A 72,089-nucleotide genomic window follows, 5' to 3' on the forward strand; every position below is an offset into this window, starting at 1 on the left:
CATCGCTTGTTTGCTCACCATGCCATTCCAGTTTGGACCCAGCCATATGCAAATCAGTCTTGACCCTGTGCCCCATGGGAACAGTCCAGCCCGAACTGAGAAGGCCAGGTCCTCCCTGGACTGGAAAGAAGCATCCTAGGACCGGTTTCAGGGTTTCAACCCTCTTCAGCCAGGATAGCTTGATTCCAGTGGCATTGAGAGCACGGGACTCACGTCTGAGCATACCCGTCCCACTCGCGGTGACACATGCCAAAAGAACTGTTGATGGACAGAATGCAGAACAATGTCATACGTTCACCCCAGTACAGAGATCTGGGCCTGAATCCATCAATTTTTTGCTCATCATGCCATTCCAGTTTGGACCCAGCCATATGCAAATCAGTCTTGACCCTGTGCCCCATGGGAACTGTCCAGCCCGAACTGCCAGGCCAGGTCCTCACTGGACTGGAACAAGCATCATAGGACCGGTTTCAGGGTTTCACCCCTCTTCAGCCAGGATAGCTTGATTCCAGTGGCATGGAGAGCACGGAACTCACGTCTGAGCATACCCGTCCCACTCGGGGTGACAAATTAAAAAAGAACTGTTGATGGACAGAATGCAGAACAATGTCATACATTCACCCCAGTACAGAGATCTGGGCCAAATCCATAGATTTTTTGTTCACCATGCCATTCCAGTTTGGACCCAGCCATATGCAAATCAGTCTTGACCCTGTGCCCCAGGGGAACAGTCCAGCCCAAACTGCCAGGCCAGGTCCTCCCTGGACTGGAAACAAGCATCCTAGGACCGGGTTCAGGGTTTCACCCCTCTTCAGCCAGGATAGCTTGATTCCAGTGGCATGGAGAGCACGGGACTCACGTCTGAGCATACCCGTCCCACTCAGGGTAACAAATGCAAAAAGAACTGTTGATGGACAGAATGCCGAACAATGTCATACCCCAGTACAGAGATCTGGGCCTAAATCCATCGTTTTTTTGCTCACCATGCCATTCCAGTTTGGACCCAGCCATATGCAAATTAGTCTTGACCCTGTGCCCCATGGGAACAGTCCAGCCCGAACTGCCAGGCCAGGTCCTCCCTGGACTGGAAACAAGCATCCTAGGACTGGTTTCGGGGTTTCACCCCTCTTCAGCCAGGATAGATTGATTCCAGTGGCATGGAGAGCACGGGACTCACGTCTGAGAATACCCGTCCCACTCGGGGTGACAAATGCAAAAAGAACTGTTGATGGACAGAATGCAGAGCAATGTCATACATTCACCCCAGTACAGAGATCTGGGCCTAACTCCATCGTTTTTTTACTCACCTTGCCATTCCCGTTTGGACCCAGCCCTATGCAAATCAGTCTTGACCCTGTGCCCCATGGGAACAGTCCAGCCCGAACTGAGAAGGCCAGGTCCTCCCTGGACTGGAAACAAGCATCCTAGGACCGGTTTCCGGGTTTCACCCCTCTTCAGCCAGGATAGCTTGATTCCAGTGGCATGGAGAGCACGGAACTCACATCTGAGCATACCCGTCCCACTCGGGGTGACAAATTAAAAAAGAACTGTTGATGGACAGAATGCAGAACAATGTCATACATTCACCCCAGTACAGAGATCTGGGCTTAAATCCACCATTTTTTTGCTCACCATGCAATTCCAGTTTGGACCCAGGCATATTCAAATCAGTCTTGACCCTGTGCCCCATGGGAACAGTCCAGCCCAAACTGCCAGGCCAGGTCCTCCCTGGACTGGAAACAAGCATCATAGGACCGGTTTCCGGGTTTCACCCCTCTTCAGCCAGGATAGCTTGATCCCAGTGGCATGGAGAGCACGAGACTCACGTCTGAGCATACCAGTCCCACTCGGGGTGACAAATGCAAAAAGAACTGTTGATGGACAGAATGCAGAACAATGTCACACATTCAACCCAGTACACAGATCTGGGCCTAAATCCATCGCTTGTTTGCTCACCATGCCATTCCAGTTTGGACCCAGCCATATGCAAATCAGTCTTGACCCTGTGCCCCATGGGAACAGTCCAGCCCGAACTGAGAAGGCCAGGTCCTCCCTGGACTGGAAACAAGCATCCTAGGACCGGTTTCGGGTTTTCAACCCTCTTCAGTCAGGATAGCTTGATTCCAGTGGCATGAAGAGCAGGGGACTCACGCCTGAGCATACCCGTCCCACTCGGGATGACAAATGCAAAAAGAACTGTTGATGGACAGAATGCAGAACAATGTCATATATTCACCCCAGTACAGAGATCTGGGCCTAAATCCATCGTCTTTTTTGCTCACCATGCCATTCCAGTTTGGACCCAGCCATATGCAAATCAGTCTTGACCCTATGCCCCATGGGAACAGTCCAGTCGGAACTGCCAGGCCAGGTCCTCTCTGGACTGGAAACAAGCATCCTAGGACCGGTTTCGGGGTTTCACCCCTCTTCAGCCGGGATAGCTTGATTCCAGTGGCATGGAGAGCACGGGAGTCACGTCTGAGAATACCCGTCCCACTCGGGGTGACAATTGCAAAAAGAACTGTTGATGGACAGAATGCAGAGCAATGTCATACATTCACCCCAGTACAGAGATCTGGGCTAAACTCCATCGTTTTTTTGCTCACCTTGCCATTCCAGTTTGGACCCAGCCCTATGCAAATCAGTCTTGACCCTGTGCCCCATGGGAACAGTCCAGCCCGAACTGAGAAGGCCAGGTCCTCCCTGGACTGGAAACAAGCATCCTAGGACCGGTTTCCGGGTTTCACCCCTCTTCAGCCAGGATAGCTTGATCCCAGTGGCATGGAGAGCACGAGACTCACGTCTGAGCATACCAGTCCCACTCGGGGTGACAAATGCAAAAAGAACTGTTGATGGACAGAATGCAGAACAATGTCACACATTCAACCCAGTACAGAGATCTGGGCCTAAATCCATCGCTTGTTTGCTCACCATGCCATTCCAGTTTGGACCCAGCCATATGCAAATCAGTCTTGACCCTGTGCCCCATGGGAACAGTCCAGCCCGAACTGAGAAGGCCAGGTCCTCCCTGGACTGGAAAGAAGCATCCTAGGACCGGTTTCAGGGTTTCAACCCTCTTCAGCCAGGATAGCTTGATTCCAGTGGCATTGAGAGCACGGGACTCACGTCTGAGCATACCCGTCCCACTCGGGGTGACAAATGCCAAAAGAACTGTTGATGGACAGAATGCTGAACAATGTCATACGTTCACCCCAGTACAGAGATCTGGGCCTGAATTCATCGTTTTTTTGCTCATCATGCCATTCCAGTTTGGACCCAGCCATATGCAAATCAGTCTTGACCCTGTGCCTCATGGGAACTGTCCAGCCCGAACTGCCAGGCCAGGTCCTCCCTGGACTGGAAAAAAGCATCATAGGACCGGTTTCAGGGTTTCACCCCTCTTCAGCCAGGATAGCTTGATTCCAGTGGCATGGACAGCACGGAACTCACGTCTGAGCATACCCGTCCCACTCGGGGTGACAAATGCCAAAAGTATTGTTGATGGACAGAATGCAAAACAATGTCATACATTCACCCCAGTACAGAGATCTGGGCCAAATCCATAGCTTTTTTGTTCACCATGCCATTCCAGTTTGGACCCAGCCATATGCAAATCAGTCTTGACCCTGTGCCCCAGGGGAACAGTCCAGCCCAAACTGCCAAGCCAGGTCCTCCCTGGACTGGAAACAAGCATCCTAGGACCGGGTTCGGGGTTTCACCCCTCTTCAGCCAGGATAGCTTGATTCCAGTGGCATGGAGAGCACGGGACACACGTCTGAGCATACCCGTCCCACTCAGGTTAACAAATGCAAAAAGAACTGTTGATGGACAGAATGCAGAACAATGTCATACCCCAGTACAGAGATCTGGGCCTAAATCCATCGTTTTTTTGCTCACCATGCCATTCCAGTTTGGACCCAGCCATATGCAAATTAGTCTTGACCCTGTGCCCCATTGGAACAGTCCAACCCGAACTGCCAGGCCAGGTCCTCCCTGGACTGGAAACAAGCATCCTAGGACCGGTTTCGGTGTTTCCCCGCTCTTCAGCCAGGATAGCTTGATTCCAGTGGCATGGAGAGCACGGGACTCACGTCTGAGCATACCCGTCCCACTCGGGGTGACAAATGCAAAAGACCTGTTGATGGACAGAATGCAGAACAATGTCATACATTCACCCCAGTACAGAGATCTGGGCTTAAATCCACCATTTTTTTGCTCATCATGCAATTCCAGTTTGGACCCAGGCATATTCAAATCAGTCTTGACCCTGTGCCCCATGGGAACAGTCCAGCCCGAACTGAGAAGGCCAGGTCCTCCCTGTACTGGAAACAAGCATCCTAGGACCGGTTTCGGGTTTTCAGCCCTCTTCAGTCAGGATAGCTTGATTCCAGTGGCATGGAGAGCAGGGGACTCATGCCTGAGCATACCCGTCCCACTCGGGGTGACAAATGCAAAAAGAACTGTTGATGGACAGAATGCAGAACAATGTCATATATTCACCCCAGTACAGAGATCTGGGCCTAAATCCATCGTCTTTTTTGCTCACCATGCCATTCCATTTTGGACCCAGCCATATGCAAATCTGTCTTGACCCTATGCCCCATGGGAACAGTCCAGTCGGAACTGCCAGGCCAGGTCCTCTCTGGACTGGAAACAAGCATCCTAGGACCGGTTTCGGGGTTTCACCCCTCTTCAGCCGGGATAGCTTGATTCCAGAGGCATAGATAGCATGGGACTCACGTCTGAGCATACCCGTCCCACTCGGGGTGACAAATGCAAAAAGAACTGTTGATGGACAGAATGCAGAACAATGTCATACATTCACCCCAGAACAGAGATCTGGGCCTAAATCCATCGTTTTTTGTTCACCATGCCATTCCAGTTTGGACCCAACCATATGCAAATCAGTCTTGACCCTGTGCCCCATGGGAACAGTCCAGCCCGAACTGAGAAGGCCAGGTCCTCCCTGGACTGGAAACAAGCATCCTAGGACCGGTTTCGGGGCTTCAACCCTCTTCAGCCAGGATAGCTTGATTCCAGTGGCATTGAGAGCACGGGACTCATGTCTGAGCATACCCGTCCAACTCGGGGTGACAAATGCAAAAAGAACTGTTGATGGACAGAATGCAGAGCAATGTCATACATTCACCCCAGTACAGAGATCTGGGCCTAACTCCATCGTTTTTTTACTCACCTTGCCATTCCCGTTTGGACCCAGCCCTATGCAAATCAGTCTTGACCCTGTGCCCCATGGGAACAGTCCAGCCCGAACTGAGAAGGCCAGGTCCTCCCTGGACTGGAAACAAGCATCCTAGGACCGGTTTCCGGGTTTCACCCCTCTTCAGCCAGGATAGCTTGATTCCAGTGGCATGGAGAGCACGGAACTCACATCTGAGCATACCCGTCCCACTCGGGGTGACAAATTAAAAAAGAACTGTTGATGGACAGAATGCAGAACAATGTCATACATTCACCCCAGTACAGAGATCTGGGCTTAAATCCACCATTTTTTTGCTCACCATGCAATTCCAGTTTGGACCCAGGCATATTCAAATCAGTCTTGACCCTGTGCCCCATGGGAACAGTCCAGCCCAAACTGCCAGGCCAGGTCCTCCCTGGACTGGAAACAAGCATCATAGGACCGGTTTCCGGGTTTCACCCCTCTTAAGCCAGGATAGCTTGATCCCAGTGGCATGGAGAGCACGAGACTCACGTCTGAGCATACCAGTCCCACTCGGGGTGACAAATGCAAAAAGAACTGTTGATGGACAGAATGCAGAACAATGTCACACATTCAACCCAGTACACAGATCTGGGCCTAAATCCATCGCTTGTTTGCTCACCATGCCATTCCAGTTTGGACCCAGCCATATGCAAATCAGTCTTGACCCTGTGCCCCATGGGAACAGTCCAGCCCGAACTGAGAAGGCCAGGTCCTCCCTGGACTGGAAACAAGCATCCTAGGACCGGTTTCGGGTTTTCAACCCTCTTCAGTCAGGATAGCTTGATTCCAGTGGCATGAAGAGCAGGGGACTCACGCCTGAGCATACCCGTCCCACTCGGGGTGACAAATGCAAAAAGAACTGTTGATGGACAGAATGCAGAACAATGTCATATATTCACCCCAGTACAGAGATCTGGGCCTAAATCCATCGTCTTTTTTGCTCACCATGCCATTCCAGTTTGGACCCAGCCATATGCAAATCAGTCTTGACCCTATGCCCCATGGGAACAGTCCAGTCGGAACTGCCAGGCCAGGTCCTCTCTGGACTGGAAACAAGCATCCTAGGACCGGTTTCGGGGTTTCACCCCTCTTCAGCCGGGATAGCTTGATTCCAGTGGCATGGAGAGCACGGGAGTCACGTCTGAGAATACCCGTCCCACTCGGGGTGACAAATGCAAAAAGAACTGTTGATGGACAGAATGCAGAGCAATGTCATAAATTCACCCCAGTACAGAGATCTGGGCTAAACTCCATCGTTTTTTTGCTCACCTTGCCATTCCAGTTTGGACCCAACCCTATGCAAATCAGTCTTGACCCTGTGCCCCATGGGAACAGTCCAGCCCAAACTGCCAGGCCAGGTCCTCCCTGGACTGGAAACAAGCATCCTAGGACAGGGTTCGGGGTTTCACCCCTCTTCAGCCAGGATAGCTTGATTCCAGTGGCATGGAGAGCACGGGACTCACGTCTGAGCATACCCGTCCCACTCAGGGTAACAAATGCAAAAAGAACTGTTGATGGACAGAATGCAGAGCAATGTCATACATTCACCCCAGTACAGAGATCTGGGCCTAACTCCATCGTTTTTTTACTCACCTTGCCATTCCCGTTTGGACCCAGCCATATGCAAATCAGTCTTGACCCTGTGCCCCATGGGAACAGTCCAGCCCGAACTGAGAAGGCCAGGTCCTCCCTGGACTGGAAAGAAGCATCCTAGGACCGGTTTCAGGGTTTCAACCCTCTTCAGCCAGGATAGCTTGATTCCAGTGGCATTGAGAGCACGGGACTCACGTCTGAGCATACCCGTCCCACTCGGGGTGACAAATGCCAAAAGAACTGTTGATGGACAGAATGCTGAACAATGTCATACGTTCACCCCAGTACAGAGATCTGGGCCTGAATTCATCGTTTTTTTGCTCATCATGCCATTCCAGTTTGGACCCAGCCATATGCAAATCAGTCTTGACCCTGTGCCTCATGGGAACTGTCCAGCCCGAACTGCCAGGCCAGGTCCTCCCTGGACTGGAAACAAGCATCATAGGACCGGTTTCAGGGTTTCACCCCTCTTCAGCCAGGATAGCTTGATTCCAGTGGCATGGACAGCACGGAACTCACGTCTGAGCATACCCGTCCCACTCGGGGTGACAAATGCCAAAAGTATTGTTGATGGACAGAATGCAAAACAATGTCATACATTCACCCCAGTACAGAGATCTGGGCCAAATCCATAGCTTTTTTGTTCACCATGCCATTCCAGTTTGGACCCAGCCATATGCAAATCAGTCTTGACCCTGTGCCCCAGGGGAACAGTCCAGCCCAAACTGCCAAGCCAGGTCCTCCCTGGACTGGAAACAAGCATCCTAGGACCGGGTTCGGGGTTTCACCCCTCTTCAGCCAGGATAGCTTGATTCCAGTGGCATGGAGAGCACGGGACTCACGTCTGAGCATACCCGTCCCACTCAGGTTAACAAATGCAAAAAGAACTGTTGATGGACAGAACGCAGAACAATGTCATACCCCAGTACAGAGATCTGGGCCTAAATCCATCGTTTTTTTGCTCACCATGCCATTCCAGTTTGGACCCAGCCATATGCAAATTAGTCTTGACCCTGTGCCTCATTGGAACAGTCCAACCCGAACTGCCAGGCCAGGTCCTCCCTGGACTGGAAACAAGCATCCTAGGACCGGTTTCGGCGTTTCCCCCCTCTTCAGCCAAGATAGCTTGATTCCAGTGGCATGGAGAGCACGGGACTCACGTCTGAGCATACCCGTCCCACTCGGGGTGACAAATGCAAAAGACCTGTTGATGGACAGAATGCAGAACAATGTCATATATTCACCCCAGTACAGAGATCTGGGCCTAAATCCATCGTCTTTTTTGCTCACCATGCCATTCCATTTTGGACCCAGCCATATGCAAATCTGTCTTGACCCTATGCCCCATGGGAACAGTCCAGTCGTAACTGCCAGGCCAGGTCCTCTCTGGACTGGAAACAAGCATCCTAGGACCGGTTTCGGGGTTTCACCCCTCTTCAGCCGGGATAGCTTGATTCCAGAGGCATAGATAGCATGGGACTCACGTCTGAGCATACCCGTCCCACTCGGGGTGACAAATGCAAAAAGAACTGTTGATGGACAGAATGCAGAACAATGTCATACATTCACCCCAGAACAGAGATCTGGGCCTAAATCCATCGTTTTTTGTTCACCATGCCATTCCAGTTTGGACCCAACCATATGCAAATCAGTCTTGACCCTGTGCCCCATGGGAACAGTCCAGCCCGAACTGAGAAGGCCAGGTCCTCCCTGGACTGGAAACAAGCATCCTAGGACCGGTTTCGGGGCTTCAACCCTCTTCAGCCAGGATAGCTTGATTCCAGTGGCATTGAGAGCACGGGACTCATGTCTGAGCATACCCGTCCAACTCGGGGTGACAAATGCAAAAAGAACTGTTGATGGACAGAATGCAGAACAATCTCATACATTCACCCCAGTACAGAGATCTGGGCCTAAATCCATAGTTTTTTTGCTCACCATGCCATTCCAGTTTGGACCCAGCCATATGTAAATCAGTCTTGACCCTGTGCCCTATGGGAACAGTCCAGCCCGAACTGCCAGGCCAGGTCCTCCCTGGACTGGAAACAAGCATCCTAGGACTGGTTTCGGGGTTTAACCCCTCTTCAGCCAGGATAGATTGATTCCAGTGGCATGGAGAGCACGGGACTCACGTCTGAGAATACCCGTCCCACTCAGGGTGAAAAATGCAAAAAGAACTGTTGATAGACAGAATGCAGAACAATGTCATACGTTCACCCCAGTACAGAGATCTGGGCCTAAATCCATCGTTTTTTTGCTCACCATGCCATTCCAGTTTGGACCCAGCCATATGCAAATCAGTCTTGACCCTGTGCCCTATGGGAACAGTCCAGCCCGAACTGCCAGGCCAGGTCCTCCCTGGACTGGAAACAAGCATCCTAGGACTGGTTTCGGGGTTTAACCCCTCTTCAGCCAGGATAGATTGATTCCAGTGGCATGGAGAGCACGGGACTCACGTCTGAGAATACCCGTCCCACTCGGGGTGACAAATGCAAAAAGGAATGTTGATGGACAGAATGCAGAGCAATGTCATACATTCACCCCAGTACAGAGATCTGGGCCTAACTCCATCGTTTTTTTGCTCACCTTGCCATTCCCGTTTGGACCCAGCCCTATGCAAATCAGTCTTGACCCTGTGCCCCATGGGAACAGTCCAGCCCGAACTGAGAAGGCCAGGTCCTCCCTGGACTGGAAACAAGCATCCTAGGACCGGTTTCCGGGTTTCACCCCTCTTCAGCCAGGATAGCTTGATCCCAGTGGCATGGAGAGCACGAGACTCACGTCTGAGCATACCAGTCCCACTCGGGGTGACAAATGCAAAAAGAACTGTTGATGGACAGAATGCAGAACAATGTCACACATTCACCCCAGTACAGAGATCTGGGCCTAAATCCATCGCTTGTTTGCTCACCATGCCATTCCAGTTTGGACCCAGCCATATGCAAATCAGTCTTGACCCTGTGCCCCATGGGAACAGTCCAGCCCGAACTGAGAAGGCCAGGTCCTCCCTGGACTGGAAAGAAGCATCCTAGGACCGGTTTCAGGGTTTCAACCCTCTTCAGCCAGGATAGCTTGATTCCAGTGGCATGGAGAGCACGGAACTCACGTCTGAGCATACCCGTCCCACTCGGGGTGACAAATTAAAAAAGAACTGTTGATGGACAGAATGCAGAACAATGTCATACATTCACCCCAGTACAGAGATCTGGGCCAAATCCATAGATTTTTTGTTCACCATGCCATTCCAGTTTGGACCCAGCCATATGCAAATCAGTCTTGACCCTGTGCCCCAGGGGAACAGTCCAGCTCGAACTGCCAGGCCAGGTCCTCCCTGGACTGGAAACAAGCATCCTAGGACTGGTTTCGGGGTTTCACCCCTCTTCAGCCAGGATAGATTGATTCCAGTGGCATGGAGAGCACGGGACTCACGTCTGAGAATACCCGTCCCTCTCGGGGTGACAAATGCAAAAAGAACTGTTGATGGACAGAATGCAGAGCAATGTCATACATTCACCCCAGTACAGAGATCTGGGCCTAACTCCATCGTTTTTTTACTCACCTTGCCATTCCCGTTTGGACCCAGCCCTATGCAAATCAGTCTTGACCCTGTGCCCTATGGGAACAGTCCAGCCCGAACTGAGAAGGCCAGGTCCTCCCTGGACTGGAAACAAGCATCCTAGGACCGGTTTCCGGGTTTCACCCCTCTTCAGCCAGGATAGCTTGATTCCAGTGGCATGGAGAGCACGGAACTCACGTCTGAGCATACCCGTCCCACTCGGGGTGACAAATTAAAAAAGAACTGTTGATGGACAGAATGCAGAACAATGTCATACATTCACCCCAGTACAGAGATCTGGGCCAAATCCATAGATTTTTTGTTCACCATGCCATTCCAGTTTGGACCCAGCCATATGCAAATCAGTCTTGACCCTGTGCCCCAGGGGAACAGTCCAGCCCAAACTGCCAGGCCAGGTCCTCCCTGGACTGGAAACAAGCATCCTAGGACAGGGTTCGGGGTTTCACCCCTCTTCAGCCAGGATAGCTTGATTCCAGTGGCATGGAGAGCACGGGACTCACGTCTGAGCATACCCGTCCCACTCAGGGTAACAAATGCAAAAAGAACTGTTGATGGACAGAATGCAGAGCAATGTCATACATTCACCCCAGTACAGAGATCTGGGCCTAACTCCATCGTTTTTTTACTCACCTTGCCATTCCCGTTTGGACCCAGCCCTATGCAAATCAGTCTTGACCCTGTGCCCCATGGGAACAGTCCAGCCCGAACTGAGAAGGCCAGGTCCTCCCTGGACTGGAAACAAGCATCCTAGGACCGGTTTCCGGGTTTCACCCCTCTTCAGCCAGGATAGCTTGATTCCAGTGGCATGGAGAGCACGGGACTCACGTCTGAGCATACCCGTCCCACTCAGGTTAACAAATGCAAAAAGAACTGTTGATGGACAGAACGCAGAACAATGTCATACCCCAGTACAGAGATCTGGGCCTAAATCCATCGTTTTTTTGCTCACCATGCCATTCCAGTTTGGACCCAGCCATATGCAAATTAGTCTTGACCCTGTGCCTCATTGGAACAGTCCAACCCGAACTGCCAGGCCAGGTCCTCCCTGGACTGGAAACAAGCATCCTAGGACCGGTTTCGGCGTTTCCCCCCTCTTCAGCCAAGATAGCTTGATTCCAGTGGCATGGAGAGCACGGGACTCACGTCTGAGCATACCCGTCCCACTCGGGGTGACAAATGCAAAAGACCTGTTGATGGACAGAATGCAGAACAATGTCATATATTCACCCCAGTACAGAGATCTGGGCCTAAATCCATCGTCTTTTTTGCTCACCATGCCATTCCATTTTGGACCCAGCCATATGCAAATCTGTCTTGACCCTATGCCCCATGGGAACAGTCCAGTCGTAACTGCCAGGCCAGGTCCTCTCTGGACTGGAAACAAGCATCCTAGGACCGGTTTCGGGGTTTCACCCCTCTTCAGCCGGGATAGCTTGATTCCAGAGGCATAGATAGCATGGGACTCACGTCTGAGCATACCCGTCCCACTCGGGGTGACAAATGCAAAAAGAACTGTTGATAGACAGAATGCAGAACAATGTCATACGTTCACCCCAGTACAGAGATCTGGGCCTAAATCCATCGTTTTTTTGCTCACCATGCCATTCCAGTTTGGACCCAGCCATATGCAAATCAGTCTTGACCCTGTGCCCTATGGGAACAGTCCAGCCCGAACTGCCAGGCCAGGTCCTCCCTGGACTGGAAACAAGCATCCTAGGACTGGTTTCGGGGTTTAACCCCTCTTCAGCCAGGATAGATTGATTCCAGTGGCATGGAGAGCACGGGACTCACGTCTGAGAATACCCGTCCCACTCGGGGTGACAAATGCAAAAAGGAATGTTGATGGACAGAATGCAGAGCAATGTCATACATTCACCCCAGTACAGAGATCTGGGCCTAACTCCATCGTTTTTTTGCTCACCTTGCCATTCCCGTTTGGACCCAGCCCTATGCAAATCAGTCTTGACCCTGTGCCCCATGGGAACAGTCCAGCCCGAACTGAGAAGGCCAGGTCCTCCCTGGACTGGAAACAAGCATCCTAGGACCGGTTTCCGGGTTTCACCCCTCTTCAGCCAGGATAGCTTGATCCCAGTGGCATGGAGAGCACGAGACTCACGTCTGAGCATACCAGTCCCACTCGGGGTGACAAATGCAAAAAGAACTGTTGATGGACAGAATGCAGAACAATGTCACACATTCACCCCAGTACAGAGATCTGGGCCTAAATCCATCGCTTGTTTGCTCACCATGCCATTCCAGTTTGGACCCAGCCATATGCAAATCAGTCTTGACCCTGTGCCCCATGGGAACAGTCCAGCCCGAACTGAGAAGGCCAGGTCCTCCCTGGACTGGAAAGAAGCATCCTAGGACCGGTTTCAGGGTTTCAACCCTCTTCAGCCAGGATAGCTTGATTCCAGTGGCATGGAGAGCACGGAACTCACGTCTGAGCATACCCGTCCCACTCGGGGTGACAAATTAAAAAAGAACTGTTGATGGACAGAATGCAGAACAATGTCATACATTCACCCCAGTACAGAGATCTGGGCCAAATCCATAGATTTTTTGTTCACCATGCCATTCCAGTTTGGACCCAGCCATATGCAAATCAGTCTTGACCCTGTGCCCCAGGGGAACAGTCCAGCTCGAACTGCCAGGCCAGGTCCTCCCTGGACTGGAAACAAGCATCCTAGGACTGGTTTCGGGGTTTCACCCCTCTTCAGCCAGGATAGATTGATTCCAGTGGCATGGAGAGCACGGGACTCACGTCTGAGAATACCCGTCCCTCTCGGGGTGACAAATGCAAAAAGAACTGTTGATGGACAGAATGCAGAGCAATGTCATACATTCACCCCAGTACAGAGATCTGGGCCTAACTCCATCGTTTTTTTACTCACCTTGCCATTCCCGTTTGGACCCAGCCCTATGCAAATCAGTCTTGACCCTGTGCCCTATGGGAACAGTCCAGCCCGAACTGAGAAGGCCAGGTCCTCCCTGGACTGGAAACAAGCATCCTAGGACCGGTTTCCGGGTTTCACCCCTCTTCAGCCAGGATAGCTTGATTCCAGTGGCATGGAGAGCACGGAACTCACGTCTGAGCATACCCGTCCCACTCGGGGTGACAAATTAAAAAAGAACTGTTGATGGACAGAATGCAGAACAATGTCATACATTCACCCCAGTACAGAGATCTGGGCCAAATCCATAGATTTTTTGTTCACCATGCCATTCCAGTTTGGACCCAGCCATATGCAAATCAGTCTTGACCCTGTGCCCCAGGGGAACAGTCCAGCCCAAACTGCCAGGCCAGGTCCTCCCTGGACTGGAAACAAGCATCCTAGGACAGGGTTCGGGGTTTCACCCCTCTTCAGCCAGGATAGCTTGATTCCAGTGGCATGGAGAGCACGGGACTCACGTCTGAGCATACCCGTCCCACTCAGGGTAACAAATGCAAAAAGAACTGTTGATGGACAGAATGCAGAGCAATGTCATACATTCACCCCAGTACAGAGATCTGGGCCTAACTCCATCGTTTTTTTACTCACCTTGCCATTCCCGTTTGGACCCAGCCCTATGCAAATCAGTCTTGACCCTGTGCCCCATGGGAACAGTCCAGCCCGAACTGAGAAGGCCAGGTCCTCCCTGGACTGGAAACAAGCATCCTAGGACCGGTTTCCGGGTTTCACCCCTCTTCAGCCAGGATAGCTTGATTCCAGTGGCATGGAGAGCACGGAACTCACGTCTGAGCATACCCGTCCCACTCGGGGTGACAAATTAAAAAAGAACTGTTGATGGACAGAATGCAGAACAATGTCATACATTCACCCCAGTACAGAGATCTGGGCCAAATCCATAGATTTTTTGTTCACCATGCCATTCCCGTTTGGACCCAGCCATATGCAAATCAGTCTTGACCCTGTGCCCCAGGGGAACAGTCCAGCCCAAACTGCCAGGCCAGGTCCTCCCTGGACTGGAAACAAGCATCCTAGGACCGGGTTCGGGGTTTCACCCCTCTTCAGCCAGGATAGCTTGATTCCAGTGGCATGGAGAGCACGGGACTCACGTCTGAGCATACCCGTCCCACTCAGGGTAACAAATGCAAAAAGAACTGTTGATGGACAGAATGCCGAACAATGTCATACCCCAGTACAGAGATCTGGGCCTAAATCCATCGTTTTTTTGCTCACCATGCCATTCCAGTTTGGACCCAGCCATATGCAAATTAGTCTTGACCCTGTGCCCCATGGGAACAGTCCAGCCCGAACTGCCAGGCCAGGTCCTCCCTGGACTGGAAACAAGCATCCTAGGACTGGTTTCGGGGTTTCACCCCTCTTCAGCCAGGATAGATTGATTCCAGTGGCATGGAGAGCACGGGACTCACGTCTGAGAATACCCGTCCCACTCGGGGTGACAAATGCAAAAAGAACTGTTGATGGACAGAATGCAGAGCAATGTCATACATTCACCCCAGTACAGAGATCTGGGCCTAACTCCATCGTTTTTTTACTCACCTTGCCATTCCCGTTTGGACCCAGCCCTATGCAAATCAGTCTTGACCCTGTGCCCCATGGGAACAGTCCAGCCCGAACTGAGAAGGCCAGGTCCTCCCTGGACTGGAAACAAGCATCCTAGGACCGGTTTCCGGGTTTCACCCCTCTTCAGGCAGGATAGCTTGATCCCAGTGGCATGGAGAGCACGAGACTCACGTCTGAGCATACCAGTCCCACTCGGGGTGACAAATGCAAAAAGAACTGTTGATGGACAGAATGCAGAACAATGTCACACATTCACCCCAGTACAGAGATCTGGGCCTAAATCCATCGCTTGTTTGCTCACCATGCCATTCCAGTTTGGACCCAGCCATATGCCAATCAGTCTTGACCCTGTGCCCCATGGGAACAGTCCAGCCCGAACTGAGAAGGCCAGGTCCTCCCTGGACTGGAAAGAAGCATCCTAGGACCGGTTTCAGGGTTTCAACCCTCTTCAGCCAGGATAGCTTGATTCCAGTGGCATTGAGAGCACGGGACTCACGTCTGAGCATACCCGTCCAACTCGGGGAGACAAATGCAAAAAGAACTGTTGATGGACAGAATGCAGAACAATCTCATACATTCACCCCAGTACAGAGATCTGGGCCTAAATCCATAGTTTTTTTGCTCACCATGCCATTCCAGTTTGGACCCAGCCATATGTAAATCAGTCTTGACCCTGTGCCCCATGGGAACAGTCCAGCCCGAACTGCCAGGCCAGGTCCTGCCTGGACTGGGAACAAGCATCCTAGGACTGGTTTCGGGGTTTCACCCCTCTTCAGCCAGGATAGCTTGATTCCAGTAGCATGGAGAGCACGGGGCTCACGTCTGAGCATACCCGTCCCACTCAGGGTGAATAATGCAAAAAGAACTGTTGATAGACAGAATGCAGAACAATGTCATACGTTCACCCCAGTACAGAGATCTGGGCCTAAATCCATCGTTTTTTTGCTCACCATGCCATTCCAGTTTGGACCCAGCCATATGCAAATCAGTCTTGACCCTGTGCCCCATGGGAACAGTCCAGCCCGAACTGCCAGGCCAGGTCCTCCCTGGACTGGAAACAAGCATCCTAGGACTGGTTTCGGGGTTTCACCCCTCTTCAGCCAGGATAGATTGATTCCAGTGGCATGGAGAGCACGGGACTCACGTCTGAGAATACCCGTCCCACTCGGGGTGACAAATGCAAAAAGAACTGTTGATGGACAGAATGCAGAGCAATGTCATACATTCACCCCAGTACAGAGATCTGGGCCTAACTCCATCGTTTTTTTGCTCACCTTGCCATTCACGTTTGGACCCAGCCCTATGCAAATCAGTCTTGACCCTGTGCCCCATGGGAACAGTCCAGCCCGAACTGAGAAGGCCAGGTCCTCCCTGGACTGGAAACAAGCATCCTAGGACCGGTTTCCGGGTTTCACCCCTCTTCAGCCAGGATAGCTTGATCCCAGTGGCATGGAGAGCACGAGACTCACGTCTGAGCATACCAGTCCCACTCGGGGTGACAAATGCAAAAAGAACTGTTGATGGACAGAATGCAGAACAATGTCACACATTCACCCCAGTACAGAGATCTGGGCCTAAATCCATCGCTTGTTTGCTCACCATGCCATTCCAGTTTGGACCCAGCCATATGCAAATCAGTCTTGACCCTGTGCCCCATGGGAACAGTCCAGCCCGAACTGAGAAGGCCAGGTTCTCCCTGGACTGGAAAGAAGCATCCTAGGACCGGTTTCAGGGTTTCAACCCTCTTCAGCCACGATAGCTTGATTCCAGTGGCATTGAGAGCACGGGACTCACGTCTGAGCATACCCGTCCCACTCGCGGTGACAGATGCCAAAAGAACTGTTGATGGACAGAATGCAGAACAATGTCATACGTTCACCCCAGTACAGGGATCTGGGCCTGAATCCATCAATTTTTTGCTCATCATGCCATTCCAGTTTGGACCCAGCCATATGCAAACCAGTCTTGACCCTCTGCCCCATGGGAACTGTCCAGCCCGAACTGCCAGGCCAGGTCCTCCCTGGACTGGAACAAGCATCATAGGACCGGTTTCAGGGTTTCACCCCTCTTCAGCCAGGATAGCTTGATTCCAGTGGCATGGAGAGCACGGAACTCACGTCTGAGCATACCCGTCCCACTCGGGGTGACAAATTAAAAAAGAACTGTTGATGGACAGAATGCAGAACAATGTCATACATTCACCCCAGTACAGAGATCTGGGCCAAATCCATAGATTTTTTGTTCACCATGCCATTCCAGTTTGGACCCAGCCATAAGCAAATCAGTCTTGACCCTGTGCCCTAGGGGAACAGTCCAGCCCAAACTGCCAAGCCAGGTCCTCCCTGGACTGGAAACAAGCATCCTAGGACCGGGTTTGGGGTTTCACCCCTCTTCAGCCAGGATAGCTTGATTCCAGTGGCATGGAGAGCACGGGACTCACGTCTGAGCATACCCGTCCCACTCAGGGTGACAAATGCAAAAGACCTGTTGATGGACAGAATGCAGAACAATGTCATACATTCACCCCAGTACAGAGATCTGGGCTTAAATCCACCATTTTTTTGCTCATCATGCAATTCCAGTTTGGACCCAGGCATATTCAAATCAGTCTTGACCCTGTGCCCCATGGGAACAGTCCAGCCCGAACTGAGAAGGCCAGGTCCTCCCTGGACTGGAAGCAAGCATCCTAGGACCGGTTTCGGGTTTTCAGCCCTCTTCAGTCAGGATAGCTTGATTCCAGTGGCATGGAGAGCAGGGGACTCATGCCTGAGCATACCCGTCCCACTCGGGGTGACAAATGCAAAAAGAACTGTTGATGGACAGAATGCAGAACAATGTCATATATTCACCCCAGTACAGAGATCTGGGCCTAAATCCATCGTCTTTTTTGCTCACCATGCCATTCCATTTTGGACCCAGCCATATGCAAATCTGTCTTGACCCTATGCCCCATGGGAACAGTCCAGTCGGAACTGCCAGGCCAGGTCCTCTCTGGACTGGAAACAAGCATCCTAGGACCGGTTTCGGGGTTTCACCCCTCTTCAGCCGGGATAGCTTGATTCCAGAGGCATAGATAGCATGGGACTCACGTCTGAGCATACCCGTCCCACTCGGGGTGACAAATGCAAAAAGAACTGTTGATGGACAGAATGCAGAACAATGTCATACATTCACCCCAGAACAGAGATCTGGGCCTAAATCCATCGTTTTTTGTTCACCATGCCATTCCAGTTTGGACCCAACCATATGCAAATCAGTCTTGACCCTGTGCCCCATGGGAACAGTCCAGCCCGAACTGAGAAGGCCAGGTCCTCCCTGGACTGGAAACAAGCATCCTAGGACCGGTTTCGGGGCTTCAACCCTCTTCAGCCAGGATAGCTTGATTCCAGTGGCATTGAGAGCACGGGACTCATGTCTGAGCATACCCGTCCAACTCGGGGTGACAAATGCAAAAAGAACTGTTGATGGACAGAATGCAGAACAATCTCATACATTCACCCCAGTACAGAGATCTGGGCCTAAATCCATAGTTTTTTTGCTCACCATGCCATTCCAGTTTGGACCCAGCCATATGTAAATCAGTCTTGACCCTGTGCCCCATGGGAACAGTCCAGCCCGAACTGCCAGGCCAGGTCCTCCCTGGACTGGGAACAAGCATCCTAGGACTGGTTTCGGGGTTTCACCCCTCTTCAGCCAGGATAGCTTGTTTCCAGTAGCATGGAGAGCACGGGGCTCACGTCTGAGCATACCCGTCCCACTCAGGGTGAAAAATGCAAAAAGAACTGTTGATAGACAGAATGCAGAACAATGTCATACGTTCACCCCAGTACAGAGATCTGGGCCTAAATCCATCGTTTTTTTGCTCACCATGCCATTCCAGTTTGGACCCAGCCATATGCAAATCAGTCTTGACCCTGTGCCCTATGGGAACAGTCCCGCCCGAACTGCCAGGCCAGGTCCTCCCTGGACTGGAAACAAGCATCCTAGGACTGGTTTCGGGGTTTAACCCCTCTTCAGCCAGGATAGATTGATTCCAGTGGCATGGAGAGCACGGGACTCACGTCTGAGAATACCCGTCCCACTCGGGGTGACAAATGCAAAAAGGAATGTTGATGGACAGAATGCAGAGCAATGTCATACATTCACCCCAGTACAGAGATCTGGGCCTAACTCCATCGTTTTTTTGCTCACCTTGCCATTCCCGTTTGGACCCAGCCCTATGCAAATCAGTCTTGACCCTGTGCCCCATGGGAACAGTCCAGCCCGAACTGAGAAGGCCAGGTCCTCCCTGGACTGGAAAGAAGCATCCTAGGACCGGTTTCAGGGTTTCAACCCTCTTCAGCCAGGATAGCTTGATTCCAGTGGCATTGAGAGCACGGGACTCACGTCTGAGCATACCCGTCCCACTCGCGGTGACACATGCCAAAAGAACTGTTGATGGACAGAATGCCGAACAATGTCATACCCCAGTACAGAGATCTGGGCCTAAATCCATCGTTTTTTTGCTCACCATGCCGTTCCAGTTTGGACCCAGCCATATGCAAATTAGTCTTGACCCTGTGCCCCATGGGAACAGTCCAGCCCGAACTGCCAGGCCAGGTCCTCCCTGGACTGGAAACAAGCATCCTAGGACTGGTTTCGGGGTTTCACCCCTCTTCAGCCAGGATAGATTGATTCCAGTGGCATGGAGAGCACGGGACTCACGTCTGAGAATACCCGTCCCACTCGGGGTGACAAATGCAAAAAGAACTGTTGATGGACAGAATGCAGAGCAATGTCATACATTCACCCCAGTACAGAGATCTGGGCCTAACTCCATCGTTTTTTTACTCACCTTGCCATTCCCGTTTGGACCCAGCCCTATGCAAATCAGTCTTGACCCTGTGCCCCATGGGAACAGTCCAGCCCGAACTGAGAAGGCCAGGTCCTCCCTGGACTGGAAACAAGCATCCTAGGACCGGTTTCCGGGTTTCACCCCTCTTCAGCCAGGATAGCTTGATTCCAGTGGCATGGAGAGCACGGAACTCACGTCTGAGCATACCCGTCCCACTCGGGGTGACAAATTAAAAAAGAACTGTTGATGGACAGAATGCAGAACAATGTCATACATTCACCCCAGTACAGAGATCTGGGCCAAATCCATAGATTCTTTGTTCACCATGCCATTCCAGTTTGGACCCAGCCATATGCAAATCAGTCTTGACCCTGTGCCCCAGGGGAACAGTCTAGCCCAAACTGCCAGGCCAGGGTCTCCCTGGACTGGAAACAAGCATCCTAGGACCGGGTTCGGGGTTTCACCCCTCTTCAGCCAGGATAGCTTGATTCCAGTGGCATGGAGAGCACGGGACTCACGTCTGAGCATACCCGTCCCACTCAGGGTAACAAATGCAAAAAGAACTGTTGATGGACAGAATGCCGAACAATGTCATACCCCAGTACAGAGATCTGGGCCTAAATCCATCGTTTTTTTGCTCACCATGCCATTCCAGTTTGGACCCAGCCATATGCAAATTAGTCTTGACCCTGTGCCCCATGGGAACAGTCCAGCTCGAACTGCCAGGCCAGGTCCTCCCTGGACTGGAAACAAGCATCCTAGGACTGGTTTCGGGGTTTCACCCCTCTTCAGCCAGGATAGATTGATTCCAGTGGCATGGAGAGCACGGGACTCACGTCTGAGAATACCCGTCCCACTCGGGGTGACAAATGCAAAAAGAACTGTTAATGGACAGAATGCAGAGCAATGTCATACATTCACCCCAGTACAGAGATCTGGGCCTAACTCCATCGTTTTTTTACTCACCTTGCCATTCCCGTTTGGACCCAGCCCTATGCAAATCAGTCTTGACCCTGTGCCCCATGGGAACAGTCCAGCCCGAACTGAGAAGGCCAGGTCCTCCCTGGACTGGAAACAAGCATCCTAGGACCGGTTTCCGGGTTTCACCCCTCTTCAGGCAGGATAGCTTGATCCCAGTGGCATGGAGAGCACGAGACTCACGTCTGAGCATACCAGTCCCACTCGGGGTGACAAATGCAAAAAGAACTGTTGATGGACAGAATGCAGAACAATGTCACACATTCACCCCAGTACAGAGATCTGGGCCTAAATCCATCGCTTGTTTGCTCACCATGCCATTCCAGTTTGGACCCAGCCATATGCCAATCAGTCTTGACCCTGTGCCCCATGGGAACAGTCCAGCCCGAACTGAGAAGGCCAGGTCCTCCCTGGACTGGAAAGAAGCATCCTAGGACCGGTTTCAGGGTTTCAACCCTCTTCAGCCAGGATAGCTTGATTCCAGTGGCATTGAGAGCACGGGACTCACGTCTGAGCATACCCGTCCAACTCGGGGAGACAAATGCAAAAAGAACTGTTGATGGACAGAATGCAGAACAATCTCATACATTCACCCCAGTACAGAGATCTGGGCCTAAATCCATAGTTTTTTTGCTCACCATGCCATTCCAGTTTGGACCCAGCCATATGTAAATCAGTCTTGACCCTGTGCCCCATGGGAACAGTCCAGCCCGAACTGCCAGGCCAGGTCCTGCCTGGACTGGGAACAAGCATCCTAGGACTGGTTTCGGGGTTTCACCCCTCTTCAGCCAGGATAGCTTGATTCCAGTAGCATGGAGAGCACGGGGCTCACGTCTGAGCATACCCGTCCCACTCAGGGTGAATAATGCAAAAAGAACTGTTGATAGACAGAATGCAGAACAATGTCATACGTTCACCCCAGTACAGAGATCTGGGCCTAAATCCATCGTTTTTTTGCTCACCATGCCATTCCAGTTTGGACCCAGCCATATGCAAATCAGTCTTGACCCTGTGCCCCATGGGAACAGTCCAGCCCGAACTGCCAGGCCAGGTCCTCCCTGGACTGGAAACAAGCATCCTAGGACTGGTTTCGGGGTTTCACCCCTCTTCAGCCAGGATAGATTGATTCCAGTGGCATGGAGAGCACGGGACTCACGTCTGAGAATACCCGTCCCACTCGGGGTGACAAATGCAAAAAGAACTGTTGATGGACAGAATGCAGAGCAATGTCATACATTCACCCCAGTACAGAGATCTGGGCCTAACTCCATCGTTTTTTTGCTCACCTTGCCATTCACGTTTGGACCCAGCCCTATGCAAATCAGTCTTGACCCTGTGCCCCATGGGAACAGTCCAGCCCGAACTGAGAAGGCCAGGTCCTCCCTGGACTGGAAACAAGCATCCTAGGACCGGTTTCCGGGTTTCACCCCTCTTCAGCCAGGATAGCTTGATCCCAGTGGCATGGAGAGCACGAGACTCACGTCTGAGCATACCAGTCCCACTCGGGGTGACAAATGCAAAAAGAACTGTTGATGGACAGAATGCAGAACAATGTCACACATTCACCCCAGTACAGAGATCTGGGCCTAAATCCATCGCTTGTTTGCTCACCATGCCATTCCAGTTTGGACCCAGCCATATGCAAATCAGTCTTGACCCTGTGCCCCATGGGAACAGTCCAGCCCGAACTGAGAAGGCCAGGTTCTCCCTGGACTGGAAAGAAGCATCCTAGGACCGGTTTCAGGGTTTCAACCCTCTTCAGCCACGATAGCTTGATTCCAGTGGCATTGAGAGCACGGGACTCACGTCTGAGCATACCCGTCCCACTCGCGGTGACAGATGCCAAAAGAACTGTTGATGGACAGAATGCAGAACAATGTCATACGTTCACCCCAGTACAGGGATCTGGGCCTGAATCCATCAATTTTTTGCTCATCATGCCATTCCAGTTTGGACCCAGCCATATGCAAACCAGTCTTGACCCTCTGCCCCATGGGAACTGTCCAGCCCGAACTGCCAGGCCAGGTCCTCCCTGGACTGGAACAAGCATCATAGGACCGGTTTCAGGGTTTCACCCCTCTTCAGCCAGGATAGCTTGATTCCAGTGGCATGGAGAGCACGGAACTCACGTCTGAGCATACCCGTCCCACTCGGGGTGACAAATTAAAAAAGAACTGTTGATGGACAGAATGCAGAACAATGTCATACATTCACCCCAGTACAGAGATCTGGGCCAAATCCATAGATTTTTTGTTCACCATGCCATTCCAGTTTGGACCCAGCCATAAGCAAATCAGTCTTGACCCTGTGCCCTAGGGGAACAGTCCAGCCCAAACTGCCAAGCCAGGTCCTCCCTGGACTGGAAACAAGCATCCTAGGACCGGGTTTGGGGTTTCACCCCTCTTCAGCCAGGATAGCTTGATTCCAGTGGCATGGAGAGCACGGGACTCACGTCTGAGCATACCCGTCCCACTCAGGGTGACAAATGCAAAAGACCTGTTGATGGACAGAATGCAGAACAATGTCATACATTCACCCCAGTACAGAGATCTGGGCTTAAATCCACCATTTTTTTGCTCATCATGCAATTCCAGTTTGGACCCAGGCATATTCAAATCAGTCTTGACCCTGTGCCCCATGGGAACAGTCCAGCCCGAACTGAGAAGGCCAGGTCCTCCCTGGACTGGAAGCAAGCATCCTAGGACCGGTTTCGGGTTTTCAGCCCTCTTCAGTCAGGATAGCTTGATTCCAGTGGCATGGAGAGCAGGGGACTCATGCCTGAGCATACCCGTCCCACTCGGGGTGACAAATGCAAAAAGAACTGTTGATGGACAGAATGCAGAACAATGTCATATATTCACCCCAGTACAGAGATCTGGGCCTAAATCCATCGTCTTTTTTGCTCACCATGCCATTCCATTTTGGACCCAGCCATATGCAAATCTGTCTTGACCCTATGCCCCATGGGAACAGTCCAGTCGGAACTGCCAGGCCAGGTCCTCTCTGGACTGGAAACAAGCATCCTAGGACCGGTTTCGGGGTTTCACCCCTCTTCAGCCGGGATAGCTTGATTCCAGAGGCATAGATAGCATGGGACTCACGTCTGAGCATACCCGTCCCACTCGGGGTGACAAATGCAAAAAGAACTGTTGATGGACAGAATGCAGAACAATGTCATACATTCACCCCAGAACAGAGATCTGGGCCTAAATCCATCGTTTTTTGTTCACCATGCCATTCCAGTTTGGACCCAACCATATGCAAATCAGTCTTGACCCTGTGCCCCATGGGAACAGTCCAGCCCGAACTGAGAAGGCCAGGTCCTCCCTGGACTGGAAACAAGCATCCTAGGACCGGTTTCGGGGCTTCAACCCTCTTCAGCCAGGATAGCTTGATTCCAGTGGCATTGAGAGCACGGGACTCATGTCTGAGCATACCCGTCCAACTCGGGGTGACAAATGCAAAAAGAACTGTTGATGGACAGAATGCAGAACAATCTCATACATTCACCCCAGTACAGAGATCTGGGCCTAAATCCATAGTTTTTTTGCTCACCATGCCATTCCAGTTTGGACCCAGCCATATGTAAATCAGTCTTGACCCTGTGCCCCATGGGAACAGTCCAGCCCGAACTGCCAGGCCAGGTCCTCCCTGGACTGGGAACAAGCATCCTAGGACTGGTTTCGGGGTTTCACCCCTCTTCAGCCAGGATAGCTTGTTTCCAGTAGCATGGAGAGCACGGGGCTCACGTCTGAGCATACCCGTCCCACTCAGGGTGAAAAATGCAAAAAGAACTGTTGATAGACAGAATGCAGAACAATGTCATACGTTCACCCCAGTACAGAGATCTGGGCCTAAATCCATCGTTTTTTTGCTCACCATGCCATTCCAGTTTGGACCCAGCCATATGCAAATCAGTCTTGACCCTGTGCCCTATGGGAACAGTCCCGCCCGAACTGCCAGGCCAGGTCCTCCCTGGACTGGAAACAAGCATCCTAGGACTGGTTTCGGGGTTTAACCCCTCTTCAGCCAGGATAGATTGATTCCAGTGGCATGGAGAGCACGGGACTCACGTCTGAGAATACCCGTCCCACTCGGGGTGACAAATGCAAAAAGGAATGTTGATGGACAGAATGCAGAGCAATGTCATACATTCACCCCAGTACAGAGATCTGGGCCTAACTCCATCGTTTTTTTGCTCACCTTGCCATTCCCGTTTGGACCCAGCCCTATGCAAATCAGTCTTGACCCTGTGCCCCATGGGAACAGTCCAGCCCGAACTGAGAAGGCCAGGTCCTCCCTGGACTGGAAAGAAGCATCCTAGGACCGGTTTCAGGGTTTCAACCCTCTTCAGCCAGGATAGCTTGATTCCAGTGGCATTGAGAGCACGGGACTCACGTCTGAGCATACCCGTCCCACTCGCGGTGACACATGCCAAAAGAACTGTTGATGGACAGAATGCCGAACAATGTCATACCCCAGTACAGAGATCTGGGCCTAAATCCATCGTTTTTTTGCTCACCATGCCGTTCCAGTTTGGACCCAGCCATATGCAAATTAGTCTTGACCCTGTGCCCCATGGGAACAGTCCAGCCCGAACTGCCAGGCCAGGTCCTCCCTGGACTGGAAACAAGCATCCTAGGACTGGTTTCGGGGTTTCACCCCTCTTCAGCCAGGATAGATTGATTCCAGTGGCATGGAGAGCACGGGACTCACGTCTGAGAATACCCGTCCCACTCGGGGTGACAAATGCAAAAAGAACTGTTGATGGACAGAATGCAGAGCAATGTCATACATTCACCCCAGTACAGAGATCTGGGCCTAACTCCATCGTTTTTTTACTCACCTTGCCATTCCCGTTTGGACCCAGCCCTATGCAAATCAGTCTTGACCCTGTGCCCCATGGGAACAGTCCAGCCCGAACTGAGAAGGCCAGGTCCTCCCTGGACTGGAAACAAGCATCCTAGGACCGGTTTCCGGGTTTCACCCCTCTTCAGCCAGGATAGCTTGATTCCAGTGGCATGGAGAGCACGGAACTCACGTCTGAGCATACCCGTCCCACTCGGGGTGACAAATTAAAAAAGAACTGTTGATGGACAGAATGCAGAACAATGTCATACATTCACCCCAGTACAGAGATCTGGGCCAAATCCATAGATTCTTTGTTCACCATGCCATTCCAGTTTGGACCCAGCCATATGCAAATCAGTCTTGACCCTGTGCCCCAGGGGAACAGTCTAGCCCAAACTGCCAGGCCAGGTCCTCCCTGGACTGGAAACAAGCATCCTAGGACCGGGTTCGGGGTTTCACCCCTCTTCAGCCAGGATAGCTTGATTCCAGTGGCATGGAGAGCACGGGACTCACGTCTGAGCATACCCGTCCCACTCAGGGTAACAAATGCAAAAAGAACTGTTGATGGACAGAATGCCGAACAATGTCATACCCCAGTACAGAGATCTGGGCCTAAATCCATCGTTTTTTTGCTCACCATGCCATTCCAGTTTGGACCCAGCCATATGCAAATTAGTCTTGACCCTGTGCCCCATGGGAACAGTCCAGCTCGAACTGCCAGGCCAGGTCCTCCCTGGACTGGAAACAAGCATCCTAGGACTGGTTTCGGGGTTTCACCCCTCTTCAGCCAGGATAGATTGATTCCAGTGGCATGGAGAGCACGGGACTCACGTCTGAGAATACCCGTCCCACTCGGGGTGACAAATGCAAAAAGAACTGTTAATGGACAGAATGCAGAGCAATGTCATACATTCACCCCAGTACAGAGATCTGGGCCTAACTCCATCGTTTTTTTACTCACCTTGCCATTCCCGTTTGGACCCAGCCCTATGCAAATCAGTCTTGACCCTGTGCCCCATGGGAACAGTCCAGCCCAAACTGAGAAGGCCAGGTCCTCCCTGGACTGGAAACAAGCATCCTAGGACCGGTTTCCGGGTTTCACCCCTCTTCAGGCAGGATAGCTTGATCCCAGTGGCATGGAGAGCACGAGACTCACGTCTGAGCATACCCGTCCCACTCGGGGTGACAAATGCCAAAAGTATTGTTGATGGACAGAATGCAAAACAATGTCATACATTCACCCCAGTACAGAGATCTGGGCCAAATCCATAGCTTTTTTGTTCACCATGCCATTCCAGTTTGGACCCAGCCATATGCAAATCAGTCTTGACCCTGTGCCCCAGGGGAACAGTCCAGCCCAAACTGCCAAGCCAGGTCCTCCCTGGACTGGAAACAAGCATCCTAGGACCGGGTTCGGGGTTTCACCCCTCTTCAGCCAGGATAGCTTGATTCCAGTGGCATGGAGAGCACGGGACTCACGTCTGAGCATACCCGTCCCACTCAGGTTAACAAATGCAAAAAGAACTGTTGATGGACAGAATGCAGAACAATGTCATACCCCAGTACAGAGATCTGGGCCTAAATCCATCGTTTTTTTGCTCACCATGCCATTCCAGTTTGGACCCAGCCATATGCAAATCAGTCTTGACCCTGTGCCCCATGGGAACAGTCCAGCCCGAACTGAGAAGGCCAGGTCCTCCCTGGACTGGAAAGAAGCATCCTAGGACCGGTTTCGGGTTTTCAGCCCTCTTCAGTCAGGATAGCTTGATTCCAGTGGCATGGAGAGCAGGGGACTCATGCCTGAGCATACCCGTCCCACTCGGGGTGACAAATGCAAAAAGAACTGTTGATGGACAGAATGCAGAACAATGTCATATATTCACCCCAGTACAGAGATCTGGGCCTAAATCCATCGTCTTTTTTGCTCACCATGCCATTCCATTTTGGACCCAGCCATATGCAAATCTGTCTTGACCCTATGCCCCATGGGAACAGTCCAGTCGGAACTGCCAGGCCAGGTCCTCTCTGGACTGGAAACAAGCATCCTAGGACCGGTTTCGGGGTTTCACCCCTCTTCAGCCGGGATAGCTTGATTCCAGAGGCATAGATAGCATGGGACTCACGTCTGAGCATACCCGTCCCACTCGGGGTGACAAATGCAAAAAGAACTGTTGATGGACAGAATGCAGAACAATGTCATACATTCACCCCAGAACAGAGATCTGGGCCTAAATCCATCGTTTTTTGTTCACCATGCCATTCCAGTTTGGACCCAACAATATGCAAATCAGTCTTGACCCTGTGCCCCATGGGAACAGTCCAGCCCGAACTGAGAAGGCCAGGTCCTCCCTGGACTGGAAACAAGCATCCTAGGACCGGTTTCAGGGCTTCAACCCTCTTCAGCCAGGATAGCTTGATTCCAGTGGCATTGAGAGCACGGGACTCATGTCTGAGCATACCCGTCCAACTCGGGGTGACAAATGCAAAAAGAACTGTTGATGGACAGAATGCAGAACAATCTCATACATTCACCCCAGTACAGAGATCTGGGCCTAAATCCATAGTTTTTTTGCTCACCATGCCATTCCAGTTTGGACCCAGCCATATGTAAATAAGTCTTGACCCTGTGCCCCATGGGAACAGTCCAGCCCGAACTGCCAGGCCAGGTCCTCCCTGGACTGGGAACAAGCATCCTAGGACTGGTTTCGGGGTTTCACCCCTCTTCAGCCAGGATAGCTTGTTTCCAGTAGCATGGAGAGCACGGGGCTCACGTCTGAGCATACCCGTCCCACTCAGGGTGAAAAATGCAAAAAGAACTGTTGATAGACAGAATGCAGAACAATGTCATACGTTCACCCCAGTACAGAGATCTGGGCCTAAATCCATCGTTTTTTTGCTCACCATGCCATTCCAGTTTGGACCCAGCCATATGCAAATCAGTCTTGACCCTGTGCCCTATGGGAACAGTCCAGCCCGAACTGCCAGGCCAGGTCCTCCCTGGACTGGAAACAAGCATCCTAGGACTGGTTTCGGGGTTTAACCCCTCTTCAGCCAGGATAGATTGATTCCAGTGGCATGGAGAGCACGGGACTCACGTCTGAGAATACCCGTCCCACTCGGGGTGACAAATGCAAAAAGGAATGTTGATGGACAGAATGCAGAGCAATGTCATACATTCACCCCAGTACAGAGATCTGGGCCTAACTCCATCGTTTTTTTGCTCACCTTGCCATTCCCGTTTGGACCCAGCCCTATGCAAATCAGTCTTGACCCTGTGCCCCATGGGAACAGTCCAGCCCGAACTGAGAAGGCCAGGTCCTCCCTGGACTGGAAAGAAGCATCCTAGGACCGGTTTCAGGGTTTCAACCCTCTTCAGCCAGGATAGCTTGATTCCAGTGGCATTGAGAGCACGGGACTCACGTCTGAGCATACCCGTCCCACTCGCGGTGACACATGCCAAAAGAACTGTTGATGGACAGAATGCAGAACAATGTCATACGTTCACCCCAGTACAGAGATCTGGGCCTGAATCCATCAATTTTTTGCTCATCATGCCATTCCAGTTTGGTCCCAGCCATATGCAAATCAGTCTTGACCCTATGCCCCATGGGAACTGTCCAGCCCGAACTGCCAGGCCAGGTCCTCCCTGGACTGGAACAAGCATCATAGGACCGGTTTCAGGGTTTCACCCCTCTTCAGCCAGGATAGCTTGATTCCAGTGGCAAGGAGAGCACGGAACTCACGTCTGAGCATACCCGTCCCACTCGGGGTGACAAATTAAAAAAGAACTGTTGATGGACAGAATGCAGAACAATGTCATACATTCACCCCAGTACAGAGATCTGGGCCAAATCCATAGATTTTTTGTTCACCATGCCATTCCAGTTTGGACCCAGCCATATGCAAATCAGTCTTGACCCTGTGCCCCAGGGGAACAGTCCAGCCCAAACTGCCAGGCCAGGTCCTCCCTGGACTGGAAACAAGCATCCTAGGACCGGGTTCGGGGTTTCACCCCTCTTCAGCCAGGATAGCTTGATTCCAGTGGCATGGAGAGCACGGGACTCACGTCTGAGCATACCCGTCCCACTCAGGGTAACAAATGCAAAAAGAACTGTTGATGGACAGAATGCCGAACAATGTCATACCCCAGTACAGAGATCTGGGCCTAAATCCATCGTTTTTTTGCTCACCATGCCATTCCAGTTTGGACCCAGCCATATGCAAATTAGTCTTGACCCTGTGCCCCATGGGAACAGTCCAGCCCGAACTGCCAGGCCAGGTCCTCCCTGGACTGGAAACAAGCATCCTAGGACTGGTTTCGGGGTTTCACCCCTCTTCAGCCAGGATAGATTGATTCCAGTGGCATGGAGAGCACGGGACTCACGTCTGAGAATACCCGTCCCACTCGGGGTGACAAATGCAAAAAGAACTGTTGATGGACAGAATGCAGAGCAATGTCATACATTCACCCCAGTACAGAGATCTGGGCCTAACTCCATCGTTTTTTTACTCACCTTGCCATTCCCGTTTGGACCTAGCCCTATGCAAATCAGTCTTGACCCTGTGCCCCATGGGAACAGTCCAGCCCGAACTGAGAAGGCCATGTCCTCCCTGGACTGGAAACAAGCATCCTAGGACCGGTTTCCGGGTTTCACCCCTCTTCAGCCAGGATAGCTTGATTCCAGTGGCATGGAGAGCACGGAACTCACGTCTGAGCATACCCGTCCCACTCGGGGTGACAAATTAAAAAAGAACTGTTGATGGACAGAATGCAGAACAATGTCATACATTCACCCCAGTACAGAGATCTGGGCCAAATCCATAGATTTTTTGTTCACCATGCCATTCCAGTTTGGACCCAGCCATCTGCAAATCAGTCTTGACCCTGTGCCCCAGGGGAACAGTCTAGCCCAAACTGCCAGGCCAGGTCCTCCCTGGACTGGAAACAAGCATCCTAGGACCGGGTTCGGGGTTTCACCCCTCTTCAGCCAGGATAGCTTGATTCCAGTGGCATGGAGAGCACGGGACTCACGTCTGAGCATACCCGTCCCACTCAGGGTAACAAATGCAAAAAGAACTGTTGATGGACAGAATGCCGAACAATGTCATACCCCAGTACAGAGATCTGGGCCTAAATCCATCGTTTTTTTGCTCACCATGCCATTCCAGTTTGGACCCAGCCATATGCAAATTAGTCTTGACCCTGTGCCCCATGGGAACAGTCCAGCTCGAACTGCCAGGCCAGGTCCTCCCTGGACTGGAAACAAGCATCCTAGGACTGGTTTCGGGGTTTCACCCCTCTTCAGCCAGGATAGATTGATTCCAGTGGCATGGAGAGCACGGGACTCACGTCTGAGAATACCCGTCCCACTCGGGGTGACAAATGCAAAAAGAACTGTTGATGGACAGAATGCAGAGCAATGTCATACATTCACCCCAGTACAGAGATCTGGGCCTAACTCCATCGTTTTTTTACTCACCTTGCCATTCCCGTTTGGACCCAGCCCTATGCAAATCAGTCTTGACCCTGTGCCCCATGGGAACAGTCCAGCCCAAACTGAGAAGGCCAGGTCCTCCCTGGACTGGAAACAAGCATCCTAGGACCGGTTTCCGGGTTTCACCCCTCTTCAGGCAGGATAGCTTGATCCCAGTGGCATGGAGAGCACGAGACTCACGTCTGAGCATACCCGTCCCACTCGGGGTGACAAATGCCAAAAGTATTGTTGATGGACAGAATGCAAAACAATGTCATACATTCACCCCAGTACAGAGATCTGGGCCAAATCCATAGCTTTTTTGTTCACCATGCCATTCCAGTTTGGACCCAGCCATATGCAAATCAGTCTTGACCCTGTGCCCCAGGGGAACAGTCCAGCCCAAACTGCCAAGCCAGGTCCTCCCTGGACTGGAAACAAGCATCCTAGGACCGGGTTCGGGGTTTCACCCCTCTTCAGCCAGGATAGCTTGATTCCAGTGGCATGGAGAGCACGGGACTCACGTCTGAGCATACCCGTCCCACTCAGGTTAACAAATGCAAAAAGAACTGTTGATGGACAGAATGCAGAACAATGTCATACCCCAGTACAGAGATCTGGGCCTAAATCCATCGTTTTTTTGCTCACCATGCCATTCCAGTTTGGACCCAGCCATATGCAAATCAGTCTTGACCCTGTGCCCCATGGGAACAGTCCAGCCCGAACTGAGAAGGCCAGGTCCTCCCTGGACTGGAAAGAAGCATCCTAGGACCGGTTTCAGGGTTTCAACCCTCTTCAGCCAGGATAGCTTGATTCCAGTGGCATTGAGAGCACGGGACTCACGTCTGAGCATACCCGTCCAACTCGGGGTGACAAATGCAAAAAGAACTGTTGATGGACAGAATGCAGAACAATCTCATACATTCACCCCAGTACAGAGATCTGGGCCTAAATCCATAGTTTTTTTGCTCACCATGCCATTCCAGTTTGGACCCAGCCATATGTAAATCAGTCTTGACCCTGTGACCCATGGGAACAGTCCAGCCCGAACTGCCAGGCCAGGTCCTGCCTGGACTGGGAACAAGCATCCTAGGACTGGTTTCGGGGTTTCACCCCTCTTCAGCCAGGATAGCTTGATTCCAGTAGCATGGAGAGCACGGGGCTCACGTCTGAGCATACCCGTCCCACTCAGGGTGAAAAATGCAAAAAGAACTGTTGATAGACAGAATGCAGAACAATGTCATACGTTCACCCCAGTACAGAGATCTGGGCCTAAATCCATCGTTTTTTTGCTCACCATGCCATTCCAGTTTGGACCCAGCCATATGCAAATCAGTCTTGACCCTGTGCCCCATGGGAACAGTCCAGCCCGAACTGCCAGGCCAGGTCCTCCCTGGACTGGAAACAAGCATCCTAGGACTGGTTTCGGGGTTTCACCCCTCTTCAGCCAGGATAGATTGATTCCAGTGGCATGGAGAGCACGGGACTCACGTCTGAGAATACCCGTCCCACTCGGGGTGACAAATGCAAAAAGAACTGTTGATGGACAGAATGCAGAGCAATGTCATACATTCACCCCAGTTCAGAGATCTGGGCCTAACTCCATCGTTTTTTTGCTCACCTTGCCATTCCCGTTTGGATCCAGCCCTATGCAAATCAGTCTTGACCCTGTGCCCCATGGGAACAGTCCAGCCCGAACTGAGAAGGCCAGGTCCTCCCTGGACTGGAAACAAGCATCCTAGGACCGGTTTCCGGGTTTCACCCCTCTTCAGCCAGGATAGCTTGATCCCAGTGGCATGGAGAGCACGAGACTCACGTCTGAGCATACCAGTCCCACTCGGGGTGACAAATGCAAAAAGAACTGTTGATGGACAGAATGCAGAACAATGTCACACATTCACCCCAGTACAGAGATCTGGGCCTAAATCCATCGCTTGTTTGCTCACCATGCCATTCCAGTTTGGACCCAGCCATATGCAAATCAGTCTTGACCCTGTGCCCCATGGGAACAGTCCAGCCCGAACTGAGAAGGCCAGGTCCTCCCTGGACTGGAAAGAAGCATCCTAGGACCGGTTTCAGGGTTTCAACCCTCTTCAGCCAGGATAGCTTGATTCCAGTGGCATGGAGAGCACGGAACTCACGTCTGAGCATACCCGTCCCACTCGGGGTGACAAATTAAAAAAGAACTGTTGATGGACAGAATGCAGAACAATGTCATACATTCACCCCAGTACAGAGATCTGGGCCAAATCCATAGATTTTTTGTTCACCATGCCATTCCAGTTTGGACCCAGCCATAAGCAAATCAGTCTTGACCCTGTGCCCTAGGGGAACAGTCCAGCCCAAACTGCCAAGCCAGGTCCTCCCTGGACTGGAAACAAGCATCCTAGGACCGGGTTTGGGGTTTCACCCCTCTTCAGCCAGGATAGCTTGATTCCAGTGGCATGGAGAGCACGGGACTCACGTCTGAGCATACCCGTCCCACTCAGGGTGACAAATGCAAAAGACCTGTTGATGGACAGAATGCAGAACAATGTCATACATTCACCCCAGTACAGAGATCTGGGCTTAAATCCACCATTTTTTTGCTCATCATGCAATTCCAGTTTGGACCCAGGCATATTCAAATCAGTCTTGACCCTGTGCCCCATGGGAACAGTCCAGCCCGAACTGAGAAGGCCAGGTCCTCCCTGGACTGGAAACAAGCATCCTAGGACCGGTTTCGGGTTTTCAGCCCTCTTCAGTCAGGATAGCTTGATTCCAGTGGCATGGAGAGCAGGGGACTCATGCCTGAGCATACCCGTCCCACTCGGGGTGACAAATGCAAAAAGAACTGTTGATGGACAGAATGCAGAACAATGTCATATATTCACCCCAGTACAGAGATCTGGGCCTAAATCCATCGTCTTTTTTGCTCACCATGCCATTCCATTTTGGACCCAGCCATATGCAAATCAGTCTTGACCCTCTGCCCCATGGGAACTGTCCAGCCCGAACTGCCAGGCCAGGTCCTCCCTGGACTGGAACAAGCATCATAGGACCGGTTTCAGGGTTTCACCCCTCTTCAGCCAGGATAGCTTGATTCCAGTGGCATGGAGAGCACGGAACTCACGTCTGAGCATACCCGTCCCACTCGGGGTGACAAATTAAAAAAGAACTGTTGATGGACAGAATGCAGAACAATGTCATACATTCACCCCAGTACAGAGATCTGGGCCAAATCCATAGATTTTTTGTTCACCATGCCATTCCAGTTTGGACCCAGCCATATGCAAATCAGTCTTGACCCTGTGCCCTAGGGGAACAGTCCAGCCCAAACTGCCAAGCCAGGTCCTCCCTGGACTGGAAACAAGCATCCTAGGACCGGGTTTGGGGTTTCACCCCTCTTCAGCCAGGATAGCTTGATTCCAGTGGCATGGAGAGCACGGGACTCACGTCTGAGCATACCCGTCCCACTCAGGGTAACAAATGCAAAAAGAACTGTTGATGGACAGAATGCCGAACAATGTCATACCCCAGTACAGAGATCTGGGCCTAAATCCATCGTTTTTTTGCTCACCATGCCATTCCAGTTTGGACCCAGCCATATGCAAATTAGTCTTGACCCTGTGCCCCATGGGAACAGTCCAGCCCGAACTGCCAGGCCAGGTCCTCCCTGGACTGGAAACAAGCATCCTAGGACTAGTTTCGGGGTTTCACTCCTCTTCAGCCAGGATAGATTGATTCCAGTGGCATGGAGAGCACGGGACTCACGTCTGAGAATACCCGTCCCACTCGGGGTGACAAATGCAAAAAGAACTGTTGATGGACAGAATGCAGAGCAATGTCATACATTCACCCCAGTACAGAGATCTGGGCCTAACTCCATCGTTTTTTTGCTCACCTTGCCATTCCCGTTTGGACCCAGCCCTATGCAAATCAGTCTTGACCCTGTGCCCCATGGGAACAGTCCAGCCCGAACTGAGAAGGCCAGGTCCTCCCTGGACTGGAAACAAGCATCCTAGGACCGGTTTCCGGGTTTCACCCCTCTTCAGCCAGGATAGCTTGATCCCAGTGGCATGGAGAGCACGAGACTCACGTCTGAGCATACCAGTCCCACTCGGGGTGACAAATGCAAAAAGAACTGTTGATGGACAGAATGCAGAACAATGTCACACATTCACCCCAGTACAGAGATCTGGGCCTAAATCCATCGCTTGTTTGCTCACCATGCCATTCCAGTTTGGACCCAGCCATATGCAAATCAGTCTTGACCCTGTGCCCCATGGGAACAGTCCAGCCCGAACTGAGAAGGCCAGGTCCTCCCTGGACTGGAAAGAAGCATCCTAGGACCGGTTTCAGGGTTTCAACCCTCTTCAGCCAGGATAGCTTGATTCCAGTGGCATTGAGAGCACGGGACTCACGTCTGAGCATACCCGTCCCACTCGCGGTGACACATGCCAAAAGAACTGTTGATGGACAGAATGCAGAACAATGTCATACGTTCACCCCAGTACAGAGATCTGGGCCTGAATCCATCAATTTTTTGCTCATCATGCCATTCCAGTTTGGACCCAGCCATATGCAAATCAGTCTTGACCCTGTGCCCCATGGGAACTGTCCAGCCCGAACTGCCAGGCCAGGTCCTCCCTGGACTGGAACAAGCATCATAGGACCGGTTTCAGGGTTTCACCCCTCTTCAGCCAGGATAGCTTGATTCCAGTGGCATGGAGAGCACGGAACTCACGTCTGAGCATACCTGTCCCACTCGGGGTGACAAATTCAAAAAGAACTGTTGATGGACAGAATGCAGAACAATGTCATACATTCACCCCAGTACAGAGATCTGGGCCAAATCCATAGATTTTTTGTTCACCATGCCATTCCAGTTTGGACCCAGCCATATGCAAATCAGTCTTGACCCTGTGCCCCAGGGGAACAGTCCAGCCCAAACTGCCAAGCCAGGTCCTCCCTGGACTGGAAACAAGCATCCTAGGACCGGGTTCGGGGTTTCACCCCTCTTCAGCCAGGATAGCTTGATTCCAGTGGCATGGAGAGCACGGGACTCACGTCTGAGCATACCCGTCCCACTCGGGGTGACAAATGCAAAAGACCTGTTGATGGATAGAATGCAGAACAATGTCATACATTCACCCCAGTACAGAGATCTGGGCTTAAATCCACCATTTTTTTGCTCACCATGCAATTCCAGTTTGGACCCAGCCATATGCAAATCAGTCTTGACCCTGTGCCCCAGGGGAACAGTCCTGCCCAAACTGCCAAGCCAGGTCCTCCCTGGACTGGAAACAAGCATCCTAGGACCGGGTTTGGGGTTTCACCCCTCTTCAGCCAGGATAGCTTGATTCCAGTGGCATGGAGAGCACAGGACTCACGTCTGAGCATACCCGTCCCACTCAGGGTAACAAATGCAAAAAGAACTGTTGATGGACAGAATGCAGAACAATGTCATACCCCAGTACAGAGATCTGGGCCTAAATCCATAGTTTTTTTGCTCACCATGCCATTCCAGTTTGGACCCAGCCATATGCAAATCAGTCTTGACCCTGTGCCCCATTGGAACAGTCCAACCCGAACTGCCAGGCCAGGTCCTCCCTGGACTGGAAACAAGCATCCTAGGACCGGTTTCGGGGTTTCCCCCCTCTTCAGCCAGGATAGCTTGATTCCAGTGGCATGGAGTGCACGGGACTCACGTCTGAGCATACCCGTCCCACTCGGGGTGACAAATGCAAAAGACCTGTTGATGGACAGAATGCAGAACAATGTCATACATTCACCCCAGTACAGAGATCTGGGCTTAAATCCACCATTTTTTTGCTCACCATGCAATTCCAGTTTGGACCCAGGCATATTCAAATCAGTCTTGACCCTGTGCCCCATGGGAACAGTCCAGCCCGAACTGAGAAGGCCAGGTCCTCCCTGGACTGGAAACAAGCATCCTAGGACCGGTTTCGGGGTTTCAACCCTCTTCAGTCAGGATAGCTTGATTCCAGTGGCATGGAGAGCAGGGGACTCACGCCTGAGCATACCCGTCCCACTCGGGGTGACAAATGCAAAAAGAACTGTTGATGGACAGAATGCAGAACAATGTCATATATTCACCCCAGTACAGAGATCTGGGCCTAAATCCATCGTTTTTTTGCTCACCATGCCATTCCAGTTTGGACCCAGCCATATGCAAATCAGTCTTGACCCTATGCCCCATGGGAACAGTCCAGTCGGAACTGCCAGGCCAGGTCCTCCCTGGACTGGAAACAAGCATCCTAGGACCGGTTTCGGGGCTTCACCCCTCTTCAGCCGGGATAGCTTGATTCCAGAGGCATAGATAGCACGGGACTCACGTCTGAGCATACCCGTCCCACTCGGGGTGACAAATGCAAAAAGAACTGTTGATGGACAGAATGCAGAACAATGTCATACATTCACCCCAGAACAGAGATCTCGGCCTAAATCCATTGTTTTTTGTTCACCATGCCATTCCAGTTTGGACCCAACCATATGCAAATCAGTCTTGACCCTGTGCCCCATGGGAACAGTCCAGCCCGAACTGAGAAGGCCAGGTCCTCCCTGGACTGGAAACAAGCATCTTAGGACCGGTTTCGGGGTTTCAACCCTCTTCAGCCAGGATAGCTTGATTCCAGTGGCATTGAGAGCACGGGACTCACGTCTGAGCATACCCGTCCAACTCGGGGTGACAAATGCAAAAAGAACTGTTGGTGGACAGAATGCAGAACAATCTCATACATTCACCCCAGTACAGAGATCTAGGCCTAAATCCATAGTTTTTTTGCTCACCATGCCATTCCAGTTTGGACCCAGCCATATGTAAATCAGTCTTGACCCTGTGCCCCATGGGAACAGTCCAGCCCGAACTGCCAGGCCAGGTCCTCCCTGGACTAGGAACAAGCATCCTAGGACTGGTTTCGGGGTTTTACCCCTCTTTAGCCAGGATAGCTTGATTCCAGTAGCATGGAGAGCACGGGGCTCACGTCTGAGCATACCCATCCCACTCAGGGTGAAAAATTCAAAAAGAACTGTTGATAGACAGAATGCAGAACAATGTCATACGTTCACCCCAGTACAGAGATCTGGGCCTAAATCCATCGTTTTTTTGCTCACCATGCCATTCCAGTTTGGACCCAGCCATATGCAAATCAGTCTTGACCCTGTGCCCCATGGGAACAGTCCAGCCCGAACTGCCAGGCCAGGTCCTCCCTGGACTGGAAACAAGCATCCTAGGACCGGGTTCGGGGTTTCACTCCTCTTCAGCCAGGATAGCTTGATTCCAGTGGCATGGAGAGCACGGGACTCACGTCTGAGCATACCCGTCCCACTCAGGGTAACAAATGCAAAAAGAACTGTTGATGGACAGAATGCAGAACAATGTCATACCCCAGTACAGAGATCTGGGCCTAAATCCATCGTTTTTTTGCTCAGCATGCCATTCCAGTTTGGACCCAGCCATATGCAAATTAGTCTTGACCCTGTGCCCCATGGGAGCAGTCCAACCCGAACTGCCAGGCCAGGTCCTCCCTGGACTGGAAACAAGCATCCTCGGACCGGTTTCGGGGTTTCCCCCCTATTCAGCCAGGATAGCTTGATTCCAGTGGCATGGAGAGCACGGGACTCACGTCTGAGCATACCCGTCCCACTTGGGGTGACAAATGCAAAAGACCTGTTGATGGACAGAATGCAGAACAATGTCATACATTCACCCCAGTACAGAGATCTGGGCTTAAATCCACCATTTTTTTGCTCACCATGCAATTCCAGTTTGGACCCAGCCATATGAAAATCAGTCTTGACCCTGTGCCCCATGGGAACTGTCCAGCCCGAACTGCCAGGCCAGGTCCTTCCTGGACTGGAAACAAGCATCATAGGACCGGTTTCAGGGTTTCACCCCTCTTCAGCCAGGATAGCTTGATTCCAGTGGCATGGAGAGCACGGAACTCACGTCTGAGCATACCCGTCCCACTCGGGGTGACAAATGCAAAAAGAACTGTTGATGGACAGAATGCAGAACAATGTCATACATTCACCCCAGTACAGAGATCTGGGCCTAAATCCATCGTCTTTTTGCTCACCATGCCATTCCAGTTTGGACCCAGCCAAATGCAAATCAGTCTTGACCCTATGCCCCATGGGAACAGTCCAGTCGGAACTGCCAGGCCAGGTCCTCCCTGGACTGGAAACAAGCATCCTAGGACCGGTTTCGGGGTTTCACCCCTCCTCAGCCGGGATAGCTTGATTCCAGAGGCATAGATAGCACGTGACTCATGTCTGAGCATACCCGTCCCACTCGGGGTGACAAATGCAAAAAGAACTGTTGATGGACAGAATGCAGAACAATGTCATACATTCACCCCAGAACAGAGATCTGGGCCTAAATCCATCGTTTTTTGTTCACCATGCCATTCCAGTTTGGACCCAACCATATGCAAATCAGTCTTGACCCTGTGCCCCATGGGAACAGTCCAGCCCGAACTGCCAGGCCAGCTCCTCCCTGGACTGGGAACAAGCATCCTAGGACCGGTTTCGGGGTTTCACCCCTCTTCAGCCAGGATAGCTTGATTCCAGTAGCATGGAGAGCACGGGGTTCACGTCTAAGCATACCCGTCCCACTCAGGGTGACAAATGCAAAAAGAACTGTTGATAGACAGAATGCAGAACAATGTCATACATTCACCCCAGTACAGAGATCTGGGCCTAAATCCATCCTTGAAACCCCGAAACCGGTCCTAGGATGCTTCTTTCCAGTCCAGGGAGGACCTGACCTTCTCAGTTCGGGCTGGACTGTTCCCATGGGGCACAGGGTCAAGACTGATTTGCATATGGCTGGGTCCAAACTGGAATGGCATAGTGAGCAAACAAACGATGGATTTAGGCCCAGATCTCTGTACTGGGGTGAATGTGTGACATTGTTCTGCATTCTGTCCATCAACAGTTCTTTTTGCATTTGTCACCCCGAGTGGGACTGGTATGCTCAGACATGAGTCTCGTGCTCTCCATGCCACTGGAATCAAGCTATCCTGGCTGAAGAGGGGTGAAACCCCGAAACCGGTCCTAGGATGCTTGTTTCCAGTCCAGGGAGGACCTGGCCTGGCAGTTCGGGCTGGACTGTTCCCATGAGGCACAGGGACAAGACTGATTTGCATATGGCCAGGTCTAAACTGGGGTGGCATGGTGAGCAAAAGAATTATGGATTTAACCCAGATCTCTTGACTCGGGGTGAATGTTTTGATTTGTTCTGCATTCCGTCCATCAGTTGTGTGTCTTTTGCTTTCTCGCCCTCAGCGTTGGCAGTGAGCCTGGACATGTAGCTACGCACATATCCTCCTGCATGCACAACCGGCGTGTGCTGGTCCGGAGTACACAGGTCAGCGCAAGGGTGTGCCTATCCGACAACAGGAATGGGGTGTCTCGGACATCTCCGTGTACAGGAAGTGCGGTAAGTGTGTCTCTGTGTTCTGGTGTGGCCTGCCACAAGGGCCGCAGAAGTCGATGTTGTAAAGTGGCATGCACCACCTCCAAACGGTACTGTGATGATGTAGTTGGGATGCAGCAGCACATGCGCAAATAGGCATTAGAATGGTTTGCCGTACGAGTGCACGAGATACAACAGCGCATCGTACAAAAATGTGGGAGCTCGTGGGAGGGAGGAGCAGCTGTTTGCAATGTAACAGACAGTGAATTCGCCCATGTGCCACGTGCTGGGCATCTCATCCATGATGACCACGGTCGCAGACATCCCACAACACCAATGACCCGCCTTTGTACACATCCTCTATGAATGCAGCGTGGTTTTCACTTCTATGCTCGTTCACTGCTGTGATGTTGGCGAGTTGTGTGACTTGTGCTCCTTGTTGGTGTATTTCATTTTGGCCATTGTTTGTCTATTCTTGTGCTATACTTAATTGTGCATGTCCGCCATTCTGCCCATCTCCCCCCATCCCCCCACTCCCTGCTTCTTCCTCTTCCTGGTGCTGTTCTCTCTATAATTTTGTTGCTCCACACATAAATACATGTAAAGAACAAACTAGAATAGTTCCTTGATTCTTTTAGGTTTCAAAACTTCTCTCTCTTGGTTTCTTTTAAATTTTCCAAATAAACAGTTATTTTTTATATTCAACAACACATAGAAGTCAGAAGTGCAACGTATTCTATCAACACACTTTCTAGAACATTCTACAACATGTGCAGGTTAAAAGTTCATCAATCTGTTTAAACATAACCATATTTTTTTGCCACATTTTCTCGAACATTTAACGGCACGTGCAGGTTAAAATTTCACGATTGTTTTAAGTTCGAACAGTGCCTTCCAAATGCAAGTAGCAGGTGTGGTTGAGTTGACACCTTTTATCCTATGATATGTACTCCACGTTGAAACTGCTTTTTCTTAACCAATCACAAAGATGCTTTTCCACAAAACAAATGTGCACCCTACTTTTGAAAAAGAATGCTTTTCGTCTCCCAATCACGTATCGTTTTGTATGGCAATAAAAAGTAGTTCTCCATCTTTAAACATATCTCTTATTCTACCAAGGAACTGCATGAGCTACAGACATCTTTCCATACCTTCCAGCCATACCTTCAAAATGCTAGTGTGGATCGTAGGATTTAGCTATATTTTCTGGTGCAAGATGTATGCAGAACAGAGATGTATAGACATAAACCTAGGTTTACAAAATGTGGACATTAAATGATTTGCACAGAGAGGATTGAAGTGGCACCAATTGTTGCCTTTGGTTAAAACCTGTTTGCATCTCCAACATCTGACCTCGTGATTGTGCACTGTGGCTGAAACGATCTAGGCACATTGACTGGGGTAGATTTGGAAATGCTTATGAAGGACACCTTTAGACAATTGATGTTACTTTTCCCTCAAACTGTCTTTGTATATTCCAATATATGCCAAAGACAGAAGTGGAAATGGCCACAAAATGTTGTAATCAGATTGAAAAATCTAGGAAGAAACTCAACAAAGCTGTGTCTTACCTCAGAGACCACAACATGGGGTCCATCTACAACAACAACATATGTTTTGATATGGCTGATATCTACAGAAGTGATGGAGTACACTTCACAGATCACGGAAATTGAGTTGTCCTGAATAACTTGAAGTTGTGCATCCGCACTTATATGTAGCTCCAACTAATCAACACTATGGGCCCGATTCACAGAACTAACTTAAGACAAAATCCTAAACTTACTACCATTTCGGTATTCACAGAAGGCACATACTCATTTTGGTATTCATAAAAGGCACTTACTCATTTCGTTATTCACAGAAGTTAGGAGTCCTAACTTTAGGACGCCTAAATGCCTTCTGTGAATATCGAAAGTCTTAAAGTTAGGGTTTTTCTCAGTTTAGGAGTAGTAAAGTTAGGAGTCATAACTTTACTACTCCTAAACTGAGAAAAATCCTAACTTTAAGACTTTCGGTATTCACAGAAGGCATTTAGGAGTCCTAAATTTAGGAGTCCTAACTTTACTACTCCTAAACTGAGAAAAATCCTAACTTTAAGACTTTTGGTATTCACAGAAGGCATTTAGGAGTCCTAAAGTTAGGACTCCTAACTTTACTACTCTATTTAGGAGTCCTAAAGTTAGGAGTCCTAACTTTACTACTCCTAAACTGAGAAAAATCCTAACTTTAGGACTTTCAGTATTCACAGAAGGCATTTAGGAGTCCTAAAGTTAGGACTCCAAACTTTACTACTCCTAAACTGAGAAAAATCCTAACTTTAAGACTTTCGGTATTCACAGAAGGCATTTAGGAGTCCTAAAGTTAGGAGTCCTAACTTTACTACTCCTACACTGAGAAAAATCCTAACTTTAAGACTTTCGGTATTCACAGAAGGCATTTAGGAGTCCTAAAGTTAGGACTCCTAACTTCTGTGAATACCGAAATGAGTAAGTGCCTTCTGTGAATACCAAAATGGTAGTAAGTTTAGTATTTTGTCTTAAGTTAGTTCTGTGAATCGGGCCCAAGGGCTCTTTTTAGAGCCACCCTATAACTGACAACTTAGGCCCGCTATTTTAGGGCCAGGTAATGGCAACTCCCGCACCCTCGCCAAAATGTATTCTCCACACAGCTGTGACGCAGCGGCCAGACCATCTGACTTTGCAGCACAGAGCTCTTGCTTTGATGACCACCTCTACTCCCCAATAGGGGTGAGTAGTTTGCGCTTTACAAATACCGTATTGATTTACCTTTGCACTCCCTGTACAACACCACCTAAGCACCATATACAAGTTGGACAAGTGTGGCACCGCGCCCAGAGCACATGACTTCACAGCATAGCAAACACAGGCTCACGGTTTCATACCCGAATCCAGCAGCAGCTCAATTTAGCAGCATGACACTCTAGGCAATACCTCACTTAATTTCCGTACCCAGCCCTTTCAGACCAGTAGGGGTCAGTAGTTCACGGGCTGTACCCCAAGTCCATCAGCAGCTCAGCTTACGCCCCCAGCACCATCAGACCCGTAGGAGTGAGTAGTTTGCACTTTACAAATACCGAATTGATTTGATACGTGCAAATTTACCTTCGCACTCCCTGTATAAGACCCCCTAAGCTCCATACACAAGCTACAATGTTCGAAACAAAAGTTCTTTCGAGTAGGTATAACTACATACTGACACTACTTGGACAGATGTGGCACAGCGGCCAGAGTATATGACTTCACAGCATATGACACACTGTTTGGACTCACGCTTTCATCCCCGAGTCCGGCATCAGCTCAGGCTAGCGTCATGAGACCGTACACAATACCTCACATATTTTCCGTACCCCAGGACTTTCAGACCAGTACGGGTCAGTAGTTCGTCCTAGTAGGTATAAACACATGCTGACACTACTTACACAGGTGTAGTGCAGCCGCCACGGCACATGACTTCACAGCATAAGACACAAAATTTGGGCTCACGCTCTAATCCCGACTCCTGCATCAGCTCACCTTAGCAGCATCAGACTCTAGACAATGCCTCACTTAATTTCCATAGCCCAGCACTTTCACACCGCTAGCGGTGAATACTTCGCTTCACATCCCATCTATAGCACACCCTAAACACTCCACAGAGGCTACAGTGCTCCTACCCTCCTCTTTCCCACTTTTTTCACCCTTTTTTCCCCTTACTCACTTCGACGGAATCATAAAATGGCGGTCAACACTTCCTAGTTGCAACCGCTTGCAGCACTCGCAGCCAATAAGCAGCAAGCTCATGCTTGTAACGCCTCAGCCAATCAGATGGCAGAATTCCCAAATACCGATATCTGTAAATTTTGATATTTCTCAAAAACTACTGAACGGATTTACACCAAATAAACAAAAGTGTGCTTTCTAGACCAAGACCCTTCTCCTTGCCAAATTTGGGGTAATTCCGTTCACCCGTTCGACCTGTAGCCTTGTCTAAAGTACATGGAGAAAACACGTTTTGGGACCCCCCTTTTTTCTCAGCCTCCCCTTGTTGAATCACCTCCGAACTTCCCACATAGGAGCTGATATGAACAAAAAATTAGGTTGGAAAATTTCATGAAGATTCATCAAACGACGGCAAAGTTATGAGCAAAACAAAAAATGTTCTTCCTATGGAAACTTGGTCCTAACTATAACTACCTACTGGCGACCGCCAGTAGGTAATATAGGTTTACTAAGATGTAGATCTACACCTAGTGGAGAGTTACACCTAGGAATAGATTTACATGTCTATACTGCTCCAATGAAGGGCCGAGCCGCCCCCCAAAAATCTACTACAAGTACCTTTTCACCTATTGATGATAATCTCTGCCACTGGATAGGACATCTCTCTATGGAAAGGTGTAGGAAAATATTTTAATATAAAATATAAATGTAAACCATTTTAAAAGAATTCAAATGAAAATGGAACGAACACATTACAGCACGTAAACTCTTTAAATTGACTTTGTATTAAATTATAATAATTTGCATAGGTGTATTTATAAATATTAACTATCAAACAATAAATTAAAAATAAAATTACTTATCAATATTTTCATATTTCTTTTTGATTGGTAAGAATGTGTGGCTAAAAATTATATCTTTAAATCATTTAAATACTTTTAAAATACTAGGACTTTTTTTAACCCCCTGCCTCCACTGTGTTCAATGGGAGTGTATTTCAGTTCCAATGGTTGATCATGTGTCGTGTTTGGCTTACACTAAGGCTGTGTTGGAGTGCATATAAGCCAGTTTGACAGTGCTGTAGTAACTTTAAAGGTTTAAGTTGGGAATTGCAGTGGCCTTACTCTTTTCTGGGTGTGTGTTTTGTATTAGCATGTCTTTTCCAAACCCCTCCTTAAACTTCCACAAACTTTACAATTTTGTGAGTAATTGTTCACCCTTCCCCTTTTTCCCACCACTCCACCTGTCCCTAATACATTTACTGAAAAGTAGTATACCTATGTGAACGGAGTATTCTGCTACAGCGGTGGAGATCTCCAGACAGAAAATACAGAGGAGCATCGGCAGAGGTCTCCAGCTGGAGGTTTGTGGATTGCATTTTGTAGTAAGTAGTGCTAATGTTGTACTAGTTAACATTCTGCAAAATGCAGCTTGCTAATCTGGCCCTAAATTGGTGAAAGTATAGGACGTGAATAATATGTATCAATGAAGTAGCCTGGGTGGTCAGAATATCCTCTTTATGATTTAGATGATGTATGCTATATATTGTAGACATAAAAAACTATAATACACAGTGGCAGATTGCATAGAGCATTCTGTGGGGTGGCGGGGCGGGGGAGGGCCACGGTGGGGGTAGTAAACTCGGACATACGACAGAACGGCGGAAAGTATTAATTACTTTCCTCCTTTATGTCATATGTTCGAGTTTACTACTCCTCTCCCTGCCACTCCCCATCTCGACCCACCTCCACGCAGCACGCCCTATTCGAGCCGCCACTGATAATACATTGATGTTGAAATAGAATTCTGAAAGCGTTATTGAAGCAATATTAACAAATGTGCCACTATCCTTAATATAGGTATTTATATATTTCGATTAATGAAGGTTTGACTATAAGCTATACACTATGCCTATGTCTCAGAGAGTTTATATGAAACCATTTTAAACATACCATCATTAAGTTCCAAGGGTTTATGGGTTTGAAGTTTGTTATTCTGAAATTATTCATTTTTGAAGTAGGTGTTGTTTCCTATCCCTTTTGAAATTCATTGGCAGTTTCCGTAATACCAGGTATCATTTATATGCCAGTGAAAGCTTGTTATCAATGAAGTGTAAACTGACTGTCAAATTGCAATCGTTGATCCTGATGTTGAATTTATGTTTTCAGTATTGCTTTAATCTTTCTTCCCATTTTACCGATGTATAATCCACCACACAAATATTACAAGCTGCAAAGCATTTTGGGCCCTTTTCAAAAAAGCAAATGTACATGTTGAGCCAAACACATGTGTAAATTTACTCCGGCACCTATCTTTACTCTTTTTTGCTATTTACCATTTCTGAGTGTAAAGTCACTCATAAGTATAAATGTACATGTCTCCACCCCATGGTGGAGCCTACAAAAACACGATTTCCAAGTGCAGTTACCACTCATAACTTTTCACATGTGGGCAGAGATCTCTGCTACTGTGGTGGATGGAGAGCTTCCTATGGTATAGTATAGAAAACTGTGGGAAAGTTTATTCAACTTTTTAAAAAAATACACCATGCTAATGTAAAACATTTCAGATATTTCAATTCTAGAATTTATAAAGCAAAATGTTACTGGACATTAACATAAATGTTTAGTAAATAATTAATTTAAATTATTATCCATGAAGAATAAATAGAAAAAAGTCCCTCTTACATGATTTTTTTTATTGTTCTGCAAAATGTACTAAAATGTCTTAAAAGTCATGAATAAAATTAATTTTAAATACTAATACTTTTTAACAAAATAGTTTTCAATCCTATTACAATTTAAAAGTTAACTTATTGTTATTTTTAATGTTAAAATAAAAGAATAAGTATTTATTAATTACTTATATATTTAGATATACATATATACACACATACATATATGTATTTAAAACAAATGTGATTTCAGAATTGAATTAATTTGACTTGGGATTACATTATTACCTGTGGGATGTAATGCTGGGCTAAAGTACATTTACAACAGTTTTAGACGTAGGCAAGATTTAGAGAAAACTCTCAAAGATATAGTGAATTGTAGATGTGTACATTTCTTCGACTCATTGCAAAAAGGACACAAACTACATGTCTGTATTTGTGGCGCCCTGTCATGTATTACCCATTTTGAAAGTTTTAAGCAGCTCATCTTTCTATTTCTTTTTATATAGGCCATTCCCATCCACCCTGCTCTTGAGGCTTTCCACCAGGGACCACCTCCTTTAACAACTGCATTACCTTTAATAATGTTAGTACGGTCTCATGAGTAATGCTTATGCTTTGTACTTACTAATTTTTCTTTTTCTTAGCCTCACTCTAAACATCCTTTCTCTATTATTGTTTCAGGTCTCTCTCTGTCTCGTTGTATCCCTCTGAGTCATGAGGATGGTACTGCCATTTTTATTGAGATAAAAATGCAGTCGACTTTACAAACACAGACCCTATATGATTGTTGAGAGCTTGCTGTAAAGAGCCGTGCTGTTCTTGTGTTTGATAATACACTTTTTGATCACGGTTTATCACTTGAGTGTATCACTTCTTAGGAGAGCACCAAGCATGTTTGTTTTGCATCATAGCGCTGCTATGTGTCTTGAATTTGTTTTTCATAAACTCTTTTGAATACATTTTATTCTTCTTTTGGATCTTTGCATCTAAAGTATTGTAACTAGGGACCATGGGTTTTTGTTATAGATATTACCCCAGGTGCCCAGTAATTCTTAGGTCTCCCTTGTTGAAATATTATGACTAAAGGCTCATAGGGCAGGGTGCATTGTATTTAAAAAGTAGAACACGTAAACGCAAGTTTTACATGTCCTAGCAGTAAAACAAACCCCAAAGTCGTTTTTCACTAATGTAAGTCCTCTCTCTCTCTCTTTGACTAACACTTGGTTACCTCATTACATTTAGTAAGTGACAATGTTTGATTGTGAGCAGATAGAATTAGGATGTTTACGCTCAAACAAATTGTAATTTAAAATCTCCATAAAAATGGCACTTTTAGAACGTTGGCATATTCTTGTTCTAACCCTTTGTGCCTTCTGCCAGTATCCTGGTTCACATGACTGTGAATGGCTCTGCTGTTGGAGGATTTGTATTCCTTCCAGACAGTGACACAAAAGGGACTAGGTATGGGCAGGATGGGCCATATTGTAAGGATGGCTGGGGGCAGAGCTGTGCCTTGCCCTACTTACACTTCAAAGGGGTTTGCCCCCAGCACACACAAAGGACCCTGACACCTGCCTTTTGTCACCCCAGACGTCTTGGAGCCTTGTCAGGGGAAGGGAAGAACTTTTCAGAACCAGATGTGGGGGGTAGTATACGGAATCCTCTTACTTCAAAGTCTGGCAGGAGGTGTAAATATTGGACCTCCAGAGCCACGTATCAGTACACACCTGGACCTGTGGACATTACAGAAGAAGGACGCCTGTCCACCAGAGGACTGCCCTGCTGCTTGAGGACTGGTTTGCTGTCTGGACCACCTTATCTTCATCCCAGGTCAACCTGACCTGAGTGACTTCAAGAGTTTGTTGGCTGCCCTCCTGTTAGAGCTACAAGGACAGAACAAGCTCCAGATGCCTCAATGTAACTGCTCAACTGACTTTCTGCAACTGGACCTGCCTAGACCTGCAACTTGACCTGCCTGAGGCCTGCTGCTGGCCTCTGTCTGGAGAGAGTCTTGATCCCCGGGAGGAGACTCTAGGTCTTGGAACCTTGGCTGGTATCAGGGTATACGCCTTCCTGCCTTACTGCGAGTTTCCCCAGAACTGACACAGCAAAATGGAATTCGGTGAAGGATCCCGCAATGCAGCCCCCACAGCTCCTGATCAGGAGCATCATCTGAACTGAAGCAATGTCACGCAACTCAACACAGGGATAGGTATTGCAGCTTCTAATCAGGGGCTTCATCAGAACCGACGCAGCGTGATGCAACTTTAATGCAGGACCTCTCATTGTAGCCCTCAATGCCTCTCATCAGACCTTATGCAGTGTGACACAAAGCCTGGCATCAAGGCCATAAGGTACAATTCTCTGGGGGACAAGCGAGGTCCTTGTATCTGGCTTGAACTTCATCATGGTCAGCCTGAACGTTTGACTTTATCCCGGTCCAGTCAACCAGATATCCGCAGTTAGTGCGTTGTTCTTCTAAGAGCTGTTTTTTCCCAAGACTTTGAAATTACATGTCTCCGTTCTACTGATTCGTTTTTTGTTGTTCTGGTATCCTTTTATTTATTAAAATGTACTCGATTTTTCTCAATTCATTTTGGACTTTTCTTGTGTTGTGTTTTCACTTTATTACTGTTTGTGTGCTGCATAAATACTTTACACATTGCCTTTAAAGTAAGCTTGCCTGCTTATGTGCCATGGTACCAGAGGGTTAAACACAGGTTAATTTAGTGAGCTTTGTTGTTTGCCCTGACAAGCATTATGGTTGTTGCGTCAGTGGGGTTTCCACCCCCGAACCAATAACCCAGTTTTCTTACACTAGTCAACTGATGAAGACACTGTTTGACCTCAGAAAAAGACTATAATTTGTATGTACTTCCATTGAATATTCTGGGAAGAGTACCCGGTGTTATTATCCACCTGACAGGGGCAGTGATGTAACAAAGGCCCCCGCAGCGCGGGGTGGGGCCTGAGCTCCAGGGAGCTCCCTCAGCGCAGTCCCCTGGTATGAGAGCTCCTCAGTAAGTTCAGAAAGGGGTCCCTCATGTAATTTGCAAGGGGGCACCCACAAGTTATGTTACATCACTGGCCAGGTGCCTTTAGCTCGAGCAATTTGTACTGCATTGTCCCTATCTCAGTAATTAAATCATTGTGCAACGAGTGCTTGTGTAGGGGCACCCTTGGGCGGTCTGCCCGGGACTCTGTGAGTACATTCCACTAAGAAGAAGGTTGAGGTCTTACCCCCAAGCACTGTGGTGAACAGGCCATTTTCTATAAGCAACTCCTTACTAAGGCCTTCTATTTGTTCTGGCCGGCAGACCACCCTTATAATGTTGTGGCATATGCGGCCTTCTGCATCAGCTGCCTGTGTCCACAGGGGTTCAACTTCGTCTTGCAGTGCTGTATTCTGTGCCTGGGCATCCATCAAAGTCAGCTTCATTGTGGCCAGGGCAGATTCATTGGTGTCCACTTTTTCTCTAAACTTCTTGTGATCTTAACGCAGGAATCCTATATCGATGACAAGAGTCTCAATCTTGGGCCCTAATGAGGATTTGCTATCCAGCACAGCTTGTAACAGTTCAGCGAATTTCCATGAGTGTTCTTGGGGCTTCTGTTCCACCATAGTCATCGTAGGCATCTTCTGGCCTTCACTCTCAGCCCTAGGATCCGGCAGCGCCAAGTTGCCATTGTTGCCTCCCTTTGGCTACATCATGATCTCACTCACAGGTCCTTGTAGCAAACCCTTCATTATATAAGCTACCCTCTAGTGATGAGTCTGTGGAGCAGATGAGAGCTGATGCCCATTCTGGATTACCTCCAACAGGCATGCAATGTGCCCACCAGGTGTAGCGTCAATTGGTGGATCTCAGCTTTGAAGTACCCAAATCCCTTCTACGGAAGCCAAATCAGAGCAGGCCGAAAACAACTCAAACACAGTGACCCAAAAAACTCCCCTCGGTTGTCTTTGTAACCCTCTGTCACTGAGCACATTCAGATGGTCCACACCACAGGGAGAAGACATCCAGCCACTCGTTGTCTCAAACACCGCACTTCCAATCAGTGGGCCTCTCCAGCCGTCTGATGCACAGAACTTGCATGGTATCAATAATGAGAGTCTTCCAACCCGCCCCTCGCTCTGCAGAACTGGTCTGCTCAAATCTACTGTTTCCATGAGCACCCAGGTATGTGTCCCTCTCTTCCTCCACCTCAGATCACCTGTTTCCACCAATGAATGGCATTACTTCATTGGTGGAAACAGGTGATCACTTCCACATGGCATTACTTCCACATGCCCTGCCACCAAGCTCATGTCCACTCAATGAGCTCAATTTCAAGATTGATCCGCCATCCCATGTTTTGCTTTCCTCAGGCCAGTTTCCTCCCAAGGCTCTGCGTCCAGCCCACTCTCACTGGTGCTGAGTCCAATTGCTGCAGCAGTCCATGGCTCCCAGCCCTCAGCCCCTCGGCCCTCATGGAGGCACCACTCAGTAGGTTATGTCTTCCATCACTTCGTGCCTATTGCCTGCAGCATACCCATGATGGGGAGCTCTTCTTCAGGCATCCCCACACTACTCTGAGTGGAAGCATCAGTGATGAGCTTGATGACCACCCAAATTTGGTGCCACCGCCCGAGCACCGACATAGGTCATGGAGCCCAACTTCTCATTCAGTCTACCGTGCAGCTGCGCACTGGCGCCAACTGTTTCTCCACCTCACCCTGGGATTGTCTTCGCTCCAAGGGAAGGAAGTCAAAGTTTTAACAGGATCCTTATTTAGGACACACGTACAGAGCTTGCAACTATGCAGCTCCCACAGCCACCATCTTGGCCACACACCCCTCTGAGATTATTCTCTTTAAATGTAATAGTTGAGAGTATGGAAAGTTAACATTCAGCAAATACTTATGAAAATTGGTATGATACAGTGGAATAAGATTGTCCATGGGCTCTGTGAAAATGTTGATTTTGATACTACTTTGATCAACTATTAGTTCCATATCTACAAACATGATGCACATGCTTTGTATGTTGCTGGAAATACATTTTATCCTTTTTCTTGAGCACCTTTCCCTACAAGATGGACACAGACAAGAAGCCCACACTAGAATTTTAAAAGTCTTTATTTATATACTATTGCCTTGTTTTAGGACAGGATATGTGAAAAATCTTAATTGCTGATGTAAGCATTATGTCGAATAACATGAAGTCAATTAATGTAAAGAATATCAGTCAGTCAATAGGCTTTATTTCGATAAAATCTTATCTTAAAAAGCAATACATACAATACGGTAAAAAGACAAAAAAAAACAGAGCCATAACAAAACAATACAGTCGATAAAATATACCATAAACGAATGACATTAATAAGTTACCTTGAACACACAAATTTAAAATCCTCCAATTAAACAATTAATTTGAGCCTTCTTGATCTGATCACCCAGGCCCAACTTAAAAACTTTGCCATGCCACACACAATTAGGGGCCGTGTATCTGACTTCAATATTCTCAAGGCTACCCTATAGTGCCTAGTACCCAACTCCTTACATATCGGTTTTAACCACCTAGATCTAGGCACTTTGTAGGCAGGGCACTCAAACAATATATGGGCAACCGACTCAGTCCTCTGTGAACAGAAAACACACAAGGGACTAGATTGAGCCGGAATTTTCAAGCGGGCAGTCAATTCTCCCACTGGTAATACACCAATTCTAAGTTTGATATACAAGGCCCTGTCTTTGGATTTTGAAATTATGTCGAGATAGGGTTCCCGAAACGACACATCCTTAACCGAGAATAATTCACTGGAAGATCTACATTAATTTGTGTTAGAGTTGTTCCTACCCACTACCCAATTCCAAAAAATCTTCTTCAAGGCAGATTTGGGAGGGGCAGACCTGGAATACCATGACTCCCAGAGACCCAATTCCCCCAGCAAAAATTTGACATCCCTTAACCACCCAATTTTTGACCAGCCGTGAAGCGATAAAATCTCCCTCAGACCATCTGCATAACTCACTAATTCAGGGACTCTCCATAGGCGAGCCCAGAGGAGCAAGGGGCGAAGCCTGGCCTGATCACTAATAGGGCGGCAGCCCATATCCATGAATAGAGGTAAGGACGGGGTACTATAAGGGAGGGACAACAAGTCTTTCAGAAACTTACTCTCTGAACATGCTAGCAGGTCAGTGTTCTGCAAACCCCATAGCTCAGCACCATACAGGGCCGCACTAACCCCTCTGGCTGTATAGATATCCAACACAGGAGAGATAGGTTTTGAGGTGGATAATCGTTGTTCTTTAAGAAGAGCCCCTATCACCCTTTTATGACTCAGCAACATCTTCTGAAGATGGGAAGTCCACCGCATAGTATCAGTAAGACGGATGCCAAGGTAATCAAACTCCTTGACCCTTTCCAAAGGCACCCCATTTAAAGTTGGAAATTTTCCAAGTTTCTTCGGGGTATTGAGGATCAAATATTTGGTTTTATCTGTATTAATTTGGAGACCCCTTTTCTCGCAAAAAGTTTGGAAACTGTTAAGGAGACTTTGTAAGCCCATCGGGGATTTGGAGATGAGCAGGGTGTCGTCGGCGAATAGTAAGGTGGGTATTCTCCTGCCCGCCAGGGATGGTAAATCAGTAGGATTTTCCAAAAGATGCTCCACCACACCGTTCACATACAAGGTGAACAGAGTGGGAGCAAGCACACACCCCTGGCGGACACCCCTATTCACCGGTATTCTAGCGGTCTTCTCCCCCTGCTTGCCCCACCTCACCTGTGCAAAATTTCCTGTGTGGAGCTTCATTACCAAGGATAATAAATATGCGGGCATTCCCATTTCCCACAAAACCTTCCACAAACAGCCCCGAGGGACAAGGTCAAATGCAGACCGTAAATCAATAAAGGCAAGATACAAACTGCCTTTGCCCAGGACAACCACTTTCCAATACAAGAGCATCAGTCTGAATGTCTGCTCAATAGTCCCGGTGCCTGATCTAAACCCAGCCTGTATGTCATGTAGAATATGAAAACAGGCAACATGACAGCCTGCCGGGCAAGATGGAACATGGGTTATATGGCCACTGCATCGGGAGACCCAAAATCCACAATTTCCCACTGTCGTCCGCATCTCGGGAGCCCTGTCTTGGGCGGGATCGAAGCCTGGAAACCGGTGTGGCACCAATTGAAACTTTTTGCTGGCTCTTCTGAGTGCAGGGGGGCCGCCTGTTGTGCTGGACCTCTCTTGGCCTGTGGGCCGGCCAGGCGGCCTGTTGCACAAGAGGGGGACCCCCGGAGCCCCGGTGGCAGCGTGGACTGAGGCGATTGATGAGGTCCTCCTGAGCCGACTGGCTGGAGGGGAAATGCAGGAGGATTGCCTGTGCTTTGCTCCGCTGCCTGTGATCAAGACCATGGGCCAGAGCGGAGGACAAGGCTTGGAAGACCTGGCGCCTGTGAGAAGTGAGGCTGCGCACTGGCTGCCATAAGTACCAATGGGCGAGGAGAACTTGGCAGCCACAGGCCAGTATTAATTCCACCCCTCCCCATCTCCCATTTTCCATCAAACATGCCAGGTGCGAGCCCTAAACTAATCTGACTTGGGGCACTTTACCGGAGCAGAGGCAACTGGGGACTGGCACCTGGCAGGCGTGTGTGGTTGCGCTGAGCCCCAGACTGCCTGACGTGCCCCCCTTGAGACCTGTAAGCATCTGTGTGATGGCAGCCCATGGGGCTGATGAGAAGGGCCTCCCCCACCCTCTTCTGATACCTTGCACCCGGATTACTGATGGTGCGGAGAGGGGGCTGGAAAGCCCATCCATACATGCTCGGGTGAAAGGCTGACATGCAGAGACTACCCTAAGCTTGAGGGCCCAGCGTGCATCAGTGGACACTGAAGTGAGTGCAGAGTGCACTTTGCACACAGAGAAGTTCATCCTAAATTGAGTGTGGAAGGAAGAGAGTCTTCATTGGTGTGGCACCTGGACTGCTCATGCCCCCCTACTGCAGTGACTTAGGGGTGAGGCAGGTCCTACTGTGGAGCTTACCATACTCGGGGGGAGGCCTGAGTAGGCGTCCACTAATGGCAGTGGTGTGAAGATCAATCCAGAGCACGGACCCATGGATCTATACTATGAAGGAGCACTTGATGTTGGAATACCGCTCACAATGTAGTCCTCCTTTGGGACCTGGGCCTCTTTTTTCCCTTTTCTGTAGAACTGCTCTTGCTGCCCCACTGGCTGGGCTGCAGTGGAACTGTGGGCCTGGTGGGTCCAATTCAATTTTTCATCCAATCCTTCGGAACCCCTGCCACAGGCGGCCTTGTGACCGGGTGCCATATTGGTCTACAAGCAATGACTGTTCATGGGGCGCAGAGGAGGAGCGGAAAAATAATCTCCTCATAGTGGGCTCCCCGGAAGGGGCAGAAGTCACTTACTTCACAGTTTCTAGTGGAACGTGTCCACTGAGTTCCGGTGCGATGACCTCCGGCGGGGGCACCCCAATGACCTGTAGTTTCCTGAATAAAGAACTACAGGGACAAGGAGGCTCTGCTGCAGGAAGTCCAGGCAATTGCACCACTAGATTACAAAAATGAACGTGAGTTCATTTTCCCGGATTAGACGATCTCGGTGCAATGCCTTAGGGCCTCAGTCCTGGGGAGTGACACGCAGGCTAAGACAGGTTGGCCTCCGCTATTTGCTGCTCTTCCCAGCTAAACCTAAAGTTATGGTCATGAAAATGAGTCAGCAGATGCTTAGGAGTGGGTGGAGCAGCGTTGATACAAGTCCTATGCTCCAGCTGCGTGTGGCCCAGGACTAAGCCTAGTTGGAGTTTGCGTAGTTCTACTCCACGAAACTCCACAAAGTGCCACAAAAACCTTGCTGCGCTCTGTAAAGGCCCACCAGTGGTGAGTCTATTAAGTCACACTGATTTTAAGCACCAGGAGTTTCACCCATGCTGTAAAATCAGCATGAATGGCACTTGGCGTTGTGCCGGAGGGCACTGCTGCTTCCTGCTGCTTAAATAGACATTGTACCTGAGCGGCAGCTTCCTTAACACGAGCACCAGATTACTAAATGCGAGCGGTCATGACCGCCCACATTGAGAAATCTAGCTAGGAGGAGGTTGAGCGTGCAATTGTTTCTCACGAGTGCTCACTAACTTAATATTGGCAAGCTGCGTAAAAGGAAAAACTCAGCTCCACATCACTATGCAAAATGTTGAGGAAATCCACGTGGAGCTTGGAGTGGGAAGTGACCAGATCTCTGACCTGTTCTCAGGACACCCCCGTGCCGCACGGCCCCCCAGCTGTGGGTGTGCCCCTCGTGTGTCCCTCGCTGCTGCTCGCAGTCTCGATCTGCCGTTCCGCCTGCCTCCCTAGCTGGTACTGTTGCCACTGCTAAAATTGAATGCGTTAATTCCCGTAGGGATAACGTCTCTTACTCAGCACGCCGATATTTGTTGGAATGTTTAAATAATTGTGCAATGGTTGTAAAGTTCGTAGTTTAGAAGCGTCATTTATTTCAAAAAGTTCTTTCTAGAAATTCATATGATATTCATACTATTGTATTCATAGAGTTCAATCAATAGATTTCGTTTCATCACATTTCTGCCCTATGCATTTCGGGCGAACCCTTCCTCAGGGGACTTGTATGCTGCAACATCAAGCACATGACATATAACAGGGTGTAACACAAAATAACAAACATTCAATTGCATTGTTCTCATGCTGTACATGATGATGTTTCGAAGTTATGAATGGTGAAAAAGGTAAATATAAAGGGTCAAGAGTGCCGGACCACGTGAAAGATGGAGTGGTGAGCTAACAGGTTAATCAATAATTCGTGAATTTGAATACGACCGAAGGTGCTATTTGGGTTAATAAAGGTGAAATCCCGAAGAAAAGAATGAAAAGAGTACAAAAAGTTCATGCATGGAGACCGTAAAGTACATGCTCAAGAAATAATCAAATTAGATACTGCGATGTCGGCAGTAAACTGAAATAAGTTCATGCGTGGTGACCAAAGCGTGCATGCTCGCAAATAATCGAATTATGTATTGTGGTATTGGCGATAAATTGTGATAAGTTCTGACCTGAATGCTAGGTCCTTAGTAATCTTGAATGCATGTCGCAAAGAACCACAGATATCGGTAAAATAAACTTTTCTGAAAAGCGAAAAATGAGAACGTTATAACGTATACGTGTATTAAACAACGAAAATAAAAACTGGTGATGCGGACGTCACACGTGTATCCTCGCTTACCTCAATGTAAGGATGTAACAATTTGATCTGTAACCTTTCGGAAAACTTCTCGAGTTTCTTCGAAAAAGTTTGGACCCGGTGTGTGGTAGATATGATGGTGATGTAATCACGTGACCACCAACAGTAAAGAAAGACTATACCTGAGCGAGCTCCGCTCTATTTTCATGTTAAAATAATTACAATTAAGAATATTCGACGCGCGTAATAACTACCTTGGTCACTATCATTAAAGTGAAGTGAAATATTCAATATCACTGCGGTCTCGAAAAGGTATAGCAAGTGTCGACGCTCTAGTGTTCATCGAACGGTGTCAATAAAGTTAAAGTGATATGCAAACCGGGAATGAGTAAAGAAGAAGTTGTAACAACAGAAAATACATGATGAGTGTGTAGTGAATTATGCATGAAATTTCAAACAAGGTACTTACAAGAAAACCAGTTATACCTGGTATTATGGAAAATGAAACCAAAAAAGTGCTCTTGAAAAGTAAGTTATCAATGTGAGTCAGAGTCCAAGATCAAAGGGGTATGTAATCTAGCAACGTTTCATAGAAAACAATTGAGATCTAGCCGTTCATTCAGACCCATTGGTTGTAGGGTATTCAGATTGGTGATCCAAAATATATCTCTTTGTAGGAGGTGTTGAGAATTGTCTCTTCCTGGAAAGATTGGTACCTGCTCTGGTATACAGAAACGCAGTTGGCTCGGATTGTGGTGCTGTAGGTTGAAGTGTGTAGCTACGGTGGATTTAGTGTTCTTGAGTCTGATGCTGCTTTTGTGTTCTATGATCCTTGTCTTTATTTTTCTCTGAGTTTTTCCAAAGTATACTATGCCACATGGGCATTTCAACATGTATATGACGTTGTTGCTGTCACATGTACCCGTTACTCGTAGTTTTATGACTGTTCCTTTGGTGGGATGCAATATTTCGTTGCCCTTGATTATGGCATTACAATTACTGCAATTATAGCACGGCAAAGTGCCACGATGTTGTACTCTGGAAATGTCCTCTTTTGGTTGTAAAAGTTCTTTAAAGTTGCGGGTACGTTTGTATGCAAATCTTGGGTTGTTAGAAAAAATTCCTTTGAAATCTTCTTTGTGTGCAAATAATGGCCAATGCTTCAGGATAATTCTCTTGATGTTATGACTTCGTGTTGAAAATTTAGAAATGAACACTTGTCCTTGTTCCTCCATTTTGGGTTGTGAGATTAACAACTGTGCTCTTTCAAGCTTCCGGACTCTTTCATGGGCATCATTAAGGGTGGTTTCAGGATATCCTCTCAACTTAAATTTTTTGATGGTGATGGTTTGTGATTCATTGTAGTAATCTGAGTTTGAAGAAATTCTTTTGATACGTAGTAGTTGTGAGAAAGGTAAATGTTGTTTTAATGAGGGTTGATGAAAACTTGAGAAATGCAGAAAATTGTTTTTGTCAGTTGGTTTGGTGAATACTCTGGTATCAAGTGTTCCGTCGTTGTTGCTGACAAGTACATCCAAAAATGGAATTTCTCTTTGATTGATATTGAATGTAAAACCAATTCGGTCATCCACTTTATTTAGGTTTTCAATGGCTATTGTTAATGCAGATTCTGAGCCGTTCCAGAGAATGAAAATGTCATCGATATACCTTTTGTATAAGATGAGATAGCGATTCCAATTCAGGTTGCTTAGAATGAGATCCTGTTCATATTTGTGCATGAAAAGATTTGCGTAAGCAGGTGCTGCGCAATTTCCCATTGATGTTCCGGATGATTGAATGAAAAAGTGTTCATCCCATTTGAAATAGCTGTGATATAAGGTGAAATGTAAAAGTTCCATCAGAAATACTTTAAACATCTCATCTTGATCATTTGATGTTAGGTGAAATTCTACTGCCTGTAGTCCCAAATTGTGAGGTATGGATATATACAAAGATTTAACATCAATAGTACATAGTATCATGTCTTTGGTGAATGATGGTTTGTGGATTTCCAGTAAGTTGAGAAAGTGAGTAGTATCTTTGATAGAAGTGCTCATACTTTGAACAAAAGGTTGCAAATGTTTGTCCAAAAATTTTCCTACTGGTTCATGAATGGAATTTATTGTAGATACAATGGGGCGAAATGGTGGAAAGTTAGCATCCTTATGAATTTTTGGAATCATGTATATGTAAGGAATGGCTGGGTTGGTTTTGATCAAGTATTCTTTTTCTTTAGTGCTGATGATTCCTTGGTCTATGGCTGTATCAATGATTTGACTGAGAATGTTCTTGAATTCATTAGTAGGATCTGTGTCATATCTCAGATAGATGTTGGTGTCGTTAACATGTTCATTAACGTTTTTGATGTAATATTCAGTGTCCATGATAACCAGAGCTCCGCCCTTATCTGCTTGTCGAATGGTGATATTTTTGTTCGTAGCTAGTTGTTGTAGAGCTTGTCTTTCCTTCTGTGTAGTGTTGGTAGCCTTTGATCGAGGTTGTTTGAATATGTTTTGGACTTCTTTAAGAACAATTTTTTCGAAGGCATCCAATACTTTATGACTTACAGGTGGAACAAATTTGCTTGGATTTCTCAACCCTAATAGTTTATTTGCAGGTGGTTCGGTTGGTGAATCTACAACGTTCGAAAAGAAATGCCTTAACCTCAATGTTCTGAGGAATTTGTAGATGCTTACTTGTGTCTCTAAAAGATTAGAATGGTATGTTGGGACAAACGTAGTTCCCTTTTGTAGTGTTTGTAGCTGGAGGCTCGAGATGGGTTGCTTCGATATGTTCACTACTAGGGTCTCTGACTCCTCGTATTTTTGGCAATTGTGTCTGCCGTGGGTTTTCTTTTTTGACCTGCTCCTCCGGGTTCTTCTTGTTGAGCGGTGCCTCTCTCTAAAAAAGATATTTCTTTCGATGTTGAAGGTACATCATCTTGTGATGTGGAAAAAGGTGTTTCTGATCTTGAATGGATATTTGTGGGTGGAGGCGGTTTTCTATGCTGAGGTTCATCGGAAGATGAAGTTTCTTTCGAGGATCTACCCGGCGTTGATCTCTGTTGTCTTCGGCGTGCATATATGTCTGCCCAGGTGTAGACCTCTCCAAGTCTATAATCTGTTGTGTCTCGTTTAAATTTCCTAATTTTACGATCATTGATTTCTTTGGAATAGGTCTCCAGTTGGCACCGCTCAACAAGAAGAATTTCCGGCCCGAGTGCGGACGTAAAGTTAATAGTCGTAAATCCATTTTGTGAATCGCAAAAGTAGTAAGTTCATTCTGTGAATACCAGAAGTAGTAAGTGCATTCTGTGAATACCAAAATGGTACTAAGTTTAGGATTTTGTCTTAAGTTTGTTCTGTGAATCGGGCCCCTAGCCTTTACCACACATGCCTTTACAACAAATTGTTTTGTAAAGGTATGTATGGTAAAGGTTTGTGTGTGGAAAGGGTGGTAGAGTCTATTGGCATTGTTAGAGGAAACAGAAAGACCCTTCGGCTTCCTTTTTATGACTTGCGCTGCGCCTCAGAAGAGCTAGAGAGGTGAAGTCTTGGGGCCCGATTCACAGAACAAACTTAAGACAAAATCCTAAACTTAGTGCCATTGTGTTATTCACAGAATGCACTTACTACTTCTGGTATTCACAGAATGAACTTACTACTTTTTCGATTCACAGAATAAACTTACTACTTTTGCTATTCACAGAATGGATTTACGACTACTAAACTTACGTCCGCACTCGGGCCGGAAATTCCGGCCCGGAGGCGGAGCTTCCGGCCCGGAGGCGGAGCTTCCGGCCCGGAGGCGGGGCTTCCGGGCCGGAGGCGGGGCTTCCGGGCCGGAGGCGGAGCTTCCGGACCAAAGGTGGGGATTCCGGCCAGTGGCGGAGATTTAGCCATGGCCAAAATCTCCGCCTCCGGGCCGGAAGCTCCGCCTCCGGGCCGGAAACCCCGCCTCCGGGCCGGAAGCTCCGCCTTCCCGAGTGCGGACGTAAGTTTAGTAGTCGTAAATCCATTCTGTGAATAGCAAAAGTAGTAAGTTTATTCTGTGAATCGCAAAAGTAGTAAGTTCATTCTGTGGATACCAGAAGTAGTAAGTGCATTCTGTGAATACCAAAATGGTACTAAGTTTAGGATTTTGTCTTAAGTTTGTTCTGTGAATCGGCCCCATAGAGAGAAAGGTAATGGGGATAGTCTAAAATTAATTACATTTTGGGGGGAGTTGCACAGGGTTTCCATCTTAGGGTTCAGGGCACGGAAGGGGTAGTTTCTGGAAGGGCTGGGGGCTGGGAGGGTAGGGGTCTACTTCTAAAGCTCAGGGAAGAGGTAGTTTTGAGAAGCGCTGGGGTCGGGGGTCACGCAGGGGTCCTTTTCTAGAATCAGGGGAGGGGTATTTGTTAGAAGGGTTCAGGGCTGGAGGTGGGGGTTGCGCAGGTGTTCAGGACAGGAAAGGGATATTTTTTTCAAAAAAGAGAGGGGGCTGCTGGGGGGTGGGCTCAAGGGACTGGTTTTAGGATTGGGCCAGTGGGTCAGAAAAAACCTTTACCACGATTATGTCCCTAATGTGCATACTTTTATAACAAAATTGTTGTAAAGGTATGCATGGTAAAGGCATATTCGTGGTAAAGCTTGTGCGTGGTAATGGCATTCGCATTGTAATGCATGTACGATAAAGGCATGCATTGCAACAGCATGCGTAATAACATCAGACAACCATATGATAGCTTTCATCACAGTCTGAGACTCATGCTGCATATCCCTTGAATCTCGCCTGAAATTCAATTCAATTCAATAGCTTTATTCAGATAAAAACACATCCATTAAAGAACAGTTCGCACAACAGCACATAAAAATGCACAATTCATAATAATCATAAAAACCATGTATGAAATCACTACAATAAAAATCATTCATACAGTTCACACCATGTACCGGGCACGAACAGCAGTTTTCAGGAAAGCGCCCACACAAAATACCAATTCACCGTCTTCCAAATTGAGGATAGCCATGTAAGCTTCTTCAAAATGAACACATTAATATTTTTTTTTAAAGATGTTAAAAACCATTTAGTGAACTGTATATAAAACTTACAGAAGAATAAAAAATGTAAAGTGGTTTGCCCAGTCTGCCCGTCACACGGACATGGCATAAGATCGAAGTTAGCATGAAAACCAAGAGGAAAACATAGTAAAAATTTCACTGTTTCCCTTAGACGGAAAAGGAGTACCCGCTCCCAACGGCCCATAGATTTAGTAAGATAGCTAGCCAACTGATAATTAGTGTTCTTTAAAAAACAGAAAAGTGGCTGCAGTTGGTTTCCTGTACTCCCTATCAAGTCTATCCTTGCTATAATACATATAAAGTGGTGACCGAAGATCATTTTTACATACAGTATCTATCTCATGTGGGCTTTCAAAGATGTGTTCATAATCAGCCCTACTTAAACTCAATCTCACCTCAGCCAGCCATGGAATTTCCATTCCCTTTTCACACTTAAGGCAATCTCTTATAATGTCGCTTGTAAGAGACGCCGCTGGTTTTTTCCAAATGGTTTGCCCAAATAAAGCAGGACGAGCCTTTATATAGTCTTCAATATAATATAAATGTCATTCACTATGACAAACATATTAAGACGTAGAGATAGGGCCCCCCAGGAATTTCCTACAAAACCTATTCTCCTCATACTGGATGCTACAACTCTTTGAGAAGCCCCATACCACAGCGCCATAGGTTGCCGTAGGTATACACTGAGATTTAAAAAAAAATTAAAATAGCTGGAATAACCCCCGACCTCCTGGGTTAGGGGAGGCTAAGGACAAAGTTAGTAGCTTTTTAGAAAACGTATTCCTACAGTATACCATATGACCAAACCAAGAACCATTAGCAGCAAAAACTAACCCCAGATAGGGAAAAGTGCTAGTGCATCATAAACTTTGGTTGCCCGCAGAGATAATGCTTAGCGAGCTCTTCTTCGGGCCACAAGCCATTAAAAAACTGATTTTTTTAATTGGTGCATAGGTCTAAAGAGGCCATAAAATCAGCAAAACCCTGCATTAAACGACGCAGGGCATTAATACCACATCATCAGTGTATAATAGGGCTGGGAGTATGTTACCATTGACTCTAGGGACATCATTGGTGAGTGCTGTCAGGGATGTGTGTAAGCTGTTTATATATAGGATATCAAGTAATGGGGCCAAAATACATCCCTGCCTGACCCCTCTACAAACTCTAATGTCATTGGAGACCTCCCAACATATGTTAATCCTGATCCGAGCATTCAAGTTCCTATGCAGATATACCAAACAATGTACTAAAACCTCATCCAGCCCATATTCCAATGAAATGCTCCATAGTTGTGACCGGTTAACATAGTCAAAGGCTGAGGTCAAGTCCATGAAGGCCAAATATATTGGTGACCGCTGTGCAACAGTATATTTCCTAATTATTAGATTAAGGTTCAAACATTGTTCAATAGTTCCTACCTTACTCCTAAAACCAAGTTGGCAGGGTTGTAAGATTGAGTTATCTTCAGTCCAGATTTTAATCTTATTATATAGAACTCTCCCTCAAATTTTTAAGGTGGTAACAATCAGGGAAATAGGTCTGTAACAACATGGTTGTGAGCGGTCACCCTTTTTAAAAATAGGAACAATAACGGGTTGACCAGGTACAGGGCGTGGGTTTGATTATTAAAAACATTTTTAAAAAGCAGGGCCCAAAAATCTGGTTTATGCTTAATGAGGTCAATGGGTAGCCCATTAGGGCCCGGAGCTTTCTTACCCAGGCTCTGGTGTATAGCTTCCTCAACCTCGGAAAGGAATATTAATATTCCTGTAGGAGCTGGGAAATCAAACAAATCTTTGATGTGTTTGGGAACTGTGTATATCATAGAAAAGTGAGCTTCCCAGGCCTCGCCGTTTATGTTACAGCTAATCGGTGTTAATGTTTGTCCCTTTGCTCTCATATCCTTAACGGCAGCCCAGAAGATTTTTCCAGTCTTTAAACAAGCGGCACTAGCAAGTGCATCTCATTGTTCATTTAATAGTTCTTCCTCTGTGAGATAGCTACCTTATACTTCTTTTTTAACAACTGAACTGTAAGGGGGCATTTCGGTGTAGTGAATAAAGCCTTGCGTAGCTGTCTATTTGTCACTGAGCACTCGCTGTTAAACCATGGAGGCCCGTGAGGTGTAACAACAGCAGGTTTTGATAATGCAGATTTTATAGCTTCACAGAGTTTAGTAAATTTAGTAACTACCTCGTGGTTAGGTTCCTACACCATCAAACAGGAGTCGATAAGCCTCAGATTTTCCCTGACTACCCTAACGTACAAATCAGAGCTATTAACCTTTCACCACAATAATCTTAGTTTATCTGTTGAAGGTGCCAAGTTCCTTGCACCACATTCTGTTTTATACGTGGGCCTCGGGGATAGTCTCAACACCGCTTTAATTGGAGTATGGTCGCAGTGGTATGTAGGGACAACCTCAGCCTTCAGCAGAAAACTTCTAAACCAGGGGAGATAAAAATATAGTCAATAGTAGAAGCACAGCCCCTGCCTGCGAAATGTTGGTTTGAATAGATTATTGTTATTAGGAAGGCCAGCAATATCCATGACATTACTCAAATCATGGGTTCGCAAATTCTCCATCAACTCCGCTCCCCTATGACTAGTTTGACCTCTGCTGCTAGGCCTGGGGACGGTGGTATCATCGTTAGGCAGCTTAGTGTTAAAATCACCATCCAGACAGATGCCAGCTATTTTGTCAAAACCATTTAAATCCTTTGGGGTGGTGATGAAGACAAACAAATTAATAAAATTTGCGTTTGAGGAGCTATGAAAATCATCATAATAAAAATTAAACAAGTAAAAATATTCCCCCCTTTTATATTGTAGCGCTTGGAAGTTTTCACTTTGGGTGTGTGAAACCTTAATACTACCCCCTGCGGCAATGTTCACCCAAATTGAAAGGCCGCCTGACGGACGACCAGATTTGGGAGATGGAGCAAGAACATTAAAATTTCGAACCCTTCCAAATGTATATCTTTGGTGGCCCAGGTTTCTTGAAACATGAGAATATCCTGCTACCTAACTAGATCTAGCCAATCTGCTAGATCTATTTTAGATTGCAGGCCAGCAACGTTCCAACTGAGTATGTTCAGATCATAATTATCACGGGCCTGAAATTCCATTAAGCTCCATCACACCATTTAGTGCTATACTGGGTAGAGAGGGACTGGAGGCATGCAAAGCAGCATGTGTAGGTACAGTGGGCGCTCTGTTTCAGGATGGTACACTCTTGCCATTTGATAGTTTACAAGAGGAGCATGAACTCCTGGAGGGTCACTTCTTGGCTCACAGATGGTTGATAGCTGCATTGCAATAACTCTGGAGCACCATAGAGACAGACCCAGACCAGCAACCACTGATACATACCCTCTACATCATATGCGCTGGCCGCAGGCTCATTACTTGGTTTGTCCGTGCTCTTGCGTATACCACAAACAATCCATTTGCTCTGGCTCGTAGAAGCTGGGAAGGAGACATTACTAGAGAACAGACAAAAAAGGAATGGGAAAAAGCACTTATATATCCCAGTAAATTGTTGCGGAATGCTAAATTCCAGTACATTCAGCATTGCATCCTACCAGGTCCTATCTCACCCTGGCGACTCTTCACCAAATGTTTGGGCTGTTCTCGACGTGTCCGTGATGTCATCAAGCAGGAGGTGATATGGTGCACATGTTTTTTGCCTGCCCAGTGGCTGCAACACTGTGGGGTGCAGTCTCTACTGAGTTGACTGAGGTGACTGGCCACGCAGATGTGTGCACATTAGAAGACTCTCTATTGGGGCTGTTAAAGCGCTCAAAAGCAGCAACGGCTGTAAATCAGTTTCTCGATTTGGCACTATTGACAGTTTGCAGACTCATATTCATGCATCGGAAGGCCAGGACCCTCCCAGGTACAACCCACTGGTGTGCAGCGACACTTAAGAGGGGGCTGTGGCACTCAGACAAGAAGAGGCTCTCAGACTCCACAAACACCCCATTGCAACGGACTGGTAGGTGCTGTTACTTGACTTACAAACTTATACATAGGAGCAGTTTGAATGACATTAGCAGTTATGATTACTGTTGGGTGTGCCTCTTAAAGGCTTGGAGTTCTGTACTTCTCCCCCTTACTCCCTCTCACTTTACTGTGTCCCTTCCTCTCTCTATTTCCCTGTCCCCCTTCCTTCCTGCTTTTCTCAACTGCCACCCCCTTCTTCTCCATGCGCACACCAGCACTTCTTCCGCTCACTCTGGTCCCGCTGTAGGCCTCCCCAGCAGATTCTGTATTTCATTCTTTAACACTGGGCTCAGGTGAGTACAGAGTATTTTTTAGATGGATGGGAAATGTACTAATACTCCAACTGATTATAGCTGTATTGCTACCACCACATGACCTGCTGTTCCTTGTTGTTCTAATTGTTTGTAAGAAAAGGACCAATAACTCCTGTTGGCACTATTTTGGCAGAATGTCTGCAGAAGTCACAAGATATGAATGCCGTTAATACGAACACATCTTAATCCTGATGTGACACATGCACATGTGATATTGATAAAATCTAATACAATTGGTTAAAATAATTAAAAGGCAACATGATTGATATTGATGACAATCTTTAATGCAATTTGAGATGATATCCTTTCACTCACTCCTTCCTCCCTATCACTTGGTAATGTCAATATAGATCCACAATGGTGGTATGCAGTTCCTAAGTACTAAAACTAAAGGTTGTGTAAGTTCAACGGCTCCACATGGTGGTGTAGAGTCAAAAAGAGAAAAAGACCCTCACACACCCAGCCAGCTAGGTGTCTTGCTTCATCATCGGGTCTGCTCTTTATCGGGTCGGCGCTGCAATGCCCGATCGGCACCCGATTTGGGGCCTTCCTGGCGGAGATCTTTATTCCTTATGCCGGTGGGTGAAGTGCATGTGAGGGCCCTATGTCAGTGTAGGCGATAGTGGTGTGTAAGATGGTGGGTTAAAATAGGGGAGGTGGTCCACTCAAGATAATTTTAATGAAACGTGGCCCCTACCCTAATTAAAAGTGAAAGGGGCGTGTGTTTTCACTCTAAGGATGTGAAATTAATGCGCCAGTCAAAAAAAGGTCAACATGTTTCTTGCCCCTTAATCTATTAGATGGCAATTCATCAGGACCAGTAGGATCTACCTACACTTATTGGTAGTGGTCAACAGTGGTGTGAAGTGAGAAATTAACCACCATTACAGCACCCAAATAAGTGGTACCTGTAGATCTAAAAACACAACCCCATTAGGGTAAAAATGTGCGCCATCAGTACCGGCTCATGTCGACACTAATATGTAGTGTCAATTCCTCTGGTTACGAGTTGGCGGTTGTCCTACCCTCACAAAGCTGGTCCGGGCAATGTCAATATAGCACCAACATCTTTTCAAAATTAGGAGCTTCCTCAATGGTGCACATTCATATCTGGTCATTATTTTTTTCATATTTTTCCATTCTGCTCCTTGTCCCTTAAGAAACGCCTGTCTTAACCTCTATTTTGTCGATGTTCTTCAAGAAGTATATTCATAGTTTGTCAAGTAGAAGCTCCTCCTGGATTGTCTGACGCAAGTCTCTCCCCGAGCAGCTCAGGCACAGGACTTGTATGCATTGTAGTGAGGTCAAACTAAACTTGTGAGCTGTGATGTAAAGTGTAAACAAAAGCGTGTAAAGTATCTTGCACATTTGTTTAAAACTACTTGGTTTCCCTTCACACATCTTATTTCACGAATCTGTGACATAGGAACTATTGATACAGTATCAACGTGACAACAAAAACATTGTTACACTGCGAATACACATAAATGAAATTTTCAATCAGCATGATGCATTATAAAACATTTTTACATTTAGGCTTTAAGGGGCTAATCTAATCTTCTCACAGTTCATATTTAGAGCTTGACTTCATCCTCCAGATCCTCCCTGGTTCTTTTCCAACTAAGGAAGATGTCATCAATGAACCTCATTTATAAAAATGAGTTTTTCACTTCAGGTTACAAGAGAATATATGATAATCTTCATGTTTTCCAGAAAGATATTAGCGTTGCTGACAATCTTATTGCAGGGCAGTTATTTTGTCAGCAATATCTATTTTCAGATTTTAAAAAATTGTAATATAATGCAAAATTCAGAGGCTTCAATAAAAATGAATTGTTGGCTTCTGACATGCCAACATACACTAGGCCTTAGTCCACGTCTTCTATTACCTTATGTGAAGTACTGATGCCTGCACACTTAATTGATCCCTTGTGCACATGGTCACATCCTCAATTATTTACATTTTGAGGTTTTGTACTTGATTTAAGAAACTACCTCTATTATTTATATATGATTTGCTTTGTTTCACAATTGTTTGTGCGACACAAAATTCCAAAACATTACAAAAACAATGCTGTATATTCTTGGGCGGACATACATGTGATCCACAGTCAATAGAAAGAATGAGCGAAATTGAATGGAGTAAACCAGTGCCTCTGAAGAAAAGAAACACCAATAAACAACATGGAAAAGACATAATACCACAAGAAGAAAAGGAGTAGACACACAGCTTATATAGTAAGGAAAAACAAAGCAATAGGAAACAAACAAAACATTAAGCAATGACCTGGAACCACTCATTCCATCCAACTGACAAAACACCACTTTGTAGATATAAACCCAGTAGAAAACACTTTTTAAGAAGAGTTCTTAAACGTCAAACCAAAACGTAGTTATTTACAACTCTCACTATACACTGAGTAAAGATTAATAAAGTTATACAGAAAGGAACATCATTTGTCTGAACTTACAATACAAATATAATGGAAATAGAAATATTGCTACATGGATATGTATGTGCTCAGAACTGCAGAATATATTATTATTATTAATATTATTATTAATAGGAGCTTATAAAGCGCACTTATACCCAAGGGTGTCCGGGCACTGCACACTGAACTTACCTGGAGAGCGAGGGCTCAGTCCCTAAATAACCAGGTCTTCAACCCCCTCCTAAAAGAGAGGAGCTCCTCAGCTTTCCTAATGTGCGCCGGCAGGCTATTCCAAGCAATCGCCGCACCATAGGAAAACGTATTTCCTCCCCAGCTGGCCTTTTTTATCCGGGGAACAGCCACCAGTTTGCTTTCGGCGGAGCGCTGTGGTCTCCCTGGCACATACCACTTGAAGCACTCAATCAAGAACTCTGGGCCACTGCCCTTCAGTGCTTTGAAAACCGTGCACAGCGCCTTAAATTGAACTCGTCTGTATACCGGCAGCCAGTGCAGTTTGGAGTGCCTGTTAGCAGTCTCGCCGCCGCGTTTTGTACCATCTGTAGTCTGTGCAGATGTTTATTTTTCAGATTCAGGTACAGACTATTACAGTAGTCCAAACGTGACAGAATAAGTGCTGAGACTGCTAACCTGAAACCATCTGTAGGAAGAGACAATTTTATTTTCCTCAATATCCTAAGGATATGGAAACATGATGAAACCACTCCACTAACCTGCTCCCCAAAATCCAGTTTCTTGTCCATAATCACGCCCAAATTCCTAGCTTTGCGTGTGGGAACTGGCGGCTTCCCCAGAGCATCGGGCCACATATACGGAGTCCAGATGTTAGGATTATTCCCGAATATCATGACCTCGGTCTTCCCTGCATTTAGTTTAAGGCAGTTCAAGGCCATCCAGCTCGTAATGTCTTTCAGACAATCATGGCACCTCGCAGTCATATCCACTTAGGACCCTCTTTGTATAGATAACACGATTTGCGTGTCATCTGCATAGGAGGTGAGTTGCAGGCCAAATGATCTTGTCAAGGCTGCCAGCGGGCTAACATAAATGTTAAAAATAGTGGGGCTCAGGGAAGAGCCCTGTGGTACCCCACAGGGGAGGGCAAAGGGTTTGGACCTATCAGATCCCAGATCGACTGTCTGGATTCTGTTGGCCAAAAAAGATTTCAGGAGGCTCCAGGCAGTGCCTTCCACCCCTGCCCTCGACAACCAATCCATCAACACCCCATGATGGACCGTATCGAAAACTGCTGACAGATCCAATAGAATCAGGACAGCCTCACCTCCCTGGTCCACTGCCACTCTAACCTCCTCCGTGGGCTTAATCAAGGCCAGTTCCATGCTGTGTCCTACGCGAAACCCAAACTGTGTGGGGTCGAGTGCCTTAGTTCAAGGAAAGAACTTAATTGCCTATTTATGGCCTTCTCCAATGATTTCCCTGGAAGCGGGAGCCGAGAAATGGGTTTATAGCTATTGGGGTCATTTTTTATCTAGACTGGGAGGATAGAGGCAACTTTCCACCTCCTGGGATAGTTACCCGACTCAATAATGGAATTAAACTCTTGGGTAAGACTAGTGGTAATGACCCCGGGACAGATTTTAAGAACCGCCACTGGACAAGGATCACTTGGCGCTCCCGACCGAGCAGCCCGCAGAAGGCCAGTGACCTCCTCCGTTTGTAGTGGACTAAAATCTATTAATCTGTCCGGAGACTGCTTCACCCCAGAATCAAGGCTCAGTGCTGCATCCCCTGCCTTTCCATGAGATTTGGAGAAGGAGGAGAAAATCCCTTCCACTTTATTCTGGAAAAAGGTGGCCAGTGCTTCGCACAGTGCCAGACTGGTAGGAGAGATAGGTTCGGTGGGGATCATAAGCTTTGTAATGGTCCTAAACAATTCTCTGGAGGATGAACTGGCCATCTTTATCTGATCAGTGAAGTAGGCTCTTTTGGCCTCTCCTATTAATTTCTTATAGGTAGTGAGGCTCTATTTGTACTTTTCTTTATTATTGGAACTATACCCATTCCGCCATAGTCTTTCCAGCCTCTTGCATTCAGTTTTATAATTTTGCAGAGTTTCAGAAAACCACGGGGCAGAGGGCTGAGCCCGCCTAGGAGTAAAGAGTTTAACTGGCGTGAATTTATCACAAGCCCTCTCAATCCACTTTGAATCCAACTCCTCTGCTTTGTTTACATCTGCTGGAATGCTGGGGGTATTTGACTTTAAAAAATTGCCCATCTCCGACCCATCTATATTTTTCCATGCCCGGATAGCAATCTTATCCCTTGGCTTGGAGTCAGCCTGGATCTGGGACACTTGTGAAAGTATAAATATTATAGCAGCATGGTCTGTTCATGGGAGCGGCAAAGTTTCCACAATGTCCAGCCGAGAGTTGTTAGTAAAAATGCCATCCAGGGTGTGCCCAGCACTGTGCGATGGTCCAACCACCCTTTGATCAAGCCCTCCTCCAACCATGAGGTCCATAAGTCGCTTAGTATCTGGGTCTGAAATATCATCCAGATAGAAATCAAAATCTCCCATGATGGTAAAGGAGGTTTAACACAGTCCATCCTCCAACAAGGTGCTGAGCGGGTCCAGAAACGCACCTCTGGGCCCTGGAGGGCGATAGATCAACAGTGCTTTAAAGGTATTGTGGGATGAGAGGCGGACACTGATAGACAGAGCCTCACAAGCTTGGTTGGGAGCTATAGCGAAGGAATGCTCCAAGCTGCTGTGATAGATCACAGCGAGCCCTCCCCTCTTCCTGAGGGTCGGTCTAGCGTGTGACAGACAACATTTACTGGCAGAGCTTTCACAATATCAGGACCTGAGGAACTATTTGTCCATGCCTCTGTAATAAAAGCCATTTTAATCAGATGCTCTTCCATGAACAAACTGCATTCCAGGCTATGCTTAACCAGTGACCTGGCGTTTAACAGTAAGCATTTCCAGGGTGGAGCTTTTGTCACTCGGTTCTGTGAGCCCTTCCTCTCTTTGAGCAATGATCTGCCCTGGCATACCCAAATATCCTGCAGGGGATACTGACAGATCATGCAATTGGCGAGCAAATCTTTTGGACTTGTGCTGGGTAAAAACCTAGGACAACAAGCCTTCCCACCCTCAGGATCCATGCTTCTAAGATGGTCAGGAGAGTACC

The sequence above is a fragment of the Triturus cristatus genome, chromosome 5_1 (assembly GCF_964204655.1).
Source record: "Triturus cristatus chromosome 5_1, aTriCri1.1, whole genome shotgun sequence".
In the NCBI taxonomy this organism is placed as follows: domain Eukaryota; kingdom Metazoa; phylum Chordata; class Amphibia; order Caudata; family Salamandridae; genus Triturus; species Triturus cristatus.